This window comes from Lactuca sativa, chromosome 8 (genome assembly GCF_002870075.4).
Source record: "Lactuca sativa cultivar Salinas chromosome 8, Lsat_Salinas_v11, whole genome shotgun sequence".
NCBI classification, from domain to species: Eukaryota; Viridiplantae; Streptophyta; class Magnoliopsida; order Asterales; family Asteraceae; genus Lactuca; species Lactuca sativa.
Genome location: NC_056630.2, coordinates 110769331 through 110841419, shown reverse-complemented (window position 1 = coordinate 110841419; position 72089 = coordinate 110769331). Strand labels below are relative to the sequence as shown.

At 34.7% G+C, this 72089-nt stretch overlaps 3 protein-coding genes across 3 annotated transcripts; 1 reads left to right on the top strand and 2 right to left on the bottom strand.

Moving 5' to 3' along the window:
• Positions 1–40930: 40930 nt before the first annotated feature.
• LOC111893173 (GDP-mannose transporter GONST2) lies at positions 40931–44343 on the top strand. The gene is made up of 11 exons (XM_023889240.2): positions 40931–41627; positions 41740–41819; positions 42004–42207; positions 42298–42508; positions 42615–42754; positions 42918–43047; positions 43208–43306; positions 43408–43562; positions 43652–43768; positions 43863–43960; positions 44045–44343. Exons 3-11 carry the CDS (start codon positions 42011–42013, stop codon positions 44086–44088), a joined length of 1191 nt encoding a protein of 396 aa, XP_023745008.1. The 5' UTR covers positions 40931–41627; positions 41740–41819; positions 42004–42010; the 3' UTR covers positions 44089–44343.
• A 511-nt stretch (positions 44344–44854) lies between these two features.
• Positions 44855–45483, bottom strand: LOC111893188 (uncharacterized). The gene is made up of 2 exons (XM_023889258.1): positions 45375–45483; positions 44855–45306 (listed from the first exon to the last, which is right to left on the bottom strand). Exons 1-2 carry the CDS (start codon positions 45481–45483, stop codon positions 44855–44857), a joined length of 561 nt encoding a protein of 186 aa, XP_023745026.1.
• A 3407-nt stretch (positions 45484–48890) lies between these two features.
• On the bottom strand, positions 48891–50470 carry LOC111893187 (uncharacterized). Its single transcript, XM_023889256.1, has 2 exons — positions 49175–50470; positions 48891–49079 (listed from the first exon to the last, which is right to left on the bottom strand). The coding sequence occupies exons 1-2, from the start codon at positions 50468–50470 to the stop codon at positions 48891–48893; spliced, it is 1485 nt and encodes a 494-aa protein (XP_023745024.1).
• Between the last annotated feature and the right edge of the window lie 21619 nt (positions 50471–72089).

Genomic DNA, 72089 nt, shown 5'->3' with positions numbered 1-72089 from the left:
ACCTAAATGCTTGACTAACCATTCCATAGGATTGTTAGCATGTTATCTAACAGAGGACTGTACGATCCCTTATCTGAAGGACAAGATTGATTAGATCAGAGTTTGACAGCGTCTTTGAGAGCTACGATTGCAAACCAAATTGTACTTGTGCATATAGTTACTAGACTTATCCAAGTGGGAGACTGTTGGAATAGTGTCTAAGGCTGCAACTATATTAGGCAAGTACTTGACCCGGTTGTGCATGGTCCTTTTGGGTTGCCTTCACCATAGCAACTTGACAGGATGATTTATCAAGAGAGAGTAAATATTATTAATATTATGGGAATAATATAAAGAATAATATATTGTTATTTGATTAATATAAGTCATAGAATTAATTGGAATTAATTTGGTGACTTAAAGAGGTTAATTAAATAAAGGGGTATAAACTGTCAATTGTTTGATAGTTAAGCTTTAGACTATAAATCCTTATAGATATATAGTGGACGGATTCTAGAAGCTAGGAGAGCTTCAAAATCGTCCATGACTTATCTAAGGAAAGGATTTGGATAGCCTTAAGAGAAGATTATCCAATTAGGGTTTAGATTGTAACCCTTAAGGAGTCTACATGTATAAATAGATCCCATGGGCAAGGGAAATCGGGACCTAACCTAAAGTAAGAGAACCCTAGCCGATTTCCTCCCCTCTCCTCTCTCCTAAGTCATCTTTCTTGCTATTGGTGTTTGTAAGCCATTAGAGGAGTGACAATTGTGACTCTAGAAGCTCCAAGACAACAAGATCAACAAGGAATTCAAAGGTATGGTTCTAGATCTGTTTCAATGTTGTTATTTAACCTAATTAGCCATTAGAAGTCTTGGATTCAAAGCATGTTTAATTAGAAAGCCTAGATCCAAGCATTAGGGTTTTGCATGCGCACATAGGAAAGTTCTTATGGCTAAAACCCATCAGTAGCACCTTTATATTTTATGTAGTATTATGTATTAGTTTTTTATGTACCCCGTTTTTATTTTAGTGTCGTGTTACGTATTAGTTATTCATGTACCCTGTTTATATTTTATTTCGTATTATGTATTAGTTATTTTTGAACCCCATTTATATTTTATGGCGTATTATGTTTAGTTATTTATTTTATGTCGTATTATGTATTGGCTATTAAGGAAACAACATACATTAAAAGAAATGGACGTTTATTAAATAGTAACGACTACTCACATACAACAACAAGCAACTGAAATAACGAAAAACAATTAAGTTAACCAACATGCATATTAAAAATAAGGGACATTCTTTAAAAGATTCCATGCATCTAAGTGGGTAAACTCGCTAACATCATATTCAAAGCGGTATAGTTCCAAATCCACCTGCCGTAGAATGTCTTCATCCGTATTTGCATGTTCGCTATCCAACTCGTTATAAATACGTTGAAATTGTTTCACCTTTATTTTCAAATCCAGAAACTTCGCTTTGACATCTCTTCTTCTTTGATATTGAGTACGCCCCATTAAATGGTGAAACAAATGACAGACACGAGACCAAAATGATCCAGAACGAACTTGTGGGGGACCCGGTGGAAAATCCTCCTCAACAGTTATAATCCAAACTTGAACCAAAGCGACCTCCTCTGCGTTCCTCCATATATGTGGTGTGTCCATAATTGCAAGAAGGGAAGTAATACGATACAATTACAACGGATATTAAAATCTATTTATAATGACTCCTTACTTTCCTGGTGCAATGGCTTGTCAGTTCAAGCAGCAATGTATTGTGTTGTCATTCGACGGGGGATGACTTGTCAACTCAAACAGTGATCTGTTGTGGTATAAGTATACTACACTGCATTCGCCAGTTAATTTTGACTATGAATTGCAGACATATTAGAAGATTGGACTGCAATTTTGTGTAGAAACTACTATAAATTGACATTAAGTTAAATAAATAGTTTACTAAATAAACCAATACAACTGTTCAAATGTCGTTTTTTAGATTCTAATCTCTTTGTTTCAATCAAAATGAGTTCTATATCATGGAGCAATGAAGAGTTATTGGTTCTTACACGTGCTTATATTCATGTGTACGAGACAAGCAAGTTGAACGATCCAATGTTTTGGAGCCGTTTAACCAATATTTTCAATGCTGAAAACCGAATGGCTACAAGAAACGATCGTGACGAACTAGACATCTTAGCAAGATGGTATGAAATGAAAACCGAAATTCTATTATTCAACGATCTTTATACCAAAATTGACGACACCCATTTAAATGCTACTGAGGAGGTCATCTTGGAAGCTGCTAAGGAGGAATACAAGTCATTAAGTAACGGGTTGGAATTCCAGTTTGAAGCCCCTTGGAATATTTTGAAATATATCCCGTTTGTTTAAAATCTCTTTTAGTTTATTATGTGAGTACTAGGTTATTTTCATGTACTAGGTTATTTTCATGTATTTCGTATGTATTTCGTTTGTTTAAAATCTATTTTAGTTTATTATGTGAGCAACTCGTATGATTAATTTGAATTAATAAATGCCCATTGCATTAGTTTTCACAATACATTAGAATAATTACTAACAAGGATTCCATGAACCATTACAAACATTACAACAATTACATGAAAAACAACGACATAATACGAACAAAGCATTAACGTAAAACACAAGTCCATGGGTTATTCTTAACAGAAATTAGAGCGGTCTACTTGAAATACTGTTTATTTTTAACAACCTTCCAAACTTCCACATATTCGAAGTCTCTGCCGTCATGCTCACGGATGTAAAAATCTGTAACAACTTCCAAGAACTCTTCTTCGTCCCGATAACGAACATTGTTACTTTTCGCATAATTACATGCTCGATTGAACCATGTCACTTCTTCATTTACATCCATCCACTTAGTAACAACATCTGATTTTTCTCTTTTTTGTCCTTCTCCCATCTCATGGTTAAACAAAGATGTTATGCGAGTCCATTCATCACCAATTAGGCAATGTGGGGGAGCAAGTAACAATACACCATCCTTAACACTTAGCCAGCATCGTGTTAGAACTAACACCTCGTTTGTCGTCCATGGCCTTTCAGAATTGGAACCAGGTACTTCATTCGAAGAACTTGCTGCATTCGACGACATTTCTAATAATGGGAGTTCGTTTCGTTTAGGTGATTTGGGTGTTTGGTTTTTAGATCTTAAACATCTATTTATATAAATAAATAGACTATGAATTAATACTTTGACTACGAAATGGTTACATTTGGACTACGATTTTCAGCTTTATGCAGTGATTTATCATGTCAAACTGTCATTTATGTCTTGTCACTTAAGGGTTCCACTACGATTTGCAGGTTACTACAGTGACATGTCATTACTGTCTAGTCATTTCAAAGTTGGACTTGTAATTACTGTCTAGTATGTATAAATACCACTTATAGCTCAAGTTTATTACAATGTCGACTTTATTATGAGTTCCTCACACAAATTCAAAGTTTGCTCATGCAACGAAGTAGATTATTACTACTGTGATTCGGTAGACCCTTTTTTTACACCCTCTTCAGCCGGGCCATATATGTCACATGAAACTTTTGAAGAATTGAAGAAGGCTGAAGAACAACAAGAACAGGACAAAGAGTCATCCCGACTTCTCACTCAACTTGCTAATGATATTGCATCGGAATGCAAACAAGCTCAAGAATGGATAGACCTCAATAAAAACAAAATCAAAGAGCATAAAGATTGGATAAAAAAGAGTAAGAAGGCAATCAAAACGACTGAAAAACGGCTTGCTGAGAAGGATGAGCAGTTGATACACATTATGGTAAAAAAGGATCATTTGGAAGACAAAATGAGAATTAGGGATGACTATATAACAATGGAGAAAGAGAAGTACCCATTGCAGTTCCCTGAGTTTAAAAATTAGTTACAAAATTGTTGTAATATTATCATGATACAGATTAGGTTGCAAAAGGATCGTTTGTTGTTTTTTTTTAAATAACAAGTTGTAATTGTTAAAAAAAAAATTCTGCAAACTATATTTTATAATATAAAGGCTTCATTAATTGTTATAATCATCAAACTAAACAAAAATATGAAAGCATAGCAATGTCTTGTAAGATGTAATAAAAATATTACAATACATAATAAGTTAACAACTCGTCATTAGTCTTCATTTCAAGGTTGTTTTATATCAAAATCAGCGTTATATGTTTGTGAGCAACTCGCTGAACCACCAATATTAAATGCCATTTCTGCATTAGAAATTATGTGACGTGCTCCGCTACCAGACGCCCTTCCAGTACAATTATTTCTCGTGTGTCCTATTTGACCACATGTAGAACACTCTTTTATAATTGGACCCTCGCCTTGGGATGGAATGCGGTCTGTGTTTCTTGGCCTGCCTGGCTGACGTTTATCCATTATTGGTGGCTTAACAATCATCAAATCACCGGGGATCTCCCATTCGGATGGCTTTGGCAGAGGGTTTATTGATTCCTCATATGTTTTCCTCAGTGTTTCGGTAAAGTAAGCATTTAATGCATACCTCGAGCAGTCTTGGTAATTGATCACTGTTAAACATCTTATGACATGACCACAAGGTATCTCATCAAGTTGCCAATACCTACATGTACATGTCATATGTTGGAAATCAACAATCACATTTTGTGCCCCCTTTTTGACCTCGCATTTCGTATTTGAGATCATGCGAACATCCCATTTGGTAAAAGTTTTCTTGTTTTCTTTTACAACTTCATCCGCCCAAGGGGTAAGTATTGTTGTTGCTTCCGCTAAAAAAAGAGCCAAAATGAAGAAGTTAAGATCAATAACATCAAAATTAATAAAACATTAATATTAAAAATTTACTTAATACCTACAAAGTTATGTCTTTGAAACCACCATTGTTGCATTATAGCATAAAAAAATCGATCAACATAAGTATTGGCACCTTACGTGCATGTCTAGATAATGCATTTATAGACTCCGCACTGTTGGGCGACATAAGATTGTATCGGTTCCCTTTAAAATGTGCCCTTGACCAAGTTTCTGGATTTATACTTTTTAAGTACTTCCATACTGGTTCTTTTGTCTTTTTCATAACATCCATGGCAGCATCAAAAGCATCAACTGTGTATGCCCTACACGCCTCCCAAAAAATTCCTTTAACCGTTTTACTCTTGCCGAATCTAGATACTATGTTGAAATACAAATGGACACCACATATTCCATGATGAGCGTGAGGAAAAATGTTGGCAATGGATGTTGCTATAGATGGAGACCTATCAGATATAATTGTAAGCTCCTGCATATTTCCTATGCAATCACGTAGTTTTTGAAAAAACCATGTCCAAGAATCGGTACACTTATTTTTGCATATACCATATGCAACCGGTAATATTTGGTTCTGTCCGTCCTTAGTAACTGAAAGTAACATGGTACCTTTGAACTCGCCCTTTAAGTGAGCTCCATCAACTACTAGGGTCGGTTTACAAAAATTGACAAAAGCGCGTACCTACAATACATTGTATATCTATTCAAATACACCAAAATAAATATTAAAAAATTAATATAATATTATAATACTAACCGGGCAACCGAGTGCGACGTACAAAAATTCAAAGCGATCATCAGCATCTGTTTTAATATGTGTGACAGTACCTGGATTATGTTTGGCCAAGTTGTGACAATACGCCGGAAGTTTGGTAAAAGAATCCTCTTTCGTACCCCTTAACGACAACAATGCATATTGCTTCGCACGCTATGCCTGATGGTATGAGATATTGATATTCAATTGAGCATTCATATCATTAACAATATCTTTTCCCCGATAAACTCTATTATAGTCTTCAGCCAAAACATCAGCAACATATTCACCCAAAACATATTTGTTTACTTGTTGATGATTAGGTTGCAAAAATGTTGAAGAACATGTGTGTACATCAACAAATTTATTCACTTGGAAAAGTCCATCAGAATTTTTAATTGCTTTTGCTCTTAGTAACCAAGAACAATTTTTCGAAACACACACAGCTTCATACCTTGATTTGGTGGATCTACTTGTCCTCGTCTGGAAACCTTCTCGAAGAAATTTTTTACCAATACACCGCTTTAAAAGTTCTTTGTTCTTAAATATACTCTCACATTGAATCTTTTGAAGATTCATGTCTACCATCTGTGTTGGGATATCTTCATTAAGATCAAGTGGGCATTCTGGTACAGGGGGCATGCCGTGAAAAAGGTTATCGGGAAACTTAGCTTTAACTTCATCACCCAACTCATCTCTATCGGAATTGCTTTGTAGCTCGGTTATATCTAAACGTACATCACCAACATCAACATAATGCCCGTAAACATGATTTTTTTTCATTTTTTTTACTTGAATTTTTTTTCTTTTTAGTTTTATCTACCACACGCCTATTCATAACTTTAACTTCTTGTTCGACAACATCATCACAACGACCACCCACATCATTAAGATAAGTACCAACATCATCATCATCAACATGCTTGTAATTCTCAGGATCCACATAGTGAATAGGTGAATAACTAACATTAACATTTTTAGCAACACTGTGAAACTGAGGTACACTAGGAGTATTGAATGTACCTATCGGATCGTTGCTCCCTTTATAACTGCATAAATTACCCACAATCTGGTTTCCAATTTCACCACCCCCATTAACCTCCTCAACTTCATCAACCACCACAAACACTTTCACAGCCCTTCCTCCACTACATTTGATTACGTTTATCAACATTCTAACATCCATGTCTTCAACTATAGCTATATAATAATTTAATTCAGGATGGTGGAAACGAAGACCAATTATATATTTGTCTAACAAACCAATTTTGCTTCTTACCAAAGATACAAAATCACTATAACTAATATACTCAGAAAATATCAAAGCAAATTCAGAAATACCTCCTTGTGGACATACGTATTCCAGATTAGTTCCATTAACTTGCCATCTCCCACCGGTTACAAGACAAACCAAATATTCAATCATTTTTTAGAGCAAATTTTAGAGAAAGTTCCTAAACAAATAACAACCAAAATGATAATTTTCTACAAAACTTTTTATATAGCAACATGATTTCGTATTCAAACCAATTGATTTCATAGTCAAATTAAATAAAAAAAATACCATAATTTCGCAGATGGGATGAGAGTAAATCGCAGATGGAGCATTTCCATTTGCGATTTTACACCAAAATTTCGATATATATAGAGCAAAAAAATTAAAAAAAAAAACTAAAACCACCTGCGAATGTACAAGCAACTAAAACACATTTGTGCTTTAGCTGCTTGTACATTCGCAGATGGAAGGGTGATTTCGCAGATGGGACATTTCCATCTACGAAATTGAGGGCTATTTTTGCAATTTCGATTTTTTTTTGCTATTTTGGTAATGTAATTAGTGTAAATGACTATTTTTGTCATTTTCTCCACTAATAATATCATTTTGATATGATGCATTTAGTTGTACATTATAAAAATGATTTATTTTGGAATTAAGTTGTTTTTTTTCTTAAGTTTTTTAGTTTGTAACAACAAAAATTATAGTTCATATTTAAGAAGTTGAAGTTGATTCCTCTATTTACATTTTAATCAACATCAAGTTAATTATTAATTATAATGTATGATTCCCACTCACTATCTTTCAAGAAAATTTGAATATGATTGTCTTTTGGTATGATCTTTCGATTTCGATCCAATCTTACAATTACAATCTTACAAATCATAAAACGATCTTAATTGATATCCTTAGTTCTTCTAATTATTAGCTTATCTTTACGGTAACCAACGTACCAAAAGCAAAGCTAGCCAGGAAATTTAACCACTAAATGATGGTGGTGGTGTCCACTAAAGTCCAATGAACAAAAAGAACATGTATTTTTTATTGTTATTGTTTTAATTACCATTCATGTTATATTATCTTTAGTTTATTGATTTCAATGATTAAACATTAAAAGTCTATTTCTCATAACTATAAAAAAGGAACTTTTCTATCATTGCGAATATAATTTCATATCGATTTGGTTGAATAAAAAATATATCGATATCTATTTAAAATCTCTAAAAGTGTTCATATTACAAATACAAAGGTGTTTGTTAGGAACTAATGTGGATAAAACACGAAACCAAAAACACACAATAGACAATATTTACGTGTTTCGATCAATGTGACTTATATCTACGGATAAGAGGGGAGTATTGTTTTTATTTTTGAGCTCTTGAAAAAAGGTTACAAGTACAATTCAACAGAGATTTGCATTTTCACTAGAGTTCAAGACACAAACAAATAACTAGTAGTCATCCCTATTTATAGAATATGGAAAAGACCTAAAACCTTGATAGGTCAAGCATATTAATCCATAGGCTCATGAAAGGTGTTAACTAATCACGATCCACCATGCAGTAGCTTCTGGAACCTTCATCTTTGAGATACATTACATGAACATCAATAGAACAGATGATGGAGCATCATGAGCCACAGTGGAGCATCATGATGCAGCGCATCATGGACATTAATAGCTCATCAACCATCATAGTGGTGTATCATGTTGCATTCCTTGAGCATCTTCAACTTCTGAGAAAACTTAGACAATCTTGAGCATTATATACAATATATATCATAACATAAGTGGCTCACTAAGAGATACTATGGCTCATCAAGAATGTATGTGGCTCACCCTTGCACCAAGATGGTGCATCTTATGCAAGAAATGGTGCATCATCTTTAAGTGGGGCGCATCCTCCTCGTGAATGGCGCATCAGACTTCTAAAGTGGTGCATACGCTTCTAAGTGATGCATCTAGCTTCCAAGGCGACGCATCCCCATCATGGATGTCACACCTTCTTCCTAAATGGTGCACCCATGCTCTAAGTTGGTGCATCCACTCTCTAGACGTCACATCTTAATCATAGAGCATCACAAGATGATCCAATCCCTTCTCAAGTGATCCATTCCTTTCTCTGATGATCCATTTCTTTTTCAGATGATTCGTTCCTTTCTCATATGATCCATTCTCTTCTCAGATGATCCGTTTACTCCAAGTGCTCTAGTAATTTCTAAGTGCTCCATTGAACCCAAATGATCCATGAGAATGATTTAAGTGCTCAAGTCACATTAAATGAGATCCACCATGACTTAAGCATCCTGTAAACTCCAATTTAAACCAAGAACTTCCTCTCCCTTCCTGCCATCCATACCCAAAGGGACTTAACTCCTGTAAAAATCAGCCAAGTCCAAGCAAAGCTTGAAATTCTCTATAGGAAATGACTTTGTTAACATGTATGTTGAATTCACTTTGGTATCAATCTTCAATATAGAGAATTTGTCTTCTTCTAGAATGTCACAAATGAAATTCAGCCTAAAAGCAATGTGCTTCATCTTCTCATGATACACCATATTCTTTGCAATACTCAGCGTAGTCTAACTGTCACAATACAAGACATGATCCTTCACCTTCAGACCAACACTCTAAATAATCCCATGCAACCATATCTCTTCCTTTATTCCTTTCATCATTGACATGTACTCTGATTTAGTTGTAGACAAAGCAACGATATCTTGTAAAGTTGACTTCCAACTAATGTCACATCCAAACAAAGTGAATATACAACACGTATTTGACCTACGTTTCAACAAATCACCTCCATGGTCTTAGTTAGCATATCCTGTAACATTCATAAAATTATTGAAAATTTAAACTTTTTAAACAACCACAAAACCATCATTTATTAAAATTTGCTATCAAAATAAGTTCTACATCAGAGAAATCCCAAATCGTAAAAAAAACATGAGGAAGTGCACGATCACTAAGAATAGCAACATCCTAAATACCAAGATATCAACTTAACATATTACTACAACACTATAGCATGCACAAAAAGATATCAAATCCAAAGGGCCAGCCTTGGTGCCTTTGGCCCGCAAGTACAGTGAGGAGACTCACCTCACAAGTAGCGCAACACCCGACTCAATGCCTACAATCATCATGACCAAACCCATCAAAATCTTGAAATACCCAAAATTCCCTCGTCGAGTGTACTTATGAATTCGTCGAGTTTCTACAGTACTCAAAAATTCGGGAAAACCCTAGCCAACTCGCCGAGTTGGCTGGAAAACTCACTGAGTTTTCCCCAGCTTAACACATTCAGATGATTCTTCGATTCCATGGACTCTAAGGATCATATCTAAACTCCAAATGTGTCTAAATGGATAAATTTCCAACTTTATCCTTTAGGGCTACTCCAAATGCTCAAAAATCCCTCCACAAGGCTTGAAAACTCAAAGGCTTAACCATTAAAGACCAAAATCCTTGAGATCTGGAACCCAACCTTTCCAAAAGAGATTCTAGCCTCAAAAACGTCCCAAAGGTTGGTGCTTTATAGACATGCATGTCAAATGCATGTCTTGAACCCAAAATGGGTCAAAAAGGGAAAATATGACCTAAACTCCATGCATGGCCTCAAGCTTGGCTAAAGGCCAGATCTAACCCACTATAAGGCCACCTTGGCCTGGAGATTTATAAAGTTGCAAACTTTATGAAGCCCATATATTGCAACATCCAAGAATAAGGAGAAAAAGGGACAAAAATCAAGATATAGCTACATAGATCGATAAAAAAACGGATCTTGAACACTTGCAACGGTCCAAAATAGTGCCAAACTGAAGATGTGAGCTTATCTTGCTAGATCCTTCCGTCCTTCTTCCAACTTCTACTCCTTTTTCCCCAAAAGAACCGCAGTAAAACACAAAATGAGAGGGAAGGGTGATTAGGGTTCACTAGGGCCGCAAAAAAGGGTTTGGAGGCTGATAAAGGATCAACCCTAGGGACCTAAGGAGATTAAATAGGATGAAAAACCCTAAAATTTAGGGTTTCATAATCAGCCGCCAACTCGCCGAGTTAAGGCTACCAACTCGCTGAGGTGGTCCAAGAAAACAGGCGGCTTAAAGTCCTTCAACACGTCGAGTTAGGGCTACCAACTCGCCTAGTTGAAAAGAAAATCACACCATAGAATATAATTCTTATACCTGGAAGTCGGGATGTCTTGCATCAACCAACTGAGCCTCTACATTTAGTAGTTCCCCCATGGCCATTTATAAAATGGGGCATGTATATCGTTAGAAAACTTCCTATAGCACTAGGTGGTAAAGTTTTCATGTTATTAATAACTGATTACTTTTCGAAATGGATAAAAGTTGAAGACTTTGTCTAAGTTAGAGAGAAGGAAATGATATCCTTCATTAAATGCAACTTCCTGACTAGGTTTGGCATCCCATCTAAAATTATATTTGATAATAAATCTCAATTTAAAGCTGAAAGAACATAAAACTTCTATACAAGTTAAGGAATCAAGATGATCACTTTTACACCTTTGCGTCCTCGGGAAAATGGGCAAGTTGAGGCATGCAACAAGCTCATAATCAATAACCTAAAGAAAAGACTCACGAAAAGAAAAAGAATATTTGTTGAAGAATTACCCTTGGTTCTTTGGGAAAATAGAACCACAACCAAAAACTCCACGGGACAAACACCATACTCTTTGGTATTTGGAACTGAGGTTGTGATGCCCCAGAAGTTATGATCGTTACATCTAGGACAAGATTCCTCAACCAAGACGAAAACAGCAAGATATTGGCGTAACGGATGAACTCATGGATTGTGCCAAGATAAGGATAGCCGCATATCAGCAAAGAATTGTCAAATCTTACAACAACAATACCAGGATAAGAAGGTTCATGGTAAGAGATCTTGTTCTTAGAATAGCTTTACAAAATATAGTTGAACATAGTGTAAGGAAACTTGCTCCAAAATGGGAAGGTCAGTACCTTATATATTCAAAGGTTGGAAAGGGGGCATACTGAGTATCTACCCTGGATGGGATTCCAGAACTCTATACATCTCAATACCTATTTTGTCTAAAATCGAAGATCTTGGTCTAAGATATTCAGGTATGTTTTCCTTCCTGATTTCAATTATCAATTATCAATTATAAATTCCTATTCTTAATACTGACTTAAGCATCAGAGGGGCGTTTTCCAAGATAACACCCACCCTTTACCCTAAGATCTTTGTTTTTAAACTCTGAAGATCTTGACCTAGAATTCAAGGGTTGATCACCCCTCCTAAGATCCAAGGTATCCAAGATACATTCTAAGGTTTAAAGATTAACGTCTTTCTACGAGATTAGGTTTAAACACCTCATTTGGACGCACGATATATAGCGATGGTCAAAGGATATGAGGATCTACTTACGCTTTAGTAACCGGAAACCTCCATATTACTAACTATATGTTAGAACTTAAAAAAATCGAATGGAATGACACATGCATGTCATACAACCGGGAACTTATACCCACACATTTAACATTAACATGTTAATCTTAAGCCAAGGGAACAATCCTCGGATGAGGTTATCCCAAGATTTGCAGCCCTTCTATGTTGTCAATTGGTGAAATCCAGATCTAAGATAAAAAAAAAAAAAAAACTATGATTTAAAACAATATGGGAATACCAACATATCAAACAAAGTACCATCTATCCAAGATATTATCTCAAGATAACAAACGTAATCACTTCGGCTCAAGATATTTTCCTAAGATTTCACCCCAAGTTGTCAACCTCAACATAAGGTACATAATCCACGTAACACCCTTAAAATCTAAGATTTCTTTCTTTTTATTAGTTACCTTGAACCTAAATTAAATTCGTAATACGAAACCTTCTTTATGCCATATTTTTAACCTTACATTTAGTATTCAAATTTTCCATATCATATCAAAACTATTTCCATTTCTGAAAATATTTTTATTAACATATATTTTCTCAAACATATATTTAAAAGTAAGATAAAAAATCAAAAATTTATCCTTGCATCTCATGTTTCAAACTTAGGATCTTTCATTTGAGAAGCACATCTTGAATACTTAATCTTTTATTCAAAGAATAAACATTCTTATTTAGAACCTGTTTTTCAAAGGAAAAGTTAGGAATTTAATTTGTTACTTGAAAAATGTTCTCCTATAATCTTAAGAAATATATTTTCAAGCATACGAAGTTATTTTAAATTTCCCATCATCATCCAAAAAAGAAAACCTACCATGTTTCCTTAAAGCATGCATTACCAATATTAACTATTACAAGCCAAAATATCTTAGAAACATAAACCAAAATACTTCTACAAAGATCCTAGAAAGAAAACTATCCTGATTAGATCAATATTCTCTCGACAATCATTCGGTATCTTCATCCTCCCCTTCTACTTTAGCATTTTTGCGCTCTCTCCTTCCTCATCAGTTGCTCCACTTATTCCTATTTCACTTTTCAAGTTCTTAAAAGCCTTCTCCTATTTTGCTTTATCCCATATATATGTCATGTTTTCTTAAAAAGCATCCATCGTCTTCAACATGACCTCTAATACTAAAATTGCAATAAATTCTTCACTTCTTAGGACTATCTCAGCCAACAAGTTCCTCAAACCATCTTGATCCTCAGTCACGTATTCCAATTCCTCCTTATTATTATTCAACTCACCATTTTTAAGATACAACTCACCATTCTTGGTTGTAAACTCTTTTACCTTAATGGAAAGGTCCTTATCTTTCTTTTTCAAATCATATATGACTTGTTTATTTAGATCTTCCAACTCCTTTTGTAACTCTTTGGCTCCCTTAACATTAAGTTGTAGCCTACACCCAAGATACCTTGTCAAAACTAATATTCAAAACATATAAAAATTAAAAACTTACACATTGATTTAATGATATCATTTTAGTTTGATCTCAAAAGGATTCAACCCCTGAAAAATATATTGCCCCACTTGTAACGTCCCAAAAATTATAAGGTAAAAATTTAATTTTTAATTCAACCTGAAACATCAATTATCCTTTTTCTAGTTATTCAAAAGTATTTCAGAATAAAAACAGTTATCATAGCACAATCCCAAAATCATGAAGTTGCGGAAACATGGGTGGATGCGCTGCGATCAAGCCAGACCATTCCCTTTTGTAAGGTGTTATGTGTTGCGTCATTGGGCTTGTATAGTTAGTCCATTTTTTATACGGTATTGGGCCTGTCCAAGCCGTCACATTTATTAGGGTTTGACTATTAATAGTGCATGCATGCACCGTAGATAGTTAATGTTTTTGAGATAGATATTTTTGTAAAACCCTAGCATGCCTATGCAGTTGAAATTCTTCATTGAGTTCATCTGGGGCGTGACTTTTAATCATTCAACATCTGTTTAATCATCTTTGTGTTCTTTACTTACCTATTGAATCTAATCGATCATCTAGGATTTTAATCCTAACAATTGGTATTAGAGCAGGAGGTTGTGTAATCTATACGTATATCTTCTATTTGTTGAGCTACTAGGGTTTCCGCTGATATAGGATCTTGGCCAGTTGTCTTTGTTGGTTTTCTGATGAATTATTATGATCTTGATATAACCCTTTTATTTGTTTAGTTTGCACATCTGATTCGTAACAAGTTACAAAGATCTTGTTAACATGCAACATGACGACTCAAGCATTAACTCCTTGAATATCTCAAGCAGTATTGGATCAACAACAAGGATTCAAATACTCTTCCCTCACAAGTATGAAGTTTGGGTGCTCCATTTTGAAGATTATGTTCTAGGTTCAGACGACAATGGTTATCTGATATGGGAAGCCATTACTCTAGGTCCATTTGTTCACACAGAGACCAAAAGAAAAATCAAAACTCAAAAAGAATACAACCAATTGCTTCTTGACGTCAAAGACATGCCCTAAGATGAGAAAGAGAAACTTATTAGCAATGTTAAAGCTACGAGGATCATCAGATTTGCTTTGCAGGCAGACACGTTTCTCTTTGTTAGTTCATTTGATACTGTGAAAGATATATGGGACAGGATCAAGGAACTTTACTCCACAGACGTAGATCTTGAGCACTCAACTCAAATACTCCTGCTTTTGGAGTTTGGGGCTTTCACACAAAAGCCAGAAGAAAATCTGAGTTAGACCTTCAATCGCTACAATCATCTTCTCAGTAGGATGACCAAACACGGCATTGGAAGAGAAGTAATCGAGCAAAAAGTTACATTTATGAACAAACTTAGTTCTGAATGGATGGCAGTTGTCTCTACAGTTAAGGCGTACAAGCAGTTTAAGACTTATACTTTGACTAAATTGGTTGGTATTCTTAAAGTTCATGAAAGTGAAGTGTCAAAGGAAGCGAAGGTTGTTTCAAGGATGGGGTCTCTAGCTCTTGTTGAAAAAGGTAAGATAGTTGCAGAGGATGGATTTGAATCCGATCACTCTGAATGTGATTTCACTAATGAGAAGTATACCTTGATGGTTTCGAATCCCAAGCGATTCACAAGAAAGAAATTTCCATTGAAAAAGAATAGAAATTAGCAAGGAAGTTATAGTTCTGAAAAGGTGAAGGAAGAAAGTAAAAGCGCTTCTCAAAAGGAAGATGAGAAAAAGGAGAAAAAGGTCGTTGGTGACTCTGGCTATGACTGTAATTATTGTCATGGCAAAAACCATTTGGCCAAGGATTGCATGTTAAGGAAGTTGAATGAGAGAAAAGAAGGAGAAGATGATGAGGCGTACCACATGCAAAAATTAGAGGAGATCAAAAAGAAGAAAACTATTGATAAATATATGCCTGCTTTGATTGTTCAAGAAAATGTTGCAGAAGATGAGTTTGGAGGAGTCAAAGTCTGGTCAACATATTCAGGGGATGATGAAGTTCTCAAGCCCACACATGGAAGGGGATTCGTTGCGAAGGAAGAAAGTTCTAAGTTTGCAGGCAAGTGTTTGATGGTGACAAATGAGGGATCACAAACGAGTGCTAGTGGAAGTAGAAGAGGAGATGACATTTGTTTCACTGCACGGTCGGTTCCAGAGCAGATCAACAAATGCGAACAACTGATTAACAAGGTAAATTTCATTCCTGAATCTCTACACATACTTGTTTCTAAATATGCAACCGAATTGAATGATCTAAAATTCACTATTTCAAGCATTAGTGATAGTTTGAAACGAACACGGTTAACAAACTCTAACCCAATCGATCAATTGAGCAGGTTTTCATCAAAAAGCGATGAGAGACGAACGTGGATTGTCAAGATTGAGTCAGAGTCATCTAAGTCTAGGGATCAATTAATTTACTTGCAACATGACAATTTGAAGCTTTTAAAACAACATAACATTTTTTTATTACTAAAAGGCTTTACTTTAACATTACTTAGTTGCACCTTGATTGCGGAATTGGTGAGAAAATTCATAAAATGATCTTACTATTTCTAGAATTAAAGGAAGATGAAATAGACGTCGACTGTTACAATTGTGAATCCATAGTTTCGTCAGAAGAAACTTCGGATGCATACAGGGTTGGACTAGAACGAATTGAATCTTACATTAAGTCCAAAGACCAAAAAAAATATGTTGAAACAACTTTTGGATGAAAAAGATAAGAAGCAAATCAAATCTGATACTGGTCTGAAATTCGACTCATTGAATGCCAAATTGAGTTCAGAAAATAAAATAAACATTGAAAGTACCTCTGAATTCGATGAGGACAGTGATATGAGCGAAATTTCAGTGGAGGACGAAGTGGATTGCTCAGAGTTTGTTAAAAACGAACCTCAACCTATAAAAGATTTGATTCCTGAAAATTCAGTTGAATTCACACGTATTTCTCAAAATAAACCAAAAACACTTAAAGCGAAAGCAATTGTTTTTCCAAAGGTCCAAACTGTACCAAATCATGTGTTTGCCACTAGAGGACTAGACAAAAATCAAACTATCGAACTAACGTCCATCGTTAATGATGACAAAAAAGATGGTTGTGATGAATTCTTTTGGTCCGCACCAATTAATAATGCAGACGAAACGAAGGGTCTATCCGAAAGAACCTCTTTGAGAGTTAAAGGTCAATATGTGGCAGAACCACTGAACAATCGTTCAAAATTTGAGAAGGGTAGCCCAAGTGGTAACAAGGAAATTCAAAACGAAACCAATCCTCATCCAGTGAAGGACGAAACCCAAGCCAAGAAAACGAAGCAACAAGTGAATATTCACAAGTCTGCTGAACAACTCGCTAAGCAAAAACGATTAAGGAATCGAAGATACCAGAACAATTTCAGTGAAAGGAAGAAATTTTGGCAATCCCAAAATTCCAACTATGTTCACAAGGAAAAACTGTGACAACCCGAAATTTCCATTATGTACAAACCATTTGAAGCCAATAGAAGTAGAACAGTTTCAGTGAAATTCCAGACTTCAGGTATAAGTTTGGCAGTTTTTCAGGATTTACACTTAAGGAGATATCAGGAGAGTGGATGCACTAGGGTTTTGTGCAACACTGTTATTCCAATACTCTAGGATAGTAGAGTTCATTCCGGGAATAAAAATATTTTTTGCCAAAAATCCCAGGACTATATATAGAAAACTGAACCATATTCGTTCATTAGTTATATTTCCATTTAGAGAAAAGCCGAATTCTCTCTCACGGATCTTCGGCTTTTTATCCCAAATTGTGAGTACTTCGATCTAGTTATATAATATAGCTTAGATTGTAGTTTATAACATCAAAATCATGCCAAAACCCCAAGATTCGGGAGTTTACCGCCCAAGAACACTTGGGGAGTAAACTCCATTTTAAGGGCCAAAAGTGTCCCAATGCCCCTCAAAGCCTTAGAACTCAACATAGGGACTACCATTGCATGTTTAGGACACAAAAACAATTAGGAATCAATAGTGAAAGTGAGTTCATGGCCAAGGAAGTTCTTGGGCCGTGAACTCCATTTTTGGTTGCCAAAATGCCTTAAAACCTTCCTTAATCCAAGAGACAAATTAGGACAAGTACCCTAGTGTGTTTGGGGATAGAAAACACCATTAAAACACCAAGAAAAGGGTGTTCACGGCCCAAGATGTTCCAGGGCCGTGAACTCCAATAAACGGTGCTAAATGATGCCATAAATCCCCCTAAAGCCTTGGACATTTGCCTTGAATTATTCTTTGTTAAATTAGAGGCTTGAAAACACCATAAACCTTCCCCGAAAGGAGATTACGGCCGTAATCTCCATGGGATATGGTCCCAGGTCCGTAAACCCCTATAAAGGGGGCAAATGTCACCCAAACACTTGATTAAGCCTTGAAACAATTCACCAAACTAGTTGCATAAATGATAGGCTTCATTTAGAGACCTTGTTGAGAGTTTACGGCCAGGATTTTACTCCCCTGGGCCGTAAACTCCAAAACATATGGTCATTTGACCATAAACTCCCATTAGAGGCATTGCACTCCTTTGTTGCAACCCATTTGCCTTCTAGCACTTGACCAAAAGTGTTTTCCTCGCATTAAAATGCTTATACTTGAATAATTAGTGTTTTAATCACTAATTATTTATATACATATGTCTTCATATGTAATTAGGATCATTGTGTGTGTCTAAAGTCTTCACTTGATACCAAGCACTTGTCCGATCATTCCTTACGATAACAGTCCGTTCAAATCCAATCACTTCAATAGGTGAGTTCATACCCCTTAATCAATGTTTTAACTATTTTTAAATGTTTTATGGGGGGGGGGGGGAGATACAAGTAGAATCATGCTACTTATTATATCAATCACACGTGATTAATAAGCAACATTCAAATGATTTACTACTCATTAGCTGTTTCACCAAACAATTTCCTTCAAATGATTTTCATAAACACTTTATATGTTTAAAACTTCTTATTACACTGTACATTTTACTCTGTATATTACATTTCAAACTTATTTACAATTGTGTTTCAAACAAATGTTTCTTTATACTAAACCGTTTTATCAAACCCATGCCTTCAAAACCCTTTTATAAATCGACATCAAGTTGATCTTTTCTTAGAAAATATTTATGTTCAAAGGTTTTTACAAAACTTATTTTATGCTTTTATTATAAATTGCATGCCTCTATATGTATGGTTATATAAGAAATGTTTAAAAGACTTAGGAAGGCTATCCACCCTATTTCCTTTTCGCGCTTGAGATGTGGTCTGGTGAGATATCGGGTACCGTCCGAAGGTCGTTTAAATATTAGTTATATATCATGTGTACATATATAGTCATAAAAGGTCTTTCCAGTTCATCCAATGCCCTTGGATAGCAAGGTTATACATCCATGTTCATACGTACCGGTTATATTACTAGTAAGCTACCATATGGGTAGTTTAGGAAGATATTAGAACTATTACTAGAACTATTACTAGAACGCGATATCACACAATGAGTCAGTTCATTCATGAGTCAATACTTGCTAGATAGAGAGAACATACATTACAATACATTACTATACAATTACATAATTACGTTTACATAGAGATTTTGTTATAAGCATGCCTATATTTGTATAGTTATATAAGTAATGTTTAAAAGACTTAGGAAGGCTATCCACCCTATTTCCTTTTCGTGCTTGAGATGTGGTCTGGTGGGATATTGGGTACCTTCCGAAGGTCGTTTAAACATTAGTTATATATCATGTATACATATATGGACATAATAGTTCCTTTCAGTCAGTTTAGTGCCTTTGGGTAGCAAAGGCATACGTTCATATACTTTTACATGATTATGCTTACATAAGTACATATACATGATACGTTAAAAAAATTGTGATCCACTGTATCGGAGCATGCCTTAAATGTCATGGCCCGAGTTGTAGCCAGAGTCTCTTGGAGGGAGAGCGTGAGTTTGCGTATAGATCTATACTGGATTGACTATCCTACACCTTGCTGCTAGCTACAGCCGGAAATGCAGATCTGCGGGTGCCAAACGTCATTCTGTTTTACGACCATTCGTATGTCATTGTTACCAGTCAATAGTATGGTGCGATTAATCACATGATACCTTAATATAAATCCGGTTTAAGGTAATTAGTACAGCAGTAGTTCCTATAATACAACACTACCGTACTACATTAATTTCCCTTTTCATATATTTAGTGATCATTTCACTTAAACATTTAATGTAAAAACTATATTTTGATAATGATAGTTACACTTGGGAAAATTACACACTTTTACAAGAAACGAACATTTAGAACAGTTAAGTCTTGGCAGAAGACTACATTGAGAACAGTTAAGTCTTGGTAGAAGACACCTTTATATAAAAGTAGGAATCATAGGGATTTCTAGGGTTTTTCAAACATTTACAGTTGTTTTACAAACATTTTTTTTACTTACAGTTCATTTACAGACAATTTCTTACATACAAATTAAGACACTAAAATACTTATGATCTCACCAGCTTCAAAGCTGATACTCGCTTTCAAAATTACTTGTATCCTCAGGTCATCTATAGACAGGTACCGATGCAAGGTTTAGAGAATATGGAGCTCGTTCAAGACTCATCTCTCATTTTGATTTATGCTTTAGTGTTTATCAAAATTTGACAGAACACACTTGTATAATAATTATATTATTAATGCAATGGATGATGTTGTTGCTTGTTTACTACTTTACATTGTTGTGATACTGTACATGACGTCCTCCGTCCCAGAACGTTTCCGCCATTCTTGGTTTTGGGGTGTGACAAAAACCTTTCAATCAAAGCACGAAAGCTCGTTCTAAGGCAAATCCTAGTCAGTGCTCTCGTTGTCATACTTGTAACTCAAAAGCGAACTTCGTTCCAAAACCCTATTTTCAAAAGAAGCACACTGTGAAACCAAAAAATCATCCCTCTAATGCATCACCAAATGATATCAAGGGAAAGGGAAAATTAGTATCGAATTCTAAAGCTCAAACTAAGAAATCGACTGCTAACCCTAAGAGAGTTAAGAGAGAATTCGTCAAGAATCAAGCTAATAAGAGAGAATTCGTCAAGGTTTTCACAATAAAGAAGAAAGATCAAACAACTTTAATAAAAGGAACCTACATGATTGATCTCTCGATTGCTTATCCAGTTTTTGTAAAAGGCTCACGAGGACCCAAACACCTTTGGGTTCCTAAATCTGCTTAATTCTTGCAGGTAATTCGTGACAAACAGCTTGACACTAAATGGTATATCGATAGTGGATGTTCACATCACATGACGAGAAGAAAGGAGGAGCTGAGAGAATATATAGAACTGAAGGATGGTGGTCTCATGAGGTTTGGCAAAAATGCAATTGGAGAAATCAAATGATATGGCATGATAACGAACGGTGAATTCTCGATTCACAAAGTAACATATGTTGAGGGACTGCAATACAACTTAATAAGTGTTTCGCTGTTAGTAGTAGATACAGGTCTAAAGGTATCGTTTGATGATGAAGGATCTGAAATTATCGAAAAGAAGACAAAATCAGTGCTGCTTAAATCAAAACGAAAAGGCGAGATGTATTCGTTGGATATCAACACGATACGAAGGAAACCTTTTATTTGTCTGCTCACTAAGCCTGCAATTGACAATAGTTGGTTGTGGCATAGGAGGCTTTTGCACCTCAACTTCAAAGATATCAACAAGCTAGTTCTTGGTAATCATGCGCGTGGTCTTCCTCTCTTGAAGTATGACAAAGATCATCTTTGTGCAGTATGTGAAATGGGAAAGCAAAGCAGAAAAAGTCATCCTACAATAGTGAACACGAAGGTCATTGAGCCACTCGAACTACTCCACGTTAATCTTTTTGGCCCATCTGCAATCGAAAGTATTGGTGGTAACAAATACATTCTCGTTATTGTAGATGATTTTTCTCGTTTCACTTGGGTGTTCTTTCTTAAGCAGAAATCTGAAGCGACTCCTAGGCTCAAAAACTTCATCAAGCAAATTGAGTTACAGCTGCGAAAGGTGGTTCACAATGTTCGAAGCGACAACGGTCTGGAGTTTAAGAACCACGAGTTCGATAAATTCTTCTATGATAAGGGAGTATCTTATAATTTTTCTGCTCCCTATACTCCACAACAAAACGGGATTGTTGAAAGAAGAAACCGTTCATTGTGTGAAGCAGCAAGGACTATGCTTTCGTTCGCATCACTGCCTCTTTACTTTTAGGCTGATGTTGTTGCCACTGTCTGATTTACTCAAAACATATCGCTTCTTAATAAAAGATTTTCTTTCACTCCCTATGAAATCACCAATAAACGAAAACCTAACATCAAGTTTTTTCATGTTTTCGGTTCTAGGTGTTTCATTTTCAATTCAAATGAACAACGAAACAAGTTTGACGAGAAGGTTGACGAAGGATTTTTTTTCTAGGATATTCGCTGACGTCGAAAGCATATAGGGTTCTAAACAAACGATCCAAAAGGATTGAAGAAACCTATTATGTCACATTCGATGACAATTACTTAAAGAAAACTCAAGCAAATGATAATCAAGCAAAAGAGATCTTTCTTCAAATGAATCAAGTGACTGTTCCCTTAGCTAACCTTTATGAAGAATTCATACTTCTATTTGACGAACCTGAGAAGGCCATCACATCTGAAGCACATGCAGCCGATAACAAAGAAGATGAACTGAAGAAGATAATTGATGAAGCCACGAAAATCATGGATAATCAGCCACCAACCTCGAACGTGCCTTAAGACACGAGTTCTCCATTCCAGGGGGAGAGTTTTGATTCCAATACACCTCCTCAAGGGGAGCAACCAACTCCGCAAGAAACAAACATTCCATCACAAGGTGCCAGAGATACTTCAATTCCTGATGAAGAAGTTCATTCGTCATTCGAGGGGGAGAATAAGGATGTGAATGAAGATTCAGATGCTCAATCAGAGCTTGAAGAAGTAAACGTTGAATTGGACCCTTCTTATGATCCAAATTATCCTCCACTAGTCAAATGGACCAGAGATCACCCCAAAACTCAAGTCATTAGTGAATCTTCTGCAGGTGTCCTTACGAGTTCTCAAATAAAAGCAAAACGAACTGCTTTATTCTCCAAAGTGGAATTTTGTATGTTTAATTCATTTGTATCCAAGATAGAAACCAAAACAGTTAACACAGCTCTTGATCATTCGAATTGGGTGCAAGCGATGCAAGACGAACTCAATGAGTTTGAACGAAAAAAAGTTTGGAGACTAATTCCTACTCCACCTGAAGCATCAGTTGTTGGTTTAAAATTGGTGTTTCATAATAAGTTGGATAAAGAAGGGAATGTAGTAAGGAACAAGGTGAGACTCGTTGTCAATGGATATTGCCAAGAAGAGGGTATCGACTACGAAGAAACATTTGCTCCTATTGTAAGGTTGGAATCAGTTCGGATATTCTTAGCATACACAACTCATAAGAACTTTGAAGTGTTTCAAATGAATGTTAAATGTGTGTTTCTAAACGATGAATTATAAGAAACATTATATGTTGAACAACCACCTGGGTTCATTAATGAGAAGTATCCCAATCACTGCTACATTCTGGATAAGCCAATTTACGGACTGAAGCAAGTTCCGAGAGCCTGGTATGAAACTCTTACTCGCTTCCTTAAAATGTCTAAGTTTAAACAAGGTTCAGTTGGCCCAACCTTCTTTTAAAAGAAAGAGGGTGACCACTTAATGATCATCCAAATTTATGTTGATGACATCATCTTCGGGTCTACTAATCCCAACCTCACATCTGAATTCCAAAAGTTGATGGAAACTAAGTTTGAGATGAGTTCAATGGGTCCTATTAACCTTTTCCTTGGATTAAATATAAGACAGGGTCCAGAAGGTATTTTCATTAATCAGGAAGCATATACATAAACTCTAATCTCTAAGTTTGGCATGATGGGAGACTCTAAAGTGAAGGTTCCAATGGCATGCGGAACGAAACTTACACCATCTCTGGAAAAACTAAATGCGGATATGAACCTTTATCTTCAGATGATAGGTTCCTTAATGTATCTAACAGCTAGCAGACCGGACATTATGTTTTCCGTTTGTTATTGTGCAAGGTTCCAAGCAAACCCTTGCGAACCTCACATGGTGGCAGTGAAGAATATTTTCAGATACCTAAAACGAACTTCATGTTTAGGCATATTAACGTTATCCTGCGAACTCATGCTTCTTCGTTCAAGCATTTTCGGATGCTAATCTTGATGGGTGCGGATTAGATAGAAAAAGAACAACTGGTGGATGCCAATTTCTTGATGGAAAATTAGTTAGTTGGCAGTCTAACAAGCAAACATGCGTTTCGTTGTCAACAGCCAAAGCTTTGTACATTGTTGCTGCATCTTGTACTTCTCAGGTCATATGGGTTCAAAGTCAATCGCGTGATTATGGCCTGAATATAAAGCGAATACCACTCTACTATAACTCTGAAAGCGCAATTCGCATCTGTCACAACCCAGTGCAACACTCTAAGACGAAACACATAGCACTGAGGTATCACTTTATCAAGGATCATGTAGACGACGCAATTCACGAAAGCCTTGCTGGAAGCTTCATTTAATAGAATACTCCAAGGTCTTGGAATGATGGAAGCTGAAACAGTTCCAAAACCACCTTTGTTGTAGCCCGTTCGCTTTCGGGTTACTTGTTCGCTTTTGTTTTTATATTTTGACAAGCGAAATAGACCGAACGCTCGTTCTATATCGTTTCTGATTTTTTCGGGAAACAAACTAAGACGAACGTTTGCCACATTTCGTGTCTAAATTTTTTTAAGGCGAACTCTCATGGTCTATTCTTGTATATTATGCTCATTTTTTATTTTTTTATTTAGTTTTCAAAAATACAAAAATATTTAATTTGTTTATGTTTTTCTCTTTCAAATTTAAAATCCAAAAACATTTTACTTTGTTTTGTTTCTTTCTTTTTCAGAAATTATTAAAATACAAAAATATTTTCTTTTCGTATTTAAATATTTTTCTGTGAGTATTTCAGGATACATTGCAAAAACGAATGATGGGGCAGGTATAATTTCCTTATCTTTGTACTAACTAGGTATCCCTAGAAGCATGATGTTGCATGTTGTCCTAAGCCTCAATAGACTTCATGTGAAGCCTTAATGAATCGAATCTACCATTCGTTTCTTCCCAACTAGGCTGTTACATTCACATAAGTCACGAGCTACCTTACTCTTCTCATATTGAGTTAAGAGTTATATGCTTGGTCACATACTCGTAGCATAGGTACATCTACTTCTCTGGAGCCACCTTCACTTTTCTCCATTTACCTTCATACTCATACATGTAACCCTTGAGACTCTCAACTAAACCACTAAGGTTTATGGTTACGAAACATCTGAGTTCATGATCTCAGCTTTGTTCACCACAAACTAAGTGAAACCTAACATTCAACACCCTTAAATGAATTGACGGAGAATCATTAACAGTTCTAGCTTTTATATCTATGGATTGTACCACGAAATCTCTTTTTCTTTTTGCGTGATCTTTATGAATTGTTCTAAAACTAAGACTTTTCTACCCATAAGATCCAGTTTTATTTTTTTTACGAGATTTCAAAGTTTTGCTCACTCACCAAAATCATTCCACACCTACTCGTTCAAATGACTACACTGTTCACACGAGTACCTCATCCAACACACAAAATTATGTCAAGATCGTTGTTTGATTGAAGATTTAACCACCCTTTCAGCCTAACTTTAAAATATGCCTTTCATTTTTTCTTCATAAAAATATGATTGTACTTCAATGGGAAACCACACTGACACTTCTTAGTCTCTCTTGACATAGAAGGAAGAGATTCGTGCCCGAGATCTTTAGTTTCGTGTCTCTATTAACATCACCTTAATCTCACTAATATACTTCGCTTTATTTCTTTATCTTTGGCACACTCTTGCACAAAGATCTTTATGATTTTCAAAAAGTCTGATTCGTGACACATATGGCATTTTTTAGTTTCGCAGATTCGCTTTTGTATGCACTATTGATGTTTGTTTCTTAAAAGAGAAAGGAGCTTATCTTTTACAAGAAATCGAGGATATTGAAACGTTAAAGATAAAGGTTGTTGAGGCAGCATTTTAGGATAAGATTTTGAAATAAAAAGGCGCATGGAATTTTAAACGGTTCCAATTCTCCCGCCGCCTAAGGTCATGATGACAACCTGTCAGCCGCTACAGTTGTCATATCATGCTTTTCTTGGCGTCCAATCAGTAATCATCATGCAATCGTCGCTTGGATTTCTCTCTCTCAATATATATACTTAAAACAATTGACGATTCAACTTTTATAAATCTCAAAGATCTTTTGAACCCTAAACGACGCTTTCTCTCTCAACTGTTCATCTCATTCTCCAACCTGCAACAATGGTTGATTCATCATTGATTCAAGAACAAACTGCTCAGTCCTCTCTCCTAACTATCAAGCAAAATCAGAATTTGATTCTCGATTTCACTCCATTCAAATATGACGCCTTTATGCTGCCAATCATAGAATGCTTGAAGTATTCAACTTTGGTCATCGCTCTAACCAAGGTTGAATGTGTTCCTATGTCGTTGATGTCTAAAGCTTACTCCACCGCTGCCTATGTAAATGAGGAAGAAAGGATCTCTTTTGAAGTGTTTGAGAATAAAACTTCAATTACAAAGGCTAGGTTTTGCTCTCTTCTAGGGCTTGCTCATGATGATACACTGATCAACCCAGATTCGATCTCAGTTGCACAAATTATTGATATGTTTTACCAGATGGGTTACACAGATCATATTCCCTCAATCACCAAGTTTAAGAAATCAAACCTTCCCCCACTATGGAACAGTCTTTTTACCCTCCTCTTCAAGGCATTTTCAGAAAGGGTCACTAGTTCAAATTTCACGAGTAAATCTTTCATGACCATCATCTATGGTCTCTACCATGGGATTAGCCTCGATTATGGTTCTCTGTTATGGGCTCAATTGGTACAAAGCACCAACTCTACAACTCACCACAGCAAAATCTCTATGGGTCGATTTTGGACTCTTATGGTCCAACATGCTATCACGAAGCTCAACATTTCAGTGATGGCAGATTCGTTGAAGTCTTCAATTGCTACCTTTCACACCACGAAGATCGTCGTTACTGATAATTCCAAGTTTGTTTTTGTGGGTTCCATTCCTGAATCCATGTACAGGTGCGTGCCGCGGGCGAGCATGCTGATTGGGGAATACAAAAAGCGTCAAGTCTCCGGTCGTAGAATCCTCTCTCTAGAGATGCAACAGACTCTTGATGAGGATGATAAAATCAAGAAAGGGGGCAAACCAAAGCAACCTAAAGAGGGTCCTTCTACCCTACCTTTGCCTTCCAAAAAGCGAAAATGAAAGGTTATTCGTCAAAAGCTACTCCTTCATCCCCAAAGCGAAAGCGTGTGAAGAAACTCGTTCGTAAGGTTCGCATCCCCTCCTTAACCTCCTCACAAAGAGAATCAGAAGATGCCCATCGAGACGAATCTGACGATGATTTCCATAGAAACAAACAAGAGGTAAATTTCGTTCCATCTCCTCCACCATCACCTCCTGCTACTTCTGTTCCAGTTACAATAACACCTTGTCCACCACGTATCACTACTCAATCACCACTAATTACATCTCAACCACCACCTGTTACTTCTAAACCACCTACTTTTACTACTCAACCACCACCCATTTACACTGAAACTACTACAACCACCACCACAGGCGAACCTCCTGTCAATGTCAACGCATCTGATGCGGGGGCAAAGACTTCAGGTTTTGTCACTACCTCCACATCATCTCCTATTTCCCCTCAGCCTCAACATACTTCTGAAGACCCTCTTAGTGCTAATGGACTGGAATTTGATACGTTCAATTATAGTCCCTTCTCCATTCAAGATGATAGTGATGATGATGCTCCTCTCACTCAGAGGCATATCAAATAACTGAACACTAAGCTGGATACTCTTCTCACATCTACTATTGCCATGCTTATTTTGAATCCGTAGTTAAGAGTATGCTCGATACTCGGGTAAAGGAGCATGCCGTGCACCTTGCTCAAGCGAACAATGTCGTTGAGGACTCCACACTTTCTAATCAGCAAGCAACCGAAAAAGTCGATAAACTAATCTCAGAAACGAAGGTGTTTATGACAGACCTTAATACTGCAGTTGAAGCAAATGTTATCAAGGAAAATTAAACCATTTTGAAGCTTAGCACTTCGCTGAAGTCTGAACGCGAGAAACTGGAAAAGCTTTGTTTTGGTATATCTTATGATAACACCACTTTTTACTCTTCGATTTCTACAAGGTTCACCAAGTTCCAATATAATTTGGCTGTTGAAAGCAAAATTATGGACGAGCTCTCTCTTCGCACCACACAAGTTCGTACTCAAACACTCAAGCTCAAGCAAGCAAAGTCCAAAATCGATGAGCTCAAGTTTGAACGAGCAGTTATGAAATCATGCATAAGCGACGCCAATTCCTTGTTGTCTAATCTTATTAAAGTGCATGATCCGGTTTTGACCATCACCGTTCGCAAACACTTAGCTGATAAGCTTCTTCCTGCCTTCTCTCTTTTGAACAAGCTCGAAGGTGTTCCTGAGGCCCCTGTCCCTCCGAAATAAGGGGGAGAAGAGAAAGTTGCTAACGCAACGGAGAAACCAAAGAAAAACGAACCGAAGGTTAATGTAGCTTCGAGTTCAAAAGGAAAAGATCCAATGGGTGTTGATGATGAAGAAGACAAAGGTGAAGAAGATCAACTAAAACGAAAATCACGCAAACATGAGATTAATGAAAGTGGTCGCATTGCGAGAGAAATGGAGGAGAAGGAACGAAAAGAGAAAGAAGCTCACGACACCTTGGAATGCAAAAAAATACTCTTTCCATTATGGACGTTGGAGCAATTTATGTATGAAGTAGTTGATTTCCCCAGTGTTCATTGGCTAGAGTCGGTGATATCGTTTAATCTGACTAACACAAGGGATTCTCACTTTGATATGCCTATAACGAAAAGGGCATTCATTTTTCACTGCTTTGATTCGATTGCAGATATTCCTTCACCTGATGCGAAAGTGGATAAAGCCTTAATTGACTTTTATCTCACTTATGGTAAACCTCAGGACTTGACCTGGAGTGCTCAGAAACTAACTACAATCAAGGTCACAGGGCCAATCGCTACAGGAAGCTTCGTGAATGCAAAGTTCAAGGCGACAAGGGGATCTGAAAACACTTTGCATGAGTTCACTCTTGCTGATTTGCCCAACCTTAATCCATAGGATTGGATTTTGTTGCTCAACCTTCTTTTGACCGAAGAACAAAAATACGAACCCATTCTGACTCATCTAAAGCAAATTTTGGTTTTGTATATATATGAAGTGGCGAAGTTCGATATTGAGATTGCTAAAGTTCTGAAGCAAAAGCCTACAATGAATCCGATTGGGAAAGCCAGTGATATGAGCAAAATGAATATGGGAAAGATCGATACAGTTCAGTTGACTGTAATGTTTCAACGTGGGACTGATGTTCCAGGAGTTTTTCAAAAATGCCTTTTCGCTTTACCTGACAAACAATTGTTCTCCACAACTTGCCTTGAACATATTTTGGAGATTGTAAATAAGTGTACCTTGAATGATGATGCTGCGAAGAAGAACTTTAATGACATGATTTGTGGTACATCTTGTTTCGCAAAACTTTGCTTGCTGTAATTCCCAAGCTCTTCAAGATGATCAAGAAGACTCAACAGTGAAGCATCTCTCGCCTCAATTGACGCAAAGAGGGAGATTGTAAGGTGTTATGTGTTGCGTCATTGGGCTTGTATAGTTAGTCCATTTTGCATACGGTATTGGGCCTGTCCAAGCCGTCACATTTATTAGGGTTTGAGTATTAATAGTGCATGCATGCACTATAGATAGTTAACGTTTTTGAGATAGATATTCTTGTAAAACCTTAGCATGCTTCTACAGTTGAAATTCTTCATCGAGTTCATCTGGGTGTGACTTTTAATCATTCAACATCTGTTTAATCATCTTTGTGTTCTTTACTTACCTGTTGAATCTAATCGATCATCTAGGATTTTAATCCTAACACCTTTCGAATCGGAAGTACCTGAAACCATAACCATAAAACCGTAAGCACAAAGCTTAGTGAGTTCCCCAAAATACCATATTCAATACATATCATTGGGCCTAGCCCACATATTAGGCCCAACCCACCATAATGGACCTAACCCTCATACAATGGACCCAACCTTATATATATATATATATATATATATATATATATATATATATATATATATATATATATATATAAAGCTAGGTTCAAGTATTCTAACTAATTATTGTGCGGATATCGTATGCTATGAGAATGATAAAGAAAATATGTTGTTTGGTAATATAAATATGTTCATTCTTACATAACTATATTCATTAACACACATTTTCGCTAATTAAATCGTCTATACGGTTATTATACACTTATTATTATTCTCATTTCTGTCAGAATGTTTTATTGGGTCGTATTCTATCAGAATGAAAATGAGTGAAAAACGATGTGTGAGAAAAAAATAATAATAATTAGCGAGAATGCATGAAAATGACGATATTTTTGTAATGTTGAATGTATTCGCATTGCTAAACAACTCATTCTCTTAGTAATTCTCATAGCATACGATATCCGCACAATAATTAGTTAGAATATAATGACTTTTTCATTGCTCATTTTAAAACTTATTTTATATTGAAATATATAAATAAAAATATATAAATTTATCATTTTTAACCTCTTTGCATATTGATATTCGGAAAAACTCTATAACATGCGCATCGCATGCATATTATTTGGAAAAATGTTTTTTAGTGTTTATTTTTTATTGAAAAAAATAACGAAAAATATGTAAATTCATAATTTTGAAACATCTAACCATATATATATTTGGTTTTTTTTTTCTTTTTTTGCATATAACGTAAAATGTGTACCATATGCACATAAGTAGAAAAACGTATGTTTTGAATATTTTTTTTTCAAAAAATCATATTCTATAATAATTTTCTAACTTATTAAGATGTATTTTCATCTGTACATTAATATATTGTATATTAATATTACATATATGCAGATGTGCATATATACATATTTACATTTTTGGTATATATGCATATGGTGCATATTTTACATGTATTTGTTTTTTTCCAAATGTCAACATAGAAAGAGTTTAATAAATGATGAATTTATATATTTTTAGTTTTTTTCGATATAAGATAAACTGGAAAACAAAGTTTTAAAATTCCTGCACATTTGAATTTAGACATATATGCATATTTTTTAAAAAATTCTCTCTCTCTCTCTCTCTCTACATATTTTTTTGACGAACAAAAGAAATGAATCACTAGATGATTAATTTGTAAGATGATTCACAAGAAAAAATTCCCAAAAAAACATTTTTATGATTCATTTTTAAGTAAATTAAAAAAAAATTCAATTTTGTGACAATTTTAATGAATAACAACAAAATCATTGTATAAATGAATCATCGAGATGTTTTTTTTGAGAATTTTTTCTTGTGAATCATCTTACAAATGAATCATCTAATGATTCATTTTATTTGTTCACGAAAAAAATATGTAGAAAAAAAACTTCTTACATTCCTACCAAAAATTTCCTTCTTATTTGATCTTGACTCTCTCTCTCTCTCTCTCTCTCTATATATATATATATATATATATATATATATATATATATATATATATATATATATATATATATATATATATATATATATATTAAATATGTTAATTGTATATGATCTTAATATAGAAAATGTTTTTTTGAAAAAGAAATTAAAAAAAATTAAGTGTTTTTTTACAAAAAATGTTTATATGATACATATTTTTTGTAGAATTTTTTTTCGAATATCAATATGGATAGTGATTGAAAATTGATGAATTTACATATTTTTAGATATTTTTGTTCGATAAAAAAACTCTAAAACGATTTTATTAATCTTAAAAAAATTTATGATCTCATTCAACTCAACTATGTGTTTGAGTTTATATATATATATATATATATATATATATATATATATATATATATATATATATATATATTACCCATCTTTTTTCATTTGACAAAAATGCAGATGATTAGGGACAGATAAATTGAAAACAGTTTTCACAAAATGTTGACTAATCTACTTAACAAAAGGTTTTTTGGTCACCATAAAATTTTTCTCTTGGTTATCTTTCCACATGAATCTGTCTAGGTTTGTTAAAGACAATACAGAGTTGTTGGAGAAAGATGACTTTAATTATTAACTATTAAAACCTACAGTTCATATTCAAAAGCTATTAGGTAGTGAGTAGGAGAAAGAAGTACTCGATAAAGATGAAATGGAGATTGATACGGGCAACACATCCCCTCCCTCGGTATATGGGTTTTCTGTGGAGCTCAACACAATTTTACCGAGTCTCTCTTCGCTTGGCATCATCTTGACCGATGTAGACACCGTTTGTGAAGAGATTACGCTTGGCATTAAGAACTTACCACTTCTCGTAGCTTTAGAATATCATGTTAGGTAGAGCCTAAGGTGGTGTTTGTTTTTTATCCATAGATCTTTCTAGACTATTCGGTCTGCGCAGCGCAGACCACGTGCAAAAATTAGCCATCGCTGACTGTTTGTTTTTTTGAAGACTGCAGACCTAAAAATGTCTGTGCGCCCTCTTCTAACATCTTTAGACATCTTCTAGCCTAAAAAAACACATATACTTTATTTATTTATTTTTTTGAATTTATATTTATTCCAACTTTATTAGTGGTAAACAATTTGAAAAAAAAAAGTTACAATACTTAAAAAAAAAAGTTCAACGACACAAACGTGATATTTTTGACAAATTTATAAATAAAAGTTTATTACAATAACGGTCGTTGAAATTGTTTATATAAATATGAAATATATATATATATATATATATATATATATATATATATATATATATATATATATATATATATAGGTTCATTTGTTTAAACTAATTATTGTGTTATTGTATGGACAAATGTGGACCAATTATTCTTAAAGGTTATTAATGTAATCTTGCAATATAATTTATTTTTTCCCAGTTAATTAATCTTTGATTGATATCAATCAAATTCCTAAATATCAGGCTATTACTTAAATCCTGTGTGCATGCTTACTACCAATCTCAAAACCCTATTTGCCCCGATCTCTATTGCAACGACTCCCTTATTTTTCCGGCACCAGTTCCTTAATCGGATATGACAAGATCACAACACTAGTTTGTTAAAATACACCACTTGCCATCGCAACGAATCAGATTCGACGACCATCGTCTTCGTCTTCACTGTGCAGCTAGCTATCTTCGTCGGAGTAAAGGTTGTCGTCCGAGACCGAAGTTAGCAATGATTTCCCCTTCTCTTGAGTAAACCTCCAACGCCTTGCAAGAGGAGAAAAAATCAATCTCCGATCGGATCAATCACATCAAAAGCAACCTCCTTGTTGAAGCCCCCCTCGACACCACCGGTACCTCCACCGCCAGGATCTGCATTCTTTTTGGCGACATTAATTGATGTGTGAGTCGAAGCATTTAGGGCTTCTAATATACTCGATGCTTAATCGTAATTTTCTAGTGTATCAGAATCTGTTACATATAGGGAATTAAGGATTTATGCTTTGGTGCTACAATAAAGGTCTAAAATTTCCAATTTTGATAATAATTTCGGCTGTGATCCTTGTGGTCGGATTTACTGCTACTTGTAAAACCTTAAATTGAATTTCTTTTATCTGCATATTCTATTTGTTGAATTACCTATGTAGCTAAAAAGGATACATTAAACAGTCTGTTTGATTTAGTCATGTCATTCAATTTTTAAACAGTCCTTATGCATATGCAGGTGGTTGATTTTTGCTATGTAGCAAATGACTTTAGTTCCTTATGAAAAAACACCTTGATGAGATGGGGAAACCAAGCGCTCTTACAAAAATTACGATATTACCAGACCAAAGGTATGGTATGGTATGCACTTCCCTATGTTAATATATGTTTGGATTTGTTGGTTCATCGGTATATCTATTGCTATTTTGTTTGCAGAATGATTTCTACTTTGAGAAGAGGGATTGGATGTCTGTTCGTCCAAAAGAATTGCCAAAAAGCTTGAAATTGGTAAAGATCATGTTGATTCCTTTTCTCTTTAGATTGTGTTTCTTATAATGTATTCTTTTTTGAGCAGATCATGGGACTAAACCCTCCATTTGGGAAAAATGTTGATCTTGTAAACCAGTTTATACAACAGGTAGTTTATTTAGATGCTTCAATGGATGATATTGGTGAGATTCCAATTCTATTGGAATGGAATCACGTACTCCAATTCTGTTGGAATGGAACCACGAATTCCAATTCTGTTGGAATCACATAAGTTGATGCTTGAAGAATGACCCACAAAATTGAAACGGACCACATTATTCTTTTAGAATATATTAGTCGTTGTTAGATTTTGATGTTTTCTTTCCCGTTTTGAAAGTTTTTTTAGTTTTATTCTTTAACAATAAATGTAATTCTTAACAATTGTTACTCGTATTCTATAAGAAATAATGTATCTTTTGTTTTTATTCTTCAATTGATTGTTCAGAATTTGTTATTCTACAAGAAGTTCAAGAATTTATGGTTCAAGAATATTTTTATTTTTGAGTAAATAATTAAATAAATAAATATATTCTGTCAGAATGTCCGAATTAAAGGAGTTATAATTCGTAAAATTGGATTTTTAAAATTAATAGAATATATGACCCCTTAAAATATGCAATTTTCCTTTATTAAATCTATATTAATTGACTAAAATACCCTTGTAATTAAATTAGATGATATTTTTCAATTACATTTAATTCAATAATATATATTAATCATTTTCTTAAAATAAGTAAAATTGATTGGCCCACAGTTATGAATACAATAACACAATAATTACTTTGAATAGAATAACCTAGGCCTATATATATATATATATATATATATATATATATATATATATATATATATATATATATATATATATATATATATTCTCATAAGTGCCAAATTTTATAAAACATTATTTAATAAAACATCCTTAATTTCTTAGAAAAAATATTTACGACATGTTTTTAATTTATTTAATTGAAAAAATCGAAGTTTATTTTCATTCATTCGTATATCCAATTTTTTGATTCCTAATTACAATGTTTAGGCATAACTTTACGACCAAAATTGTTGGTTTTTTTTTTTTTCAAATATATACGATAATTTGTATCATATTTAGTTTCACTTTTTATACAATAATACTAAACGTTGATTTAGATTTGTTAATTATTTATAACAAAGTCATAAATATATTAACAAATCATTTTTAGTTTAAAAAAATCAGTTTATTTAGATTTTAGTTTATTTTAGTACCCTGCATATGTTAAAAAACAAGCAGTTTTTTTTTTCAGACTGCAGACGTTTGGTCCACCTCTTCTACTGCAGAGGTCTAAAGATGTGGTCCGCACTTCACAAACTGCAGACATTTACAACACTTAAGTTTCAAGCGAGACGAAGTTCAAAACTTCTAGACTGCAATTAATTAATAAGACAAAGCTGAAAATTAAAATATTTGGACCTCCATTAATCAAACTATTTATCTAGCTAGTAGTCATTACTAACTCGTTAGCCCATAAATTTGTGAAGGCATTTTTCACTGTTAGTTTTGACAATACAATAATTATACATAAGTCTTTATATTTTAATTATTTTTTTGGATAAGTACTACAAGTTCTATCTATAACCATAATTTAATAGATTTTTAATTGAATTATTTACTAAAATGACAAAGCTGTCATAAAAAAATCCCCGGTATTTAATAAATCGACCAACATAAATGTGAAGAGTATATCAGACATCTATGCTGATATTTTTTGACATAAAACGAAATCCACTAAGTTGTCACCATATTTTCTTCTTTCACAAGTAATATTTATGACAAATGCAACTTCTCATGTAATCATTGCACGAAGTTATACTACACAACCACACTGATTAGTATGGCAACTACTAAAGTGAAGTTTGTGACGGAAAATAAATCCCATATAAAAATTTGCTTATTTCTTCTGTTACACGAAAAAATGTAAATGAAGTTTGCTTATTTACTCTTGAAACACTTTCTTTGCACTTATACCACGTATTAAATTGAAATGTAAATGAAGTTTGCTTATTTATTCTTGAAACTCTTTTTTCTTTGCAATTATACCACATATTAAGGCTATGTTTGGCGGACTAGCTGAAAAGCTAGTTGATGGCTGAAAAACTAGCTGTTAAATAAAAAGTTAGCTGATAGCTGAAAAGTTAGCTGATAAAAAATAACGTTTGATAAAACTACCTGAAAAGCTAGCTGAAATATATAAAATTACATAAAAGGACATGTAAGAATATGTGTTTCTATAATTAATTAAGGGGTGTATTTGGAAAATTTTAAAAAAACTCCTAAAAAGCTAGTCTAAGTAGCTTTTCAAAACGCTAGCTTATAAGCTAGCTTATCAGCTACTTTTTGGCTTACCAAACATGACAACATAAAAAAGCTCGAAAAATAAGCTAGCTTATCAGCCAGCTGTGGCGCGCCAAACACAGCCTAAATTGTTCTTTAAAAGAGATCGATTACCATTTTAATTGTAGATCAATATATAACGTCCAACTTGGTACACCCCCAAAACAACTTTTTTTATAAAGATCAAATTTTAACATTTTGGTGTACAATGGTACTCTGGAGCACAATAAGTTATCACCAAGGATCGTATTGGCCACAAGTATAGGATCCGAACATGCTGCTGCTACTACCTCTAACCTGCAAAACATCACAAACAAACATCGTAAGCCACATGGCTTAATGAATAACAAGTATAATAATGTAAATCACATAATCATACAAATATCACACATATATCAAGCAATTTATCAACAATACTTTGATTGGTTTTGAAACACATGATGTATGGTTTTGATGTTTATAAAAATAAAAATTTTTTATCAATATTTTTGAGATGTTACAGTTATATTTTGTATATAAGGATTTTAAAGTTCACCTTTCTATATATTTACTAGTCATCCTATTAGCTTCCATCAATATCCAAATCCTCACATTCAAGATTGTAGTTAGTATATTAACGATATGTACTTCTTTACTAGTCCTTCACATAATGAATCATACATTCTAAAAATTTCAAATATTATGTTTCTTACTTGTCATATATTTCACGAAATAATATGACTATGTAGTTCCCTTTTAACCATCTCTCATTACTATTATAAGATTCAATGCAAAATTTTTACTATGCTTCTATCACGACACTACTTGCACCGATATCTGTTATTTATAAACACATTAAGTTTTCTCAAAGACGTTTCATAATTAAGGGTATCACTGTCATGCCGAATAGTATAAGAGTTCTCTCAAATCTTTTTTCATAAAACACATTTTGACTGACGTAGTGACAGGACCTCCAAAATTTCCAAAGGCCCCTCTTTATTCAATTTAATACATTTATGATTTCGTAACCATGTCGTGGCTCTAATAGTTGACTAACTTATATCTACCAAGTATAGTCAAATAATAACATTCTACCATTTTGTTAATGATTAGGAATTTACTACAAGACATCCAATTCACTTAAACCATGACTCTGATACCAATTTGTAATGCCCAGTTTTTCACACTATGTACACCCCAATTTTTTTTTCTTTTTATTAACAATTTTATAAAACATTTCGATGTATGCTAGAATACTAGAATACATGAAGTTATCACCAGGAATCGTAATGACATCAAATACAAGATCCGAGTCGGGCGCTACAACAATCTAAGATGCAACATAACAATACCAAACACCGTAAGTCATAAGGCTTAGTGAATAACAACTACAATAACATAACAACACGTAGCATCATTTAATAACTTAACTTATCAACCATCATATACATCACAATCAATATGCTATTTAAATTTATATTAATTAGATATTGTTCTCGCATATAATAAAAGTAATCACATATCAATACTATTAAACTAACCAATATTTCACCACTTTCCTAACCACACCTTTGGAGATTCTCCGTCCAAAGTAAGCGTCTCACATTCATTTTTTGTTCTATACACCAACTATCACATGAATTCATTTCATCAGACTATAACATTCTATCACTTCAATGATATATATATATATATATATATATATATATATATATATATATATATATAATATAATAATATCATAGTATATTAAAATCTCATATTGGTGTAACAATACACATCAATAAACATCTGGTGTTAGAGTAGAGTTACTCACCAAATTAGTTAATGAAGATTAACTATAATTCCAACCTCAAGTTCTTTACCGCTTTCCAATCCATCACTTGTCCAAACCTATTTGGATATTATATCAAGTTCATTAGAACTTGTCTAAACTCATCACTATATCAACCATAAGGATCAATTAAACTTGGTAACCATTTGTTATAAAACTAATCAAATTTCCAATTATAATCACCTAACGAGTTAACCCTGGTAAGTTGTTAGCCCAATTGACAAATCTTGGTAAAGTAGGGTATATAACCCTTACCGTTTACATTAAATATTTAACTAGTCATCGGGGTCCGTAATAGTATTGTATCACGAAATCCTATAATCCATACTCGGGTATAACAACCATCTACAAATTATTACAATAATGTATTTACGTAAAATATACCTCCTTGCATCCCGTAAATTGATTCACATGCTCTCATACACTAGTATGATACAACGATAATGATTCCCCGTAAACACCTTTTGAGTTAGTGCCCCGATCAAATGTACAAAGCCATCCAAACGACACAAATGGCTCATATATATATATATATATATATATATATATATATATATATATATATATATATATATATATATATATATATATATATATATATATATATATATATCTTTATACCTTAAAAAGCATTTACAAGATTTTGCTGAATTTTAAGAGGTACAAGCTTTTAAGCATCATATACAATAATTTTATGCATCGGAAAATAATAAATCTTATCCGGTCAAAGACAGATTTTGAATAGGTCTTCTAAGCTTATCTTCAAATTGAATGGGTTAAATATGAAAAAATCAAATAAGATGATGATGATAAAATTTTGAATGGGTCAAAGTTTGACCAAGTGTTCCTCATATCCAATTGAATCGGTAAATACTAAATCTTATTCGATCAACATTTATGAAAAAGTAAAATAAGATGATGATGATAAGATTTTGAATGGGTCAAAGTTTGACCAAGTGTTCCTCATATCCAAGTGAATCGGTAAATACTAGATCTTATCCGGTCAACATTTATGAAAAAGTCAAATGAGATGATGATGATAAGATTTTGAATGGGTCAAACTTTAACCAAGTGTTCCTCATATTCAATTGAATCGCTAAATACTGAATCTGTCAATAATAATGAAAAAGTCAAATAAGATGATGATAAAAAACATTTACAAGATTTTGCTGAATTTTAAGAGGTACAAGCTTTTAAGCATCATATACAATAATTTTATGCATCGGAGAATAATAAATCTTATCCGGTCAAAGACAGATTTTGAATAGGTCTTCTAAGCTTATCTTCAAATTGAATGAGTTAAATATGAAAAAGTCAAATAAGATGATGATGATAAAATTTTGAATGGGTCAAAGTTTGACCAAGTGTTCCTCACATCCAATTGAATCGGTAAATATTAAATCTTATCCGGTCAACATTTATGAAAAAGTCAAATAAAATGATGATGATAAGATTTTGAATGGGTCAAAGTTTGACCAAGTGTTCCTCATATCCAATTGAATCGGTAAATACTAAATCTTATCCGGTCAACATTTATGAAAAAGTCAAATAAGATGATGATGATAAGATTTTGAATGGGTCAAACTTTAACCAAGTGTTCCTTATATTCAATTGAATCGCTAAATACTGAATCTGTCAATAGTAATGAAAAAGTCAAATAAGATGATGATGATAAGATTTTGAATGGGTCAAAGTTTGACCAAGTGTTCCTCATATCCAATTGAATCGGTAAATACTAAATCTTATCCGTTCAACATTTATGAAAAAGTCAAATAAGATGATGATGATAAGATTTTGAATGGGTCAAAGTTTGACCAAGTGTTTTCTCATATCCAATTGAATCGGTAAATACTAAATCTTATCCGGTCAACATTTATGAAAAAGTCAAATAAGATGATGATGATAAGATTTTGAATAGGTCAAACTTTGACCAAGTGTTCTTCATATCCATTTGAATCGGTCTAATACGATGTACACGTTATAAAACATTTCATATAAACTGGAAGATGCGCATTGATCTAGCATTCGTCTATCATGAATGCCTTGCCATTAACCGCAAAACCTTGGTTCTCTCTCATGTTCGCTACCTCCTCCTTTGTTTTTCTTTCTATTAAAATCGAATAAGCCCAAAAATGTCTTACGTTTAATCCTAGCCTAGGTATAAGAAATTTCTATTTGTTCGTCATTTTGTTTAACAAATTTTTTATGTCATTTTGTTGATCCGCACCCGTCGCTTTGCGCGGGTAAACGGCTAGTGTATATATATATATATATATATATATATATATATATATATATATATACACACACACACACACACACACACACACACACCACCACCACCACCAAGTCGTGGCGACCAGTAGATCTCCAACTTCGCCATGTGTCTCGTACAATTGCCACGTGTCTTGGTGACTTGTTTCACACCACGTTGTGGAACATATACCACCAAGTTGTGGTGGCCTACCATTCACCGTTTGACTTATACTTTCGTCGACTTTCTCGAAATAACAATATACTTTATTCATAACTTCAAATGGTTATACATGGCAACATAATCATCCAAAGATCTATGAATGTAGGTTTTAAAAGAAAATAGTTTGCTTGTTCAAAAAGAATTAACGGTATAATTTGTTGTTTGTTTACCCTTATCTACTACATCTATGTAAAACTTTTTATATCCTAGTTGATAAAAGGAATCGTAGACATTTATTCTTAATAAACATTCGAAATATCATTTGCTCAATTTTTTTCCAATAGATATAAAAATAAGATACATTGCTGTTTTTTTTTTCTTCTGAATTTGGCATGGGCCACCAAAGTCCAAACTATTGGCTGACTACATTAAAGTAAAGGCAAAACAGCCCATAATATTAGTTCAAACTCAAACTCCAAGCAATCTGCTACTAAGGCGCCATTTTATCCGGCAAGAACCACCACCTTTCTCCCTTCCACTGCCACACTTCTCTCATCTCTGCCCCCCTAAAACACTTTGCCGCTCTTGACAGCTTTGTTTATTGATCAACCAGTTCTTTCTAGATTTCTCCATTACAATTCCTTTTTTTTTTTATCATGACACGTAAATCTCTCACATTCCCACAACACGAACACTTGTTGTTGAAGCGACCAATGATGGGGGGATCTTCTGTTGACTTTCCAATCGAGCTTTCGTGTCGAAATCAGTTCCTTCTCCCGGTTTACTTTTTTTCCTGAGGGCGCTTACCCCCTACTCCTCGAATCTCGCTGTTTGATGCTATTCCATTTCATATCTCCATTTCTTTCGGCTCGAGATTTCGTAATGTATTTCTAAAAGTCACCAAGCCATTGCACTTCAGTCGTACGCCGTTCCCTTTTCTCTTTTCCCCTTTGAGTAATTCTCACAGCAATTTGGGTTCAGTTCCCACGTCCAGCAGCGTTCTCACTTGTGATATTAACTTTTATAACCTGGTTCGTAATTCATAGATTCCTGTTGTGTATGATTGGATTATTTTGATTGTTTCTTTTCTTACTCGCTTTCGTTGGATACTGAATTTTTCTGGGTTATTTTGTTGGGAAGTAGGTCATCAACCTTTTGTAATTGAAGAGAAGCCTTCTAGCCTCTAGGTCTTTACAGTTGCAGACTAATCTCAATCAATTCAGGTAAGAATTTTCTCTTTTAGCTGCTTTTTCTACTGAGTAATATCAACCTTTTTTCAAAAAGAACTTGGTATGCTTTTTCTGTTCATGTTGGTGTACTTGATTACAAAGAAAAAGGTTATATATATATATATATCAAACTCAACTCACTCATATTAAACCCCCTGTATTTTATGATTTGTGACAGGCTTTCAATGTCAACTGAATTCAAGTTGAATGTCACCATTAATCCTGATGTCAAGGAATCAGATTTCAACTCTTCACTCGAGATTTCTCCACATGGTGGAAAGGTGAATGTAGTGCGCAGGATCATTGGTGGTCTTCTTCATCAAGGAAAGAGACCAGGTAGCCATATCTTAGTAACTACAGAACGCAGAGGAACAAATGAAAGGTGTAATTATATCATTTAATTGTAATTAAATTATCATCTTCAAACTTAATTATAAGTTATTTGACAGAAGTGATTATTACCTTCAAGCAGATCCAGAAACAATAGGGACACATCAAGTGAGAACAATGAACTTCATGTTGATACAGGTGATCAAAAGAGGGCTCATGAACTGAAAATTAGATCTGGACCTTTGGTGTCTGGAGCTGCATATTGTCTTTCATCTTGCAGCATGATCTTGCTCAATAAAGTTGTCCTTTCAAGTTATGCTTTCAATGCTGGAATATCATTGATGTTTTATCAGGTAACTACTCTATACATATCTTTGTATCTATTTTTTGAATTCATTATACTTTTTTTTTTTCACTTTGTTCTAAAAGGGTCATCCTTAAAACATGTAATTCTTGCAGAATCTCATCAGTTCTATCATAGTTATCGTTTTGGGTGTATCTGGATTAGTTTCACTGGAAAAGCTTAACTGGAAACTGGTTAAAGTCTGGATACCTGTGAATTTGATATTTGTGGGCATGCTTGTTTCAGGCATGTATAGGTATGTCATCATCAAGAATTCATTTTTTTTCCTAGAACAAAAAAAAAGACATGATCTTGTTTAGAAAAAATTAAAACAACCAAAAATACAAGATTATACTTGTATGTTTCTTTTTATCTATAACCATCTAATCATATTTCATGATTTCTGATGAATCTTTCAGCTTGAAGTACATAAATATTGCAATGGTCACGATTTTGAAGAACATGACAAACATATTAACAGCAGTTGGTGAATTATATATATTCCATAAAAGACAGAATCAGAAAGTCTGGACTGCAATGTTTCTTATGGTAATCTAAATTTTTCTTGAATAACTTGATCTTTTTCTACATAAAGTTTTGATTTTTACCAAAAGAATGTATTCTTTTAAATCATAAATTCATAATTACAAACAATCCACTCGAATCCATTCTGATCTTTATGAAAAAAAAAATCATCAAAATATTGCAGATCATCTCTGCCATAACTGGAGGCATCACAGACCTCTCGTATGATGCAACGGGTTACACATGGCAACTAGTGAACTGCATTCTGACTGCAAGCTACTCGGTATGTCATTTCTTTATTCATTTTGTTCATTCATTGGAGGATAGAATGGTAATTTTTCACACCCTTTTGTTCATATATCAATATTTGTACTTTGCAAACAGCTTACCCTACGAAGAGTCATGGACACAGCAAAAGCTGTGACAAAATCTGGATCTTTAAACGAAGTTTCAATGGTGTTGTTGAATAATCTATTATCTTTACCACTTGGCATGTTCTTGATTATACTATTTGATGAATGGAGTTATGTAATCAACGCGTAAGAAAATGCCTCATTTCTATAACAACCATTGTTTCAATACTTTTTAAAAATCTATATCCTAATCTTTTTCAAGATTCGATTTTCAGGGAGGTAATCAAGATTCCCATGTTTTGGGTGGTGGCAACCACTAGTGGGATTCTTGGACTTGCCATTAGCTTCACTTCAATGTGGTTTTTAAACCAAACTGGTCCCACCACTTACAGGTAACATTTTATGATCCATTCAACAAACTGAAAGCAATTCTGATCATGTTTTTAATCTGATATTATCTACTAAAATCTGTGTTTTGATTTACAGTTTAGTGGGGTCATTAAACAAGATTCCAATCTCGATTGCTGGTTTACTGTTGTTCAATGTTCCACTTAGTGGGCCAAATCTATTTAGTATACTATTTGGTAAGCAAGATGATCTTAACTACATACTAACAAGTAACAACAATTTCAGGCCATAATCATGTTCTTAAATGTGCTGTTTTCTAGGTTTATTTGCTGGTATATTCTTTGCAAAGGCCAAGATGTCATAATTCCATGCCATCAAATCAAACATCTTTCACTAGTTACAATCTGATTGCTGATAAGAGCCAGATCAAATATGATTCTGGAAACAAATGAATTGGGAATCAGAAAGGATCATATAGAGGCTTGAAGAAGTCTTGTATACATGCTTTGTTCTGGTTCAAAGGCACACCAGGAGTGAAGATGCCAAATTATCAAATATAAGTTATCTTTGTGTTATTGTTGTTATTTCCTTCATAATATTATGAATACCAATTTCACTTTTTTTTTCTAGCATGGTATTATGTAGATATCTGTCTTTCATGCTAACTGAGTTGATATAGAATTTCCATGTTTGAGATTCTTTCTATGCCTTAGTCTTATGAGCATTTATTAGATATATTGATGTATGGTTGTGATAGTTTATTCATGCAGAAAGTAATTGTTACATTAAACCCAAAGGAAGAAGATAGAATAATTGATGCAATAGTGAGGTCTCATTTGATAGTTGCTGACTGAGAAAGTGCTGACTGGGAAAGAAATCCTGACTGAGTAAGAAATCCTATTGTTTGATTGTACATCTGACTGAATGTGCTGAGTGATGAAAAATGACCATTTTACCTTGCTGTTATATATAGTGATAGATTAAGTTGTTGAATAATTATAAAAACATACATATTGTCATACAAAATGTAAATTACACACAAATAAAAAATGTCATACAAAATGTAAATTAAACATAAATCATTTAATATCCAAATAAAAACATAATGAAATTTAAAATAACATAATAATTTAATGTAAAGTAGGTGAAAGTAGTCGATTTGCAATCTGATCATGCAAAACACGCATATACTCAATGGCTTTTGGACCCCATTCTATGCCTTGTATGTTTTCTTTATCAATTCGCCCACCTTGGACGTCAGGAGTAACCATAGTGTCCTCAAAATTTCTAAACAAGTCATCTTCTATATTGTATTTCCTAATAAAATTATGGACCATGACTATGTCTCTTTGCACTATAAAAGGATAAGGAGCTATTTGTTTTAAGATTGGGAATCTCGCATTCAATACACCATAAGCATGCTCAATAACATTTCTAAGTTGTGCATGAGCATAATTGAACCTTTCTTCTCTAGTTAAATGTCTGCCTATTCGAAAATCGGCTAACCAATACCTAGTATTGCGATATGGAGCCATAAACCCACAAGTGTTTGTATATGCGGCATCACAAAGGTAATATTTATCTGCAAATGAATGTGACACATATTATATAAAGAAGATAGATAATAAAAGTTATATAAATATTACAAACCCGGTGGAGGAAATGGAAATCCAGAAGTCGAATCGAATACAACTTTTTTCAAAACTCTTGAATCATGTGCTATACCCTCCCATCCACCCCAAACAAAGATGAATATCATATCAAAATCACAAATTCCTATAAGATTTTGAAAACATTCTCCTTTTCCTCGTCCCCTATAACGAGTTTTTTGATCAACGGGTACAACCGCATGTACAAGAGTTCCACATACATTAATATACTTTAATTGAACTAAACAAAAACAATGGATGGGAAGTTCGTGTTATGCCCCGAGATTTGGATATCGTGATTGGCCCTTTACTTGCAGTTATAAGAGCCGTGAATCTTCCAGTAAACTAGCCCCCTGCTGCAGGAGACTAAGCCAACCAAGAAAACTGATATTATTCTCTGATTGTTAAGAAATTCAAGCATACTTTATTCCAATAAAGACCGCCCTTTAAATAGGGAAAACAAATACTCAAAAATAAGGAAAGCAAATCTTCTAAATCACCAAGACTTTGGAAATAGAATCAGACTCTAATAAATTTGATAAGAGCAAAAGTTACCTTTTGTTTATTATGATCGTGAATCATCTAGTTACAGAGACAAAGGAATCATAATTAAATAGTGCTAAAACAAAGCTAACTGACTCAAACCAATAATACGGAATAATTATCGAAACAAAGATAAGAACTAATAAAGATAATGACACGCTTCAGATAAGCATCAAAACAGATCGATCCCTTTACTCCCCCTCAAGTTGACACATGGAGATTACGAATGTTCAACTTGACCAACAGCGCATGTAACCTGTCGGAACCAAGAGGTTTAGTAAGTAAATCGGCTAGCTGAGCTTGTGAAGAAACACGATCCGGAGTGATTTCTTTGCACTCAACTCTTTCCCTGACAAAGAAACAATCCATCTCGACATGCTTAGTACGCTCGTGAAAAACTGGATTATGTGCAATATGACGCGTGGACCCGTTATCACACAAGAGTGGAGTAGGCATGGTAATTTGAACCCCAAGTTCAGAAAGTAACCATCTAACCCAAAGAACTTCATTAACAGTAGTTGCCATGGCCCTGTACTCGACCTCAGCCGAAGATCGAGACATAACTGACTGTTTCTTTGATTTCCAAGAGACAGGGGCACCACCCAAAAGTAAAAAGTAGCCAGTTATTGAACGTTGAGAAATAGGACACCCTAACCAATCAGAGTCACTATATGCTAATAGCTCAGGTGTGCCTTCTTTTGGTAGCAAAATCCCTTGCCCCAAAGTTCCCTTTAGATACCGTAAAACTTTCAGCGCTGCATTCCAATGACTTTGACGAGGATCTGACACAAATTGACTTAAGATATTTACCGAGTAAGTAATATCTGGCCTAGTAGCTTGCAGATATAACAATCTTCCAATCAACCGTCGGTACAAACTAGCATCCACCTTTTCTTCCTTATCGCCTTTGTCTATCTTTAAATTTTGTTCCATAGGAAATTTACTAGGCCGACACCCAAGCATACCTGCATCATCAAGTATGTCAAGAGTATATTTTTGTTGACTAAGAACAAGACCCTCTTTTATTCGTGATACTTCAATACCCAAAAAATAGGTTAGACTTCCAAGATCTTTAATACTAAACCGATCATTGAGACTGGATTTTGTGTGCTCAATTTTCTTAGAATCATTCCAAACAATGATCACATCATCAACATAGATCAAAGGTGCAACAAATAATTCTTTGTTTCTATAAATAAACAAAGAGTGATCTGCATAAGATTGTTGGAAATTAAGTTCACGTAAGATAGAAGTGAATTTATGATACCAATTCCGGCTTGCCTGTTTCAAGCCATACAAGGACTTCTTCAACTTGCAAACTCTTGTATCGCCTTCTTTTGCAAAGCCTTGAGGAATTTTCATATAGACTTCTTCCTCCAAATCTCCATGCAGAAATGCGTTGTTTACATCTAACTGGTGTATGACCCAGTTATTTTTGACCGCCATGGTGAGCAAAATCCTCACAGTAACCAACTTGGCGACTGGTGCAAAGGTGTCATGATAATTTACACCCTCCATTTGAGTATATCCTTTCGCGACAAGTCGTGCTTTGTATCGCTCTACTTCGCCATTTGGTTTAAACTTGATTTTCAAAATCCATTTGGATTCGATAGCACGTTTGCCAAGGGGGAGAGCGACTAAAACCCAAGTGTCATTTGCTTCCAAAGCACTAATCTCCTTTTTCATTGCCAAACGCCACCTTTCATCTTTCGCTGCATGCGTAAAAGTTTTTGGCTCATAGTGTGTAACCATGGCTGCTAAAAGAGCTTTGTGGGCCTTTGAGAAATTTTTATAAGAAAGAAAATTGGAGAAGGCATGTACCGTAGAAGCAACATGATCGGAGGCGGATGGCGGATGAGTGACAGACGTGGGTAAGTTAACTTCATAATCATTGAACCTTAAAGGTTGTGTTCGTACTCGAGGAGCTTTATGAACCTGGTCGTCGTTTGTGTCATGCATGGGAGAAGAATGCTGCATAGAGGGTTCCGTGTGCATGGGAGTCATATGCACACTTTCGGAGTCAGGCCCGTGGGGTACACCAAGATCAACCATGGTATCTTCAATGACATCACTTCCTTGTTCCACATCTGGTACAGATTTGTGATTATGTACTGTATTAGATGTCTCTAATTCATCCTCAAGCACAAACATATCACCTTGTGTTACATTTTTGCTAGCTAAATCAGAATCCATAGGAAATGTGTCTTCTAGAAACCGAATATCTCTAGTAATAACTATTTTTCTTTTCTCCATGTCATATACCTGATATCCTTTTACTCCTTTTACTCCTGGGGGGTACCCGACAAATAAACCCAATTTACCTCGAGCCTCAAATTTGTCACCTCCTGTTTCTGTATTTCGATAATAAACTAAACACCCAAATACTTTCATATGATCATACGCAGGTTTTTGATTAAAAAGTACCTCATATGGTGTGACTCCTTTAAGCACTTTGGTTGGCATTCGATTTATAAGGTAGGTGGCAGTTAAGATGCACTCACCCCAAAAGAACTTCGGTAAATTGGCTTCGAAACGTAGTGTACGATCAGTCTCAAGCAAGTGTCTATGCTTGCGTTCCACCACACCATTTTGTTGTGGGGTGTGGGGACATGTAGTTTCCAAAACTATCCCTTCTCGAGAGTAAAAATCACGCATTATATTGGAAACAAACTCCCCACCATTGTCACACCTTATCCGTTTAATTCGTTTGCCAAATTGTGTTTGAACCATTTTGTGAAAATCAATGAGACAGGTACTTGCCTCATGTTTGTGTTTTATTAAAAAGGTCCAAACAACTCTACTAAAATCATCGATAATAGTCAAAAAAATATGATGCTTTACTAATAGAAGGTGTTCTATATTTGCCCCATATGTCACAATGTATTAAATCAAAACAAGAAAAAGTTTTTATCTCACTAACTGGAAATGGAAGCCTAGTATGTTTTGCTTTAAGGCAAGCATCACATTTATTGAACTATTTTTCTTTTGTAACGTCAATAAAATTCAAACTTGAAATTTTCTTGGATGATGGATGGCCAAGTCTCCTGTGCCAGACTTCAAAATTTGACATAAGTGCCTTGCTTGTCTTCACCTTTGTTACCCCCATCCGATACAACCCTCCACTCCGATTACCCGCTCCAATCAAGTGCTTCGTCCCCAACTCCTGCATGACAAAAAATCCAGGGAAAAGGTTACTGCACAATTTAAATCATCTGCGAGTTTTCCAACCAAGAGAAGGTTATAATTAAAGTTTGGTACAAACAAAACTCCTTTAATATTGACTCCTCCAGGCAAGGTATGTTCATCCTCCCCCATGACTGACACTTTGTCTCCATTAGGGATGACAACAGGTGAATTTTTGGAGTTTTGTGTTTTGTTGAACAAGAAATCAAGTATGTGTGTCATGTGCTTGGTGGCTCCCGAGTCAACAATCCACCCATAAAAAATATCGTTTCTACCTGCCATGTTTTCCATAGGTTGTTTGTTATTGTTTGTCATGTCTAACCCTTCCTTGAAGTGCTCGACAAACAAATGGTACTGTTTATCAGTGAGTCCAGGAATCGGGCTCGAGCCCAACTTGACATAGGCAACTTTGGGCTTCTCCTTATTTCCAGGCCACCAATCGGGATACCCAATTATCTTGAAACATCCTTTCTTGTTGTGCCCTTCATGCTGACAGAAAGAGCACCTGACCTTTTTATCGCTTTCTGACTTGGCAAATTTCTGTGTCGATTTGCCTGTTGTTTGCACCGTCGTCTTGTTTGTGGGTTGTTGTTGACCACGCTGTTGATTAAAGTTTTCCTGGAATGCCGACGATTCAGTGCTTGATCTCTTCGTTCCTCCGGATAGCGCCCTTTGTTGTTCGTCTTCCGCTAGAAGATGATAAACAGTACCAATCGGAGGGGTAGGTTTCATCGCAAGAACCTGAGTTCTAATGACTGAGAATTCATCATCTAGACCCATTAGAAACTCGTAAGTCCTTTCTTTTTCCCTTAGTTCGTTCAGCTTTTTTTCAATCCCACAATCGCAACCTTCGCAGGTGCATCGTGGTGACGGTAAGACCATCTGCAATTCGTCCCAAATGGACTTAAGTTTGGTGTAGTAATTGGAGACTGAATTCCCATCTTGCCTCGTCACGTTGAGCAATTGTTTCAATTCATATGCTCGAGGCGCCCCTTCTTTCTCGAACCGTTCTTCAAGGTCTTGCCAAATCTCTGAGGAAGTGTTTGCATACCTGACACTCGTTCTTATGTCCTTTTCCATGGCGGTGGTCAACCAGCCTTTGATCATTGCATCTGCACGTATCCATGCCGTATGCATCGGCGATGATACCTCTGGTTTCTCAATCGAACCGTCTACCAGCCCCATCTTGTTTTTTGCAAGCAGAAAATTCCTCATCTTCTGCTTCCATTCATTGTAGTTATTATCATTCAGTACATCATTAACCTGCATTTGTTTCGGGTAGTCTGATGCATGAATGTAATAAGGTGAATTGGTATCAATCGTCTCTCCACCTTCAGGTTTCTTGCTGCCATCTCCCTTTTCTCCGGCCATGGCTGACACTCAATTACCCAATCGGATCTAATGCTCTGATACCATAATAAATTTGATAAGAGCAAAAGTTACCTTTTGTTTATTATGATCGTGAATCATCTAGTTACAGAGACAAAGGAATCAGAATTAAATAGTGATAAAACAAAGCTAACTGACTCAAACCAATAATACAGAATAATTATCGAAATAAAGATAAGAACTAATAAAGATAATGACACGCTTCAGATAAGCATCAAAACCGATCGATCCCTTTAGACTCAAAACTAGACATTATCTAGAATTAAAATACTCCTAATTAATAGCATGCATTATAAAAATGAAATCCTTTTACTCTCCTCCAATTGTCGTAGGTTCTTTCTTACGCTTCTGATAAACCTTGCCATATCTGTTATTGGCGACCATAACAGTTCGCAACTAACAACACTTGACTTTGTGAGGACTACATATATAACAAGGCGCATAGGGTAAAGTTCCATAAGACATACATAATTTACTTAGTTATGTAAACTTAAATGTGTATGGGGACTTGTAAATACATAGTCACTAAGTGGAGCAAGTTACATCTTTTCTATTATAGGTGATCATTTAAGGAGAGTGTGGGTATACATGCTAAAAGAAAATGAGGCATTTAATGTTGGGAATTATAGGATTCAAAAATAGTTAAAGATTTATGCATAATCATAAATCTAATTAGTTTTTTATATCAATTCCTAAAAGAAGTATTACAACTATAATCAACCAATAAACAACCTATATTATGTTTATTACTCATACCTTGATTATTCAGAGGTCCTTTTATATTGTAGAAGTGATCAAAATAGATCATCACTACATATTGGTATCCTAACGAGTTGATATTAATTACTTCTACAAACTAACAATCAAAGCAAGACTTCTTGTTTCTTATTTGTTCTTTATCGTTGACCAGATGGAGGAGAAAGCAAAGAAGACACTACCAAATGGAGAGACACAAAGGGAATGACCAACTATTATTTTTCTAAGCGAAGTTGGTATAATCCCTAATTTTTTTTATATGTTTGCATTATTAGAGGACCCATAATTGTGAGTTCAACCAGATAGGTGAATGAGGTGTCAAGTCTATTTGTCATTCAACGATATAAACTCTATCAATAATAAAATGTTACTTTGACATTTAATGGATTTAGAGTTCAATAATCCTTGAACTCTTCAATGAGAAAAATGAAAGTTTTTAATTTTTAAATATATATTATAAATTAACTTTTGTAATATAGTTGTATGAAATATAAAAAATTGATGTGACAATTTGAACTCTGTATTTAATTAAGGGCATTGTGGATGTCCTTAAATAGTCTTTAAGAAAGCCTTTTAATCCAACCCATTTAAATCATCAAAACATGTTTAATTAATTAATCTTAGTTAACTAATCGACTATTAAATAAACTACTTCATTTAATTAAACAAATAAGCTCTTATATTTATTTTCATTTAATTAAAAAAATAATAATAAACAAAATATTTATTATTTTTCTACTTGGTAAATAATAAATTTATCATTTATAAATATTACTTATTTTCATATGTTTTAATGAACTATGTGTGTGACGATCGTAGGTCAAATATAATTAATAGTATAATAAATTGTTTGTATCTTGCATACTAGATCTATTAGACTCCTACTTATGCAAGGAACAAAAAAAAACCAATTATTGAGACAAAGCATTCTTGCAACATGTAACCACCCCTAAATATACATGAATGTTTATCTATACAAAACTTGCATTAACTACTTAATGTCAAACGTGTTGTCGTCTCATCTCTATGTGTTCTAATATCGTTGAATGTGAGGAATAGATTGAATCATTCTTATACAAGTTTTGTATTGCTTTCTCGATCTATGAAGTTGAATAAGATAATAAAAATTTAAATAACTATCATGTAAATACCATATTGGCACGGCTATACACTTATATCTATTCGATTACCAAGGATCCTGAATAATATCACACTCCAACAACTAGATGAACAAATCTTACCCTAATTACACGCATCCATAATAAATTTCACATCTCATCTAATAATAGCTTTTATAACTACCATACTCTGAACATCATTTGACTATATCAAGACATGATGCTACACTTACTCGTAATCCAACATATATATTAGGTTGAAGGAATATAGACTCAATGATTTATAACATCCAACTAATGACACATATCCATTACATGATCATGTGACATTTAATGTTGAAGACTTGATCTACTCTTGCGTGTTGTAGGGTTAATATGTTGTTTTATGTATCCTTCGTCATACAAAAGCAATACTGCAAAATGGTCGAGGTTACGAGTTCGCCAAAACATGTTTTTCTGTAAGCCATTCATATCTCTCTCTCTCTCTCTCTCTCTCTCTCTCTCTCTCTCTCTCTCTCTCTCTCACTCTCACACACACACACACACACACACACACACATATATATATATATATATATATATATATATATATATATATATATATATATATATATATATATATATATATATATATATATATATATATATATATATATTCCAAATATGTAAAGAAATTTAGACATGAAAATTCACTATATTTTGTGAACTAGTGCAAGCTTGGATTTATTTAGTTCCATGAAAAATAATTTCCTCAATATAGGTTAACAATATGTGGATGCAAGGGTAGTTATTAATCTTGCTCTTCTTAAGTGTTAACCCATGATTAATTCACATACGAATATATACACAATTTAACTGAAGTGTAGATAATTAACCAAAAATGATATGGTACTTAATGTATGCTCACTTGACATCACAATATAACATAAAAACTACATAATGATTCATAAACTTTTTTTTCAATAATCTCTACAATACATATTAACGTTTATTTTATTTTTTTATTTTGGAGTTGAGATTTCCTATATGAATTTTTCTATTTAAGAGATTGCAAATTTGCTTCAGCATAAATGAGATACCTTCTTTCAAACTTGGTTTTTTTAAAATTATTTTTTAATTTTTTAATTTTTAATTTTTAGTTTATTTTTTAATTTTAATTTTATTTATTTATTTATTTTTGTGGTTTGGTACATCCAAATCTATATCAATGCATATATACCAATACTTTTTAACCATTCATGTAACAGATTAGCTCCTGAATATATATATATATATATATATATATATATATATATATATATATATATATATATATATATATATATATATATATATATATATATATATATATATATATATATATATATATATATATATATATATATATATATATTATTGATTTGGACACAACAAAAGTAACCAACATGCATCTTGAAGAAGCAAGTTCACCACCTCATGGAAAGATGATTCTTTTTAGTAAGTCTTGTCTCCATCATCTTGTATTGTTCCTAGGGAACTCTTTCATAAGGTTGTTTCACATGTATAACCATATGAAATTGTTACAATGTACGGTTCTCCGTGCTACATATATGAACTGCTTTTGAAGATTATGGAGATGCACACTTCAACATTATGGAAGTGATCTTAGTCGAATACTGGTTTTTAACCTTGAGAGTAATTTTAGGATTACTTAGTTCGTGCGTGACGTTTGATTAATGTTGAATTTGGACTTCGAAAATTTATTATTTTTTTGCGTGTTGTAGGGTTAATATGATGTTTTACCCTTCATCTTACGAATGCAACATTGCAAAAACGGTCGAGATTACGACGGGGATTCTATCTACACCCATAGTCAATATCATTTAAAATGTCAAAACCACTATTTGTAAAGTCAAATAAAAAAATATTAAAAAGCTTTAATAATCGTGTTTAATAATGATAGCTCACTCCAATATGATGACAACGTAAAACTCTCTTTTGTATTAGGACATCCACAATGCATTGAACTTTATAGAGTTCAATGAAATGCCACATCATCATTCACTATTCCATACATATATATTCATTTTTATCCCACAATGCATTAAACTCTACAAGTTCAATGAAACATAATAAAAAAATATTTATTTAAAGATTTAAAGACTTTTATTTTTCTCGTTGAAGAGTTCAGTGACCATTGAACTTCAAATTCATTGAATGTCAAGGTGACATTTCACAATGGTGGAGTTGTATCCATTGAATGACAAGTAAACATGACACCTCATTCAACTCTTCCATTAAACTCTCCATTATGGATCTATTCTAAATAATATTATTTTCACTTTTATGTTAAAACTAATTAATTTTACTTCAATGTTTATAATTATATACTTTTAGTTTCTAACAATCATTTCATGATGTCATAATATATAAAGTTTTATATATTATGGGGTTGGATAATAACGGGTCATTTATTTAATGACATATGTAATTATTATATATGAAGTCATCAAATTGGGTTAACCCATGTCGAAGTGGTTTTGACTAAAAAAATGGTTTTTGACCTTAAAATCAACACCCGATTACCACATATCTACACACTCTTGTAGATACATACATATATACATATATACTTACATAAATTCTTTAACCATCCAAGTATATAAATGTAAAGAAATTTGGACATGAAACTTCATTATATTTTTTGAATTACAAGCTTATATTTATTTAGTTCTATGCAAATGATTTCTTGAATATTAATTCATCATTTCACATCCAATCTTTTATACAATTTCTTGACTATTACCATATTTTGCCAAACTGTTCAAGATTCCACGGTGAAAAAATGAATTCGATAGAGAAATTAAATATTTTCCTACCATTTGTTCCTACTTTTTCTCATACCATATCAAATGTTGACAAGTGGATTAAATGATTATTAATTTCATTAAATGTGTAATTAAAAGCGACACATGTCAATACTAGTTGTGAAACCCGTATATTATACGGGTTAATTAAAACAAAATGTTAAATAGAAACGATTAAATGAGAAGTTTATTTGAATTTGAAATTTGAAATTTGAAATAAATAAAAATTATGAGAAAAAAAATATGCAAAAATAAATAAATTAAAATTATTGTTTAGTTATCAGACCTGAATACTAAACAAGTTAATTATAACAAAATGTTAAACACAAAGGTTTAAACTGTAAATTTATTTGAAATTGAAATTGAAATTTAAAATTTAAAATTTGAAATTAATATCATTATGGTAGGTTTAATTTATGGAAACTAATTAATAATATATTAGAAATGGAAAATGAAATAAATGACAAGTGGAAAATAAATATATCTTTAAATTATGACAAAATGACATGTTGCAAATTGAATGAGAGAAGGACATGTAGCAAAATCATTCTTATTTATTAAGGTAGATTTGATACGGTAGAAGGAAAAGTAGAAACAAATAGTAGGAGGATATTTAATTTCTTATTCGATAAGTATCTGAGCTTTTAATTGGCATGTTACAAGCATAGCAAGATTACCATTATATGTGCAGATGGAAGGGTCATAGTCATTAATCTTGCTCATCTCAAGTGTACTTTAACCCATTATTTATTCACATATGAACCACTGTCGCATGGTACTTTCTATATTTCCCTTGAAACAAATACCAAATCCGTCCAGGATTGAAAGGAATACACAGATGGAACAAAGTCTTATAAGATATTACAAAGAAAAATGTAATAATTTGTCATGCAACTATATGTTTTAATTGGAATGGTTTATTAAAAAAGAGACCAGTCATGCAACTACTTAACATAATTTCAAAAGAAAATGATTGTAAACCATAAATAAGTAGAAACATACTAATTTAATACTCTTTAAACCACAAACTAAGGAGTTCACACATTATATATATATATATATATATATATATATATATATATATATATATATATATATATATATATATATATATATATATAAGACACAAGATAGTTGCTAGACCATAACAAGCTTCCCCCTCACACTTAAGCAACACTATTAATTTATCCTCAATCTTAATAACATCTAAGACAATACCAAACTAACAATTACTTGTATATTATTCTTACTCAAGAAGGGGGAAAAGGAAAGGATCTAAAGTAGAAATTTCGGAAAAGTACTCTATGAACATGAAATATGACTCATCCACAAAGAACCATTAAGCTTGACACTGCAAACTTAGTGGCTAAAGAAACCACCACCTTGAGCATTGAATTCTACGTCCATGTCCATGTCTCCATAGACAGGGTCACTATAGTCGAAGAAGACTGTAGTTTCACCGAGTAATAAGAGGTAATCATCAAGAGAAACTTGGATATCAGTTTGAGAGTTGTTGTTGTGGTAAATAGTAGAGCTTTCATTAACAGGAAACAACGGAGATAAACACCCAAATTCAGAATCTCCATTAAACCCTAAAAGGGGATTGGTCATATTTGGGTGTGATTCTGGCTGTAGATGTTGAGTCAATGGCTTATTGGCGAAGGTGGTGGTTTCAGATTGTGCAAAAGTGGTGCTGTTTCCAAAAAGGCTTTGGAGGAAAGTTATCTCCTCATCAGTAGGTATAGTGAGGTCAATAGATGGAGAGTCGCCTAAGTATGGGTTTGGTTGTTCATATGATGAAACAACGGTGGTGGAAGTGGTGGGGTTTGTAGTGTTCTTGCTGGTGGAGGTGGAAGTGGAATCGATGCTTTTAATATAGTCGATTAAAACTGTAGATTTCCGTTTTCTATTTTCATATTCTTTTTTCTTGCTCCTGTAATTACTACAAGTTTTCTTCCTTTTAGTTGAGTTCCAATGATTCTTTATTGCATTTTCTGTCCTCCCAGGAAGGAGTTTTGCAATTTCAGCCCACTTATTACCAATTTTCTTATGAGCTTCAACAATAATTATCTCTTCATCTTCACTCCATTCATCTGTCTGAAAGCACAAACCAAGGAAACAAATGACATTATCTATGCAATCTAAAATCTTGAAAATGGAGAGGAACATTAACGCAAAAGAGAGAAAAACTAAAGAAAATGAAATTTGTGCGACTACTTGAAAGATCGAAATTAAACACTTTTGAAACAAATTATGATCTTTTTGTTTTGAAAACGTTTCTGGAAACACATGTATATCCACCGCCTAAGTCGGTGTCAACAAAAAAAATCATGTTGTGTTAATAATTAATATGTTAATTTAATAGTAAGTCTTAAGAAGCGAAAAATAAAAAAGTTACACAGAAAGTACCAGGTCACTAAAAAAACACCTGCAAGAAAAATAAAAGCCTGCTCGAAATTTCTAATTATAGGTTTTGGAAAATTCAAATACAACTAACAAATAATTCATGACCATTAATTATAGTATGATCATTCGTATCTATATCTTCATCAGGTATAGAATGGGAGATGTGATTTTAACAAATCTATTTTTATAATTCCAAAACAAAAAATTCAACAATCCGTAGCTTTTTTAAGAAAATAATGTGTACAACTAAAAAAGGAATAAATATTATTATAATTAATATATATAGATATATAGAAGCATATTTAAAAGGATTTAGAAACATTTTGGAAATAAATGATTAAATGTCATCGATTTTAGATAGATCGAAACACACTGTTGATATGAAGAACTCAAATAGCTAGAAGAAGAAGTAATTAATTAAATAATAAATAGTTAACAAGTAATTAAAAGATCAACCTTAATATCAGGACGTAGATAATTCCGCCATCTCTCACGGCATTGTTTCCCAGCTCTACCTTCGATGCTGTCTGAGATGCCAGACCAATCACTCACCCCGTATCTATTAACCAGTTCATGCAGTTTTCTTTATAAAACCACAAAAAGGAAAAGCATTCATACATGAATAAACCGATCATCATATATAATCAAGAATTAAAGAACGTTGGTTTCACCTGTCCTCTTCCTTTCTCCATGGTTCCCTGTGAAATAATTTCCTAGAGCGGGTGTTAACACCACCGTTTGAGATCTGGTTAGGAGGACTGATTACTTCTTTGTAGAAGTCTGTGCATGGATTATCCATGCGATAGTTTCTCGGTTGCACCCAATTAGTGTTAAAAAGCATGCTATTAACACCTGCGCTTTGATCCATAGGAAACGATGGTGCAATTGAAACTCCTGCAGCTGCTTCTTTGTTGATCAAGTGACCGATCCCTCCACTAGAAGAATAAATGTGATCAAATGTAGTTGAAGGGAAAAATGTTTCATTGTAATTGACAGAAGTGTGATAACTTTGATCCAAAAGAAAACTATGTGGGGGTGGCAATTGAGGAGTGGGGGTATAGATTGAAGGAGAATGTAGGGGAAACATTTGGTAATTTGGTAAGCCACCACCTTGATCACCACCGTAAAAACCATAATAGCCACTGCTTTCCATGAGAGAGAGAAAGATAGAGACGCTTGAAGCAATTCTCATTTTTTGTGCAAGCTAACAAGCTTTAAGGGAAGGGTGGGGGGTCATTTGGTCATTTTACGTTTTTTCTTCATTAAAGAAAACATAAAAATACACAATCCATGGTTTTGAGAACCGTTTGATCAAAGGTTGATCCAATGGTGAAAAATCAGTTTTGATGGTGACTCTTGGACTTCCATTCTTAGACATAAGATGATGTGGAAGGATATAATTGGCTAATATTTAATTGTTACTAATGAACATACTTTGGCAAATATTTTTTAATTTTTTTTAACCAGCAAAAAGATAGAGGGTAATTCGACCCGATGGATCAGAAATGTCTGGCGGGCCACCAAGAGGGGCACCACTCACCACCATAGGGAACGAAGAATCAAACCCACGCCAATCCAGGAAAGATCCCCCAAATGTGTTCAACCAAGAATCCAACTCTTACCTCACCCATTGAGGCCTATAACCCAGGATGCATCACAACCAGCTAGGCTAGTTACTTACATTTTTTTTAACTTTATTAACTCACAATTTTAATTAGTTACATAACAAATTAAATTCAAAGGTGTCATTCTTCTTTTAGCTGGATAGTTTAAGTCTCATCTAAAACATAAATAGATTCATAAGTATTTTATGATCCAGTTAAATTTGTCGTTTAAAAAAAAAACAGATAAAACTACAAATTTGGTATATATGGTATTCAAAACCATAAATAAGAATCAAAGTATTTTAAACTTGTATGGAAGGTCCAAATTTAAGAATTTTTCGTGAAAATAATCCCTGGTAAATTGAAAGGACTGTTTTATCCTTACTATTTATTTTTTACATTTTTATTCATTTTACTATTTCATTAATTATAAAGAAATGAAAAAAGAAAATCCCACCCAACCCCACCGGTAACCCCCTTCCCTTTCTATTTCTCTCTGGTCAATCATCTTCTTTATCGCATATCCATATTCTTCCTTTATAATAAAACCACATACCCACTTCATATATATATATATATATATATATATATATATATATATATATATATATATATATATATATATATATATATATATATATATATATATATATATATATATATATTTTGTTATTATGTATAACTCATCAACCTTTTAGAAATGGTTCAACCATTTCCCTATGATTCGACCATTTCTGGACAGTTCAGCAATTTCCAGACGGTTCGGCCATTTCCGGATGGTCATGACAATTTCCTGATGGTTCGGCCATTTCCTGGCGGTTCGGTTGTCTCCTGACGGTTCGGCCATTTCCTGACGGTTCGACCATTTTTCCTGTGGTTCGCCGATTTTCGGTTTGCTCATTCCCAAGGCAAAAAGTACACCAATCACCTCATTCTCCTCATGAACTGCTGTAAAGCTTCCTCTCCAAGAAAATAGGTACATTCGCCTGTATATACCTCTCAACCCACATAAGAAGGTAAGTTCCAACTCCCCCCCCCTCTCTGTCTCTCTCTACATATAATCGAGTTTATTCCATTCGAAGGACTCGACCTCATTTCGTATCGATACTATCTTGACCGTCGGAGGTTGCTCCCGGGACGCAAGTCCTGGGGCGACTCTAACGATCTTGTTTATGAGTTTGACAAGAATCACATTGGAGCTCTTTAGAGGCAACGAAGAACGCATCCAAGACCTCGACTCTATCAGCTCCATGGCGATTTTCCGGGTTACATCAAGTGGCACCATCCGTGGGACCTCGAGCAAATAGCTAGTGCTTCGCGAAGAAGCTTCATCTACTCGTATCTCTTACAAATCTGCAAATATGCACAAGTTTTATCTCCAAAATCGTATCTCACAATTTCATCTTCTTCATCTACAAACATGAGCATACTCCATAAATCTCTAATAGTTATGGTGCTTTAAAACTATAAACACATATGATTCTCTTTAACTGAATGTTTATTCAGTGGCGTAGGATAATTAAGGCTAAGAGGATGCTTAGGATCCAATAGGTTTAATACACATTAGGCCCAAAAATAAAAAGAATGGGTTGTGGCCCCCTGCTCGTTTGCTTGACGTCTTAAATCCCTTGCTCATTTGCTTGACGCCTTGACGCTTCATCCTTGTTTTCATTGTTTGCTGAATCACCAGGCAACTCCTGCAATCACCGGACATCACTGAGTCTCTTAAAACTCCACCTCTCTCACCTCTGCGCTGGTCATCAGGTTAAATTTGTCTATTCAGTTTCGCTGTTCGATGTTCCCAACCCTACTGATTTAGTTCATGATACAAAAAAATTAGGCTTTACTACAAAATATCTAGTTTATTATGGATTGAAAACAATAAATGTATAAAAAAACCCAATAAGAACTTGAATACGAAGAGAAGGTTATATGACAAGTTGTAGTAAATTAGATGGATTCAACAATCTCAATTCCTACTCTAAGCATGCCAAATTATCTACATTACATATAAGAGAAGGTCATTAAATACATCTCGGTTCCTACTCTGTGACATTATTATATGAAATTAGTGGTGGTCAACTAAGGATAAGAGAAGGTCATTAAGGTAATTTTATAGCAATTGAGGTCAAATTTGATTCTGTACAATGGCTTTGTCTTCTTGTCCAACTGTTTTTGTCTCCTCTATTATAAATACATCACAATTTCAAGAACCATTTTCATATTTCCTCAATCTTTACATAAAAATCACATTTTTGAAGCATGAAACGCTTCTTAGTTCTTATTTTGATGATCTTGATTGCAACTTTCCATTTTGGGAATCACATCTAGGATATCTTTAGTGTTAACCCGAGCCACACTCCACTTGGGAAACTTCTAGAACTAAAGAAGCTTTAGTTTCCTTAATGTTCATGTAATTCCCATGCTTAACTGTTTAATCATATTGGTATCATGGTCATATCCCTTGTATTGTAATCTCACCAGCTTGTTGAGCTTGTTGAGTTGTGTAAGAATGATAATTTTATGTGTTTTTGGTGTTTAATTCTTGAAAAAAATTGTTTTTTATTATGTAAGACCATTAATTTTAATTTCTAATACTTTTGACCACTAAAATTAAATGTTCAAGCTCCGCCCTGTGTTTATTGGCTTTTCTTTCAAGAGATTGTTTGCTCTAAAAGAAAATTTCATATCTAAAAAACATTAACAGATCTGTTTTTTCTTCAAAAAAAAATATGTTTCCAAAAAAGTATTATTTGCTAAAAGTCTGGAATTATTGCTTTTATGTTTGGCATCAAAATCTTTCCAATAGTTATGCATCATCAAGTTGTACGTACTGTATGACAGGAAATAATTTGATCGTGGTTTAGCAATAATAAATCTGGAAAAGCAAGATTCCTTTTCCGACAGCTACTAAATGACATGTGCATGTTGGGTTCAGAAGATACATCATCAAATTGCATGTACATTAGGCTGCTTAATTGTTACTCTTTGAGTATTCAACAAGCTTACGATCTTTTCTCTCTCTAAAAGAAAAAAGAAAAAAAACATGCCTCTGTCCAACTTAATCTTCTTCGTCTAAAAGTCGAATCAACGAACGAATCTCCATTTAAAAAAAAAAAAGCAAAATCTCTGAAAACTCGGTTCTGAAACCCAACTCATACTTGATTTAGCTGATCGAAGTTTAGGTATTTTCTGGCTTCCATGATTCACTCTGTATGAACACAAAATACCCATTTTCCAAGCTCATATATGAATTCTAAAACCAAATGTTCATTCGAAGTGAGAACGTGAAAGTGCAAAGCATATGAAGCCCTATACATCTCTTTAAACCATTACAACCCTAAATGATCTTTCTCTGTAAATCGAAAAATACCCCATCCTTCATTTTTTTTATTAGTTATGTTGTTTATGTGAATACCCAATTAATAAGAAGTTTCAGCCTCGTGATGGTTGCGTATTGTCACGGATTTTACTCTTCAAGCTCTCCATGCGACACTTAGTTCTCAAACTAAGTCAGCATAACTCGAATTTCTAACATAAGAACAAGAACAAGGAAAGTAAGAAGGTAACTCAACACATGAAAGCTCTTTATTAATCAAGATAACTCAACTCAATTACAAGGTGAGGAGAAATGAAATGGGAGAGCCCTATATATACAATAAGCAAGAACTCCTAGGAACTAAGGGACATCTTATAGAATGTTTCTAGAAGATGTCTCTTCACGAGCCTTCCATGGAGTTTCTAGATATCTTTTAGAATGTTTCTAGAAAGGACTATTCTAGAGGATAAAATATTTAGAGAAAATATCTAAATAAGGTGGGCTGTTAGATTCTTCCCCACCTAATTTCATGACGTCCTCATCATGCTTGCATCCTGGTATCTCTTGATCTCGTTTTGAAATTGCCATAGTAAGTCTTCGAACTCCTAACTAGCCTCGCTATCAGGTAAATTCCTCCACTTTATTAAGTATTCTTTGAAGCTCGGTACTCCCCGCTTTCATAGAGTTCATTCCGAAAGTATCTCTTCAATCTCGCAGTCGAAAGACGTAACGACCGCTGTTGATGTGCGCTTCGATATCCCTCGTTGTGGGTCTTCTGAGTCTTCACGATACGGCTTGAGCATGTTGATGTGGAAAACTGGATGAATCTTCATCTTAGGTGGGAGTTGAAGTCACGAAACTTTTTCCACTCTCCCGATCACCTCGAATGGTCCTTCGTATCTTCGCACCAAGCCCTTATGTACTTTCCTCAATGTCTTGAATTGTTGTGGCAGAAGTTTCACCATGACCTGGTCTCCAACTTTGAATTCTACGTGTCTTCTATTCTCATCCGCCTATTTCTTCATTTTCTTGGCTGCTTTGTCTAATGTTGTTCGGTCCATATCTGTTTGCTCGTGCCACTCCTTTGCCGACTTATAAGCAACAAGGCTACTTCCCTCAAAAGTTGCGGCCTAAGCATTTGGGGTTAAAGGTTGTTGACCCGTGACAATCTCGAAGGGACTTTGACCCGTGGCTTCACTTCTTTGCATATCATACGAGAATTGAGCTATATCAAGAAGCCTCACCCAATCTCTTTGATTAGCACTCATGTAGTGTGGCAAGTATAGCTCGAGTAGGGCATTCACTCTCTTTGTTGGCCCATCAATTTGGGATGAAAACTAGTAGAGAAGTTTAACTTTGTGCCCATTTTTTAAAACTTCCCCGTCTAGAATCTTCCAGTAAACCGAGGGTCATGATCACTGACAATGATTTTTTGGCACACCCCAATACTTTACCACGTGCTTGAAGAATAGTTGGCTGTTTCATCCGAAGTGCAATCAGTCGGAGCCGGTATGAAGGTATCCTATTTTGAGAACCTATCCACGACAACAATAATGCTCCCATATGTTGGATTAGTGTCTAAGTCCATAACTATATTTGGTATGTACTTGACCCGGTTGTGCATGATCCTTTTGGGTTGCCTTCACCAAAGCAACTTGACTGGAGGAATAATATAGAAAGAGGTAATTATGATTTATTAATATGTTATAAGAATAATATATTAAAAGAGAAATCATATTTGTTTAGTTGACATTGGTCAATAATTAATTAAGAATTAGTTGTGTGATCAAAAGAAGTTAATTAAACTTAAGGGGCTGAACTGTAATTATGTGATAGTTGCAAAGTTGGGCAAGGAAACCCTAATAGATAGGGTGGACGAATTCTAAGGATAAAGCCTTAAGAATTCGTCCAAGATAGGGCTTCTAGAATTATCCTTGGGCTTCTTGGTGGCTAACTAACCAGATAAGGATAATCACTGAAACCCTAATTTCCACACCTATATAAAGACCCATAGGCTAGGGATTTCGGCGAACACTTGAAACCTAGAAGTCTTAGAGCTGAAATCCTCTTCTCATCTCTCTCTTGTCTCCTTCAATTGCTATTGGTGTTTGTGATTCATTAGAGACACAACACTTGAGGTGCTAAAGTTCTCAAGGCTTCAAGATGTTCAATCAACAACAAGGTAAACATCTAGATCTGTTTTGTTATATTATTTTTGATTATATACACTAGATCTAGGGTTTGAAAGTCTTGGATGAATGCATGTACATCTAGAGAAACCTAGATCCAAGCATTAGGGTTTGCATGAGCACATAGGATGTTCTTTTGGCTCAAACCCATCACCATATCCTTTCCGATTTTGGTAAGCATGTAATGTAATCCATAGATACACTCTCCCAATGGCACTTAGGAGTAGGGAATGGTTCCAATATTCCTCCTGGTTGCTTTTGCTCTATTTAGTCTTGTTGGCACACAAAACATGTCTGAACATAACCTTTAATATCATCTCTCATTCGTGGCTAGTAGTACGTACGCTCTATTAATGCCTCTGTCCTCTTGACTCCCGAGTGTCCCGCCTAGTTTGAATCGTGGCACTCCTTCATTATTCTTTGTCCTAGATCGCTCCATTTAGGCACGAATAAGCAGTCTCCTTTTGTAAAGAGTAAGTCTCCTTTTAGCCAAAATCGACACGTCTTCCCATCGCGAGCCATAACAATTAGATTCTTGGCCAAAGGATCGTGTTCTAGGCCTTATTTGATCTAATCTTTCAAGAAGAATTATGCTTGCGTGATTGCAGCGAGGGTGCCTTTGCGACTTAGTGCGTCGACAACGATGTTGGCTTTTCCTTGTTTGTACTCGAGCAAGTAATCAAGCTTTGCTAAAAGGTCTTGCCATTAAGCTTGTTTTGAGTTCAACTTCTTTTGTGTTTGGAAATAGCTTGTCGCAATATTATTCGTTTTGATCACAAACTATGCACCAAGCAAATAGTGTCTCCACACTCGTAAATAATGGATGATAGCGATCATCACCTTTTCTTGCACCATGTAACGTCTTTCTGCCTTGTTCAACTTTTGATTGTCGTACGTTATCAGGTACCCATATTGCATTAAGACTCCTCCTATGGCAAAGTCTGATGCATCAGTATGTAACTCAAATGGCTTTGTGACATCTGGTAATCTCATCACAGGTTCTTGCATCACTGCCTCTTTCAATTCTTGGAACGCTTCTTGAAAACGATCATCCCATCTCCAAGCTTTATCCTTCTTTAAAAGGCCAGTCAAAGGGGCCGCCCGACTGGAATACCCTTTGATGAAACGCTGATAATAGTTACGAACCCAAGGAATGATCGAAGCTCGGTTACCTTGGTTGGTGCCTCCTAATCTTGGATGGATTTGATCTTCGCTTCATTCATCATCAACCCACCATCTCTGACCTTGTGGCCTAAAAATTCCACTTCCTGTTGTGCGAATGAGCACTTCTCTAATTTCACATAAAGTTGGTTTTCTCGTAATACTTGAAATACATGTTCCAATTGAGAAACATTTTCTTCCAAGGAGTGGCTATACACCACGATATCATCTAAATATACCACTACAAACTTGTCAAGGAATGGGTGGAATAACTTATTCATTAGAGTACAAAATGTGGCGGGAGCATTGGTCAAGTCGCATGGCATGACTAAGAACTCAAAAGATCCATACCTCGTGACACAAGTTGTCTTTGTTCCGTCGCCCTCGAAGATACGAACTTGATAATACCCTGATCACAAGTCAAGTTTAGAGAAGTAGAGTGCTTTCCCTAATTGATCGCATAAATCGGCCAGAAGGAGGATTGGATATTTGTTCTTCACTGTTACCTTGTTTAATGCCCGATAATCGATGCGCATTCATAGTGATCTATCTTTACTTTCTTTGAAATAATACTGGGCGCCATAAGGGGCTTCGAGGGGTGGATATAACCAGAGTCTAGGAGTTATTTGAGTTCTTTTTGTAACTCATCAAGCTCGGGAGGCGCTATTTGATAAGTGGCTCTAGATGGTGGCTTGGAACCGGGTTCCAACTCAATCTCGTGATCTACTTCTCTCCTTGGTGGAAGCTTCTTTGGCAACTCTTTAAGCATCACATATTGGAACTGCTTAAGAACTTCTCCAATCTCCATTGGGACTTCCTTCATTGATGACAGTCCTACTAACTCTTTCTTTATCACTACTTAGTAACATGGCTCGTGTTTGTTGAAACCCTTCTTAAACTGCATGGAAGAGAAAGTATACGTAGTATTATTGGTACCTTGTTCTGTAGAAACCATACAAGTATGACTGCCATCTAGGATGCATAAAGAATTAGCAAAAGGCATCGGGAAAGCACATACAATATCAAAGAACTCTAGCCAGAGTATAGGTTGGAAGACCTCTATTGGTACAACATACATGTTGATGACTCCTTCCCATTCTTCAATCTTTGCTTCCACTTCATGTGCCACACTCACGACTGGTTTGGAGCCCGAATTCAAGACTTTGATGGAGCAACCCCCTTTTACATAGTTGATCCCTAAATTCTTGGCTTCATCTACGAAGATAAAGTTATGATTCACCTCATTATCAACAAGGGCCTTCATATGAGTGCCATGGATGATTGCTTTCACAAACTGGAGTCTCTTCTTTTTTGACTTTGGCACCTCGGTATTGGCTATGATTGCATTAAGAATCCTCAATGACCCCACACAAGCATTTTCACCTCCTTCCTCACTTTAGATCATTGCTTGGAATTTGGCATGCTTTGGACAATTTCGTAGGGCATGTGGTCCGCCGTATAGAAAACAACCATCGACCTTGTTGGTTGGACGAGCATGTCTTGCGTTGTTAAGTGAGGTCCTCCGAGTAATGTCAGTCTTTAGGGCGTCAGCTCTTGCAAATTCATTCCTAAATCGCATCGATCTCTCTCCCCTATTATTTTCAAAGTTCGGCCTCCCGTGGTCTCGTGATCTCGATGGTTCCCTTTGGCCGAAATCAACCAAGTCTTCGGCTTCCGCGATTGCAGTCGCGAGGTCTTTCACTCCCCGTCTGTCACACCCCCAAACCAAGGATGACGGAAACGTCTGGGGGTGGAGGACTTCATGTATAGTATCACAACAACGAGTATAATAGTGTTCAAAGTAAATACAACCATCATAAATATAATTGAAAAAGTTACACCAAGGTATATGTTTACATGTTTCAAATCAATTACATTATGATGACAAAATGAACTGTTTGACGATTTAACGTCCCATCCTCAAAACATTGTTGATTTTCCTGTTTTCACTGATTTCCTGAGAATACAAGTAGTTTTGAAAAAGTGTCAACAATTAAGGTGGTGAGTTCATAAGAGTTTATTTTGAGAAAGAGACCGTTTTCCTTGAAAAAGTGACAAAGTATGCTTCTAGAAAATCCAATATTTTCTTTATCACGTGTAGAATGAATGTTTCTATGATATGCGATAATGAACTCTAGAAGAAACCAAAAATTCATTCTATAATCACTCAGCGTATATAAGTTATATAAAATTTAATTAAATAAACCGTTGAATATAATGGGTCCGCCCTAAGTCCACAACCAAACAAGGAACAGGAGATAAGGCGGGCCCACCAATTCTAAGTCGCTTATGACTAAATTATTATATAACTCTAGCATATACACTTAACAGTTACAGCTGAAGTCTAACAATTCTAGATGAAATATAGTTTTAACAGAGATATGATTCCAAAGAAAATCCTATATTTTCCTTATAAAAGTTATGCGGTCCTAAATCCCAGGACCGAAAGTAAACAATTATTTGCCACACTTAAAGGTATAAAAGTGGTTTTAAATCGGCATAAAACCCTTTTAGATTTGAGAAAAAATCCTGTAATGAATGACGTGTAGTCTTAAATACCAAGACCGAAAGTGTGCAATAATATCCGTACTTATTGATATAGGAAGTGATTTTAAATCGACATAAAACCCTTTTAGATTAATAAAAATTCCCGTAAACTTTATGTGTTGTTAACTCCCTATGCGAGTCGCTATAACCATACTATGACTGAATGAACCTGTCACGACGTTTCTTAGGCGTCGAAAACTGATATGACACTTGTCACCCGTAGACCTGCAGGTCCCACTGTAGCTAGCAGCAAGGTGTGGGGTGTCAAACCCAATATAGATCTATACACAACTATCACGTTCTCCCTACAAGAGACTCTGGTTATAACTACCAGGAATTTTAACCCGTACTCTAGGAGTACTGAGAAGAATGTCTCACAATTTAAGTTAACAAGTTTACGTGTGGCATGCGTGAGTGTAAAACCTTTTCCTGTGGAAATAAAACCTTCCGAAATGTGTTTGTTGTATTAATGGAAACATAAACCATACCTATTATAGTTTATCAAAACATTTAAATGTCATAGTTATAACTTTGTTTATTATGGTTAACTACTGTATTTGTGAAGGTAAAAACCCTTTTGTTTACCGATATGTATATATACCTTTTACTAAAGTGAAGCAACATGCAATATAACAACTAATTAATTACCATACTTTTGAAGGTAAAAATACATTTGTTTTCTGATGTATGACTATATACTAAGATAAAATGCCATCTATTTTGCAAAAAATATATATATTCACATAAAGATATACACCTTGCTCAACATGTTACAAGGTGAAATGAAATTTATAGCATTTTTCTATTGTTAACATTTTCTTTTACTGTTCTTAGAAAATTTATAGAAAAATCATCAAAGGTCCAAATCAGGATCCGTAAATTCTGAGAGTTTGGGAAATGAGTCTAGTTTGTTCACAATTTTTATTATGAATTTTAATGACCTCCAACTTGTGTGAAAAAGTCCATAATCACAGACTGGTCCGGATTTGCTCTTGAAATGATAGACAGATTTGTAAAAATTACCATAAATTGTAGAAATACCGTGTGGAGATGTGCAAGTAGTCGTTTTAAAGCTAAGAACCGGAAATACTTGCATCTAAAACAGTTTTGAAAACTAAAATATTTAAGTTTCCCAAAATAGTCCGTGAATGGAGTTGAACTTTTCTGATAAAGGCTGTATAAATGAGTTTAGTTGTGTTCTTGGTGTTTTAACTTGTATTCCCCCCCCCCCTCTTAAAACTTAAGAAAAACATGAAAATATAGGGGTATGAACTCAACTTATATGATTTCAGTGGGTGAATGTTGAAGGAGAGAAGTGTTCAACTCAAGAACACTTGGAGGAGTGCTTGAAGATTCGAGAATCTAACACAATTATGATGGAGTTTGTGTAAGAAATCAATGATTTGAGTAAAAGGAAGTGTAATAACCATATGAAGGGTGATGATTCTTACCAAATGAAGGAGAAAAGCTGGAAAATGCCTTGGAAATCTCGAATTTGTGTGAGAGAATTTGAGGGAAAAGTTGTGTTGGATCTTTGGTGAAATGAGAGAAGTGTGTGGGAATGAGGGAAGAGAGAGGGATGTTCCAGCTCAAAAACGTGAGTATGAGTGGGAAAAGTACCCTTGAATGACCAAGTATGGTGGTGAGGGGTGTGAGTTAGTCATGGAGTAGGTATGGGGGTGGTTACTTGTGCCTAACACTATGGCAAGATCCACACTCCACCTCAAGATCTCACTTAATAGATTTTATTCCTAAATAAATATATCCATAAAAATATGTTTAAATTATGAATATTTAGGGTCTTATATGTTAAAATATGATTTTTGGAGAAAATCTCGCGTTAAAATAATTAAAAATGGGCGTAAAACGGAGTTGTGGTCTAAAACCGGGTAGAAGAATGGCAAATCCGAAGTCAGGAGGGGGGTTGGATCATCAGCAGCCTAAATCCGAAGTGGCTTGGTCACATGACTGCGGTCCGAAGGCGAGATCCGATGCGGTCCGAGCAGCTACCGCGGTGGCTTCATCAGCAGGGAACCGAAGGCGAGACTCGCTGTGGCTGGACGACTGCGGTCTCCTTGGCTGCGGTTGGACGGTTGCGGTCTCCTTGGTTGCGGCTTCGGATGGCTGCGGTCTCCTTGGCTACGGCTTTGGATGGCTGCCTCGGCATGATCCCTTTTGACCTCGGTTCAAGAAGGACTTAGCCCCTATAGAGAGGCTTCAGCCCTAAGGGGCTATTTTCCTATGCATCACTCCTCCTTAAGTGATTTTTCACCAAGATAAGTGTCGGGATGCCCCAAATGATTATAAAACTCGAAAGAGGTTTTTGAGAGAGATTTGGGAGAGATTTGACATACTTGGAGAGATTTCTCATACGGAGAGAGATTTGGGAGAGATTCCATATTCTTGGAGAGATTTCTCATACAGAGAGAGATTTGGGAGAGATTCCACATTCTTGGAGAGATTTGGGAGAGATTTGACATACTTGGAGAGATTTCTCATACCGAGAGAGATTTGGCAAAGATTCCACATTCTTGGAGAGACTTCTCGTACGGAGAGAGATTTGGGAGAGATTGAGTGAAAGAGGTTGAGAGAGACTTCTTTCGAGACCTTTTGAGTGTTTGGCTCTGTATTTTAAGGTTCATAACCCTCGTTAAGTCTTGTTATGACTGTCATATGCCCCCGAGGGTTAAGGAATAATATTTTATCGAGTAGTTTCATCACTTGCCCTGATTAGGGTTTATAGTTTCCGAACACGTGAAAACTCTAAGTGATACTTTGCATTAAGAATGCGAGTTGTTTAATAAGAAACATAATGAAAACCCTAGCACACAAGGGTTAGATGAGTTGACCGGTTTGACTTGTTGAATTTAGTTGACTTTGACTTGACCGAGAATTGACGGTTGTCACACCGTCTCTTCAACTCTGTCTTGGCGCACCCTTTTAACCCATCGAAGAAGTAGACAAAAGCATCATCATCAGAAAGATCGGGAATCTCCAAAGTGAGGGTGGTAAACTCATTCACATAGTCATGAATAGTCCCTGTTTGATGAACTTTCCGAAGGCGGATCTTGGCTACCATCATTGCATTCTCCGGAAAAAATTATCTTTTGAGTTCACAAATAAAATCATCCCAAGTGTTCATGACACACATACCCCGTTCGATTTTAGCATGCCTACGTCGCCACCATAATGCCGCAGTGTCCTTCAAATACCTTGTAGCAGTCTTGATCTTCATTTCATCATCCATTATGTTTACTCCTTCGAAGTATTGCTCCATTTCCCATAGGAAGTCATCAACAACTCTTGCTTTTCTCTTCCCCACAAACATTGAAGGCATTGGAGCTTTAACTTTTTGGGTGTAGATGTTGGTGCCTCCTACTCCACCAACTACCGCCCGCTTGCAAAGGGCCTAATATGCATGAACATCCTCTACACGTTGAGTCAAGATGGAGATCTCACTTTGCACCTGGTCATGTAACTTAGCCACCTCATGAAACATCCCAAAATTCTAGACCAAAAATTTCGTTTTAAACCATTTAATAAACCATAGTTATCTATCATTTCATCAAAATATAAGTCAAGTATTTCAAAACGTTATCAAAGTATCATATCAAAACATTAGAGTAATCATCCTAGATTAAATCATCATGGTGTG

Excerpts from the sequence above, each read along its gene's own strand:
- LOC111893187 (XM_023889256.1), bottom strand. The coding sequence starts at position 50,470 with ATGGCCGGAGAAAAGGGAGATGGCAGCAAGAAACCTGAAGGTGGAGAG. Across the intron at positions 49,080-49,174 it reads ATATTAAAGGAGTTTTGTTT|GAGTTGGGGACGAAGCACTT; the intron begins GTACCAAACTTT and ends TTTGTCATGCAG.
- LOC111893188 (XM_023889258.1), bottom strand. The coding sequence starts at position 45,483 with ATGATATTCATCTTTGTTTGGGGTGGATGGGAGGGTATAGCACATGAT. Across the intron at positions 45,307-45,374 it reads ATTTCCATTTCCTCCACCGG|ATAAATATTACCTTTGTGAT; the intron begins GTTTGTAATATT and ends ATTCATTTGCAG.
- LOC111893173 (XM_023889240.2), top strand. The coding sequence starts at position 42,011 with ATGTCAACTGAATTCAAGTTGAATGTCACCATTAATCCTGATGTCAAG. Across the intron at positions 43,048-43,207 it reads GGACTGCAATGTTTCTTATG|ATCATCTCTGCCATAACTGG; the intron begins GTAATCTAAATT and ends AAAATATTGCAG. Across the intron at positions 43,307-43,407 it reads TTCTGACTGCAAGCTACTCG|CTTACCCTACGAAGAGTCAT; the intron begins GTATGTCATTTC and ends CTTTGCAAACAG.